Raw genomic sequence first — 72,089 nt, 5'->3', positions numbered from 1 at the left:
ATACATCTATATTTTCTAGCCATGGCATTCGGCAAATTGGTTTGTCACATAAACGTCCCATTTTGAAGGTCTTAGTTTTTTGGGAAAAGATTGTCCGAAAGAAACCTAGGGGGGAAGATATAGGGTAGCATCATATGTATCCCTTCCAATTTGTTGCCTATTCCAATTTCTCACGTTATCTCATCCAATTTGCTGTCTCTTCCAATTTCTTCAATTTCTCATATGGGGGCGAAAATGAATCATTATCCCCTCCAATTCGTTGCCCCTTTCAATTCCTCCAATTCCTCACATGGGTGCGAAAACGACCACCCTACTCCTATCCAAAAACATTGCCCAAGGTGGGGTCCACTCCCCCCTATTAGAGGAATTGGAGGTGATACATGTGAGAGGATTCGAATTTTTTTCGTCTACGATTCCTTGCCCAGTATGGTTCCTACAATCCTCTAACAAGAGGGGGTTGGACCCCACCCAAGCAGAGTGTTCGATCGGGAGTGGAATTATCATTTTGCCTCCTTGTTAGAGAATTGTAGAAACTATATCAGACAGAGAACTGTAGGCAATAAAGGTCAGGTGATAAAGGTCCTCCTCTCTTTCTTTTTCTCTCACATGAAATGAATCTCACTGCTATTCCAAGTACAAATCATTCCGCTGATACGTTTCTCTATATCTATTGCTCAGAATACCATCTCCCCGTTTTTATATATTTGGATAAATGTTTCCTCAAATGGGTACACAGATCTACAGATTCAAATCGAATCATCTCTCCATGCCCTATCACTATGTGCTCAGAGGTTACATTTACAATCTTCGTAAAGATTACAAAGGCCTTAATAAAAAACGAAAAACCGCTGGCCGGGTCCAGTGATACCACTTTATAGGATTTTTTAATCCGAAATCCAATCACACGGTGAGTTTGGATGAGAAGACATGGTCGACCTGTATCTTTATTCTGCAACTCTCTCTATATCTGGTTCTGGATTCTCTATTTCCGAGCTGCTTCTATTTTCATGTCCTTATCTTTGTTTGAGCAAGGGTAAGGTGGTCTTTTCACTGTCTTTCTATTTCTAAGACGCACACGGCAGTAGGGGCAGCTTGACAGTAGAGAACCCCGACACCTCTATTATGGTCTGAAGAATTGGTATTAAATTAGTTGGATTGGTCAATTCATATTAGTATTAGTATAGACCGATATTAATTCTTGGTCCTGTATCGATGGATCAGTATAGACCAAGGGTAAAAATATAAAAATATCCAATTTTTTTATGAAAATAGGGATAAATCTGTTTGATCTAAGCTCGATTACTAAAACCTAATCCGGATAGATATGTCCATTTTGACAATTGTATAAAGAGGACATGGTTTAGATCAATCAAATGCTAAATTTCGAAGCTAATTCAATCAAATACTTATTTTGTATCGCATTTATAATGTTGTATATCTATGCATGTGTACTAATACTTTAAACATTAATTTGTGATCAACTTTGAATGAGAACTTACAATTTAGATTTAAAAACAGTAAAAATCGATGTCTTAAATTTATTTTTTGATTTTTTGAACCATCCAAAATATTTTTGTTAATAAAGATAAAATGAGAACACTAAATAGTGACGTAATGATAAAAGTATATATTTTTTTCTCATGACTTTAAAAATTTGGCAAAATTTTTTCCACCCATTATCATTATCATTATCGTATGAAGGCGATAATATTCCAATTGTTCCCATACCATATGCACGCATTCTAACCATAAAATGTCCCCTCGAGGCACAGAGACGCAGAAAACAAATGGGGGTTATCTTAGTAAATAAAGAGATTTTGGAAGGTATTTGGCTTTCAGTATAGAAGCATAAATAATCCCAAATTAAATATATACTTTATTTTTTGTTTTTTTTGGTAAATATTTTATTTTTTTGTCATAGGATAGTAAAAGTTAGTCTATTTAATACTTGTATGTACTATAGGAGTATAGGGTACTTTTTTTTTTACCGTACTCATATTTATTCATTTTGCGTCATACAGGTGAATTCGACGGCTGAGAGCACCCAGGCACGTACCCCTGGTGCCTCCAGCCGTCGGATTCGCGATGGAGGGGCTGGCGTGCTGGAGAATCGATCATCATCACTCACAGAGTCACCACAGGGGTCCACACAAAGGACCCCCAAAACCAAGGTACTGACACACGGCTCTTTCGCTTTCAATACTGTATTGCGGGTGCCCGGGAATCTGAATCTTCGGATGACGTGAGCGAGCGGTTCAGATTCCACAAGCTTTAATCTTAACCTAACCTTAACCTTAACCTTAACCTTAATGGTTCACCCAAAACAAAAAAAAAAAAAAAAAAAAACCTTAACCAGCGCGTTCCCCACTCAAATGATTTACGGAAATAGATGCCGGCGATTTGACGGTGCGTGCTTATCTGAATGAATATCCAGAATCTCGGTTTTTGGACTTTTGCTAAGATCTGTCGTCGCGGACGCCAATCTCTTTTCTCAAATCGAATTATGGAAATTGCATGTGATCATCAGTGTCATTGGATTGGAATCTACAGTTATTTCAATTAATTATTAGTGTACGAGTGTATGTTAAGGTCACAAACGATGGCCGTTGGAATTGGATATTTCACCGTTATATGATGAACCGGAATAGAGGGGTTCTACTATTATATTAGTGGAGAGAAAGCCAAAAAAACAGCAAATCAGAAAAAGAAAATGAAAAAGAAAAAGAGAAAAAGAAAGCAAATGGTGGGGTTGAGGGAGGGGAGGAAGTAGGGACGTGCTGAGTCTGCTTGGATGCTTGTGCTGCTCAGCTGAAAGCGACGTCACCAGAGGAAAGAGCGGGAAAGTTAAAGTGAGTCTGCGGATATCTGGAATTTTGGGTACCGGAAGATTTGATAGATTTTTAACTTAGGAAGTTTTTGAAAATGCTTTCGGGGTTTTGGAAAATTATTTTTATTTTGATTTTGATTTTTGAACAGGCAAAAGGGTAATGGATTAATGGGTGAGAGGGACAAAGTCGATCATTATTACCCACAATTCTGACATTTTTCAATTCCTCTACAATTCTTTTGGGAGTTGAAATGACCAGTTACCCACTGTGTGGATCCACTTTCTAAGACAGTGGGTAAATAATCATTTCACCCCAATGTGATGGATTATAGAGAATTAAAAAGTGTCAGAACTGTAGAAGATAAAAATAAAATCAGATCAGAATATCAGATCAAGTCATAGGCCGCAAGAGAGGACCTTCTCTTCTCTTCGGTGCACTTGCAGTAAACACAGGAAAGCTTTTCAAAATAGTGGAAACTCCCTATAATTAATTATAGAAAGCATTACTTCCGATTCCCGCAAAATGTTTTTTGAGTTTCCCGCCGAAAGATTGAAAAGGAACATCAACCGTCGTTTTCAGATTGTGGAAAATCCAGCTTCTCTCTCTCTCTCTCTCTCTCTCTCTCTCTCTCTCTCTCGTGTCTGGGTCTTCCAATGTTTGAACTCAGAAATGGTCAACGAAATCTTCCAGCGAAGAGATGAGAAAACAAAAACAAATCACATAAAGTATTATAAGCAAAAGATGAAAAAAAACGGAAAAGATATTTCCACTTCACAGTTCACACTCTCACCCATACTCCCTCGTCCCCCAAATTTATTACTTGGGTCTCTGTCCGGCCCGGAATCCAAAGTCCTAAAAGACAAGCTGGGCAGCGGGTAATGGGCAACGAGAAACGGGTAGCGGGCAGTGGCTCCTCTCGGGATATTTTTGTTTTGTATTTTAGGTGAGCCAGATTTTGCCATTTATGTGGTGGGAACGAAAGCTGTGATGAAGAAGACACAACCCCCCGGGCCAGGACCCGGGTTTCACTGTTTCAGCCTCCGGCCTCCAGCCTCCTAAGTCCCAGGTTACTCTGGCCTCTGTTGCCACTTGTCAGTTCTCTGGACCCCACATTAAAAAAATATTAAAAAATTCCATTATGTTTTTTTTTAAAATATTGGTCTTTTCTTTAGATTCAAAAATTTTAGTGATATGCAGTCAGATATGAGTCCCATCAATAGCTGGCCCGGGTTGTGGGTGTTTGGATCCATAGAATACGGGAAAATCAGGCTTTCTACTTTTAGTGTTGTCGGGGATGGATTAGCTTAATTAAGCACAATGGCGCACTTAGCCAGCAATAACCCTGGTTTTGCCTTCATTATATATACTATAGGGCCCGAAGCACTTCAAAAAAGTTGAAAGTTGAAACCACAGTTCCAGAACGCGAGGAGCAGCAAAAGGGAAATGAAGGGAAGGAGGGAATGCCTGCATTCCATAATTTTTCCATATCTCTCGCATTTCTCACTTTTTTCATTTTTAAGGAAAGATTCTTGGAGTCGAAGAGGGCAGAGATTTTGTTTTATGAGAGAGAAAGAGAGAGGGGTAAGGGGGTAATTTCAAATCAAATTAGGTTTGATTTTGATTTTACATTTTGTCACATGAAATTAATCGGTTTGGTTTTAATTTTAACTAATAAAGTGTCTCAATTCTAAACCATTTAAGTTCTAAAATTTTAAAACCGATAATTTTTTTTGGGGGGAAGGGGGGGGGTGTTAAATAAAACCGATAAATTGTTAAACTATATAAAATCAATTACAAAATAAAACTCGACAAAAAATGAATAATCCAAACTAATTAATAATAGGTTTTGATTTGAGAATTTTAAACTGATTACTAGTTGGTTCAATTTTGGTTTCTATCAATTACAATATGAAATTATGAACTAAACCGAAGATGAACAATTTATATTTAAACGAAATTGATAAAAACCTTATAGAGAAGCACTTGCATCTAAACATAGAAAATATAAAATGACCATCCCACCCTCATAAAACAAAAAAATGCAATTCTTATTAAGTGTTTTCATACGTTCTCATTGGCCCCATGCTCGTGCAAAGACCATGCAACCTAATAATAATCCTTTTTTCATTTTTCTAATTAAAACTCTATAGATTCTAGATTCTCCATATTTGATTTTTACCCATTAAATGTTAAGGAGTGTTTGACTTTAATACCACTCGAGGGCCTCACCTACCTTCTCTCTCATATAGCCAATGAGAATGAGGACTTGAGAACAACAATAAACATATCCTGGCAATCACTAATTTATGCTCTTTCTTGTCCCTTCCAAATTTTAAAACATGGTACTCTCCAAAAAAAATTTCAAAACACTGTCATTTAGTTTGCTTTTAAGTTTTAACTACTAATTTAGATTTGCTTTTAACAATTGATTTAGGAAAAATGATTGTCACGATGCCAATGTACATATTTCTGTGCGCACCCTCACACATACCACATGTGGACCACACATTCTCTCTCCTCATTGAATCCCTTTAGTGGATTATTCAAATTCCCTCCCTCTCGTTTATTTCGATAGTTTATTAATTCTTCTTCTCTATACTTTTTGTTACCAATTCAATTTTCCCGCCACATTCAATATCCTTTCTAATCAATTCAACTTTGACTTATAAAAACTCAAAAATTAAAAGAAACAAAAATAAAAAATCAGTTTAAGTAGCTTTAAAATTAATAAATTTGAATGAGCCCGTTCATGTCATGGAGGCAATTAGGCATTCACTTTTTGTTATTAGAGTGAAGATAAAGCCCCGTCCATTGAGAGAGACAGTTTGGCCACTTTTTAGTCCTTGGCCTCTTCACCTTTGCGGTTTGGATCTTTACCTTATTTTCTTAACTCTTAACTTCAATAATATTATTTTTTTTAGAATCTCTATCCCCAATAAATAAGTAAATAAATAAATTCGATCAGTCTACTAAGCCAATTTGTTTCGATTGGTATGTGTAAAGACCAATTAGTTCATATTTGATTATCACTCTATAATTTATCTTCATCAAAAGGTGTCATTGTTATGCGTATTTTTTGAGTATATATGTGGAATGATAGTATTATCCTCATTAAAAAAAAATTGTATGTTATACTAAAAGAACAAAAAAAGTAAGAATGCAAATTATTTGACACCTTGAGGAATGTCAATAAGAAAATCTCATATATATATATATGCCAATTGATTCTATTCATTTCATCTCAAATTTTTCTGATTTTATTTCTTTTTTGTATTTTTTAATTCCCATATATTCAATCTAAATCATTCAATGACTTCATCACTACTAGATCAACTTATTTTATTGCTATATAATAGAGTAGGGTTAACCAAATAACTGTATTTGTGACTAGTAACTACTAGACAATGAACTAACCATGATGGGCTATTCACCCTCGTATCCGGCTCCTCTCCACTGAGTGGAGAGTCCAATGAGGCATTTGACCACTGGGATGTGTGCAGCACAACCCAGCCGTCGATTACCTCATTGGTCTCTCCACTCAGTGGAGAGGAGCCCAATCCATTCACCCCCACTCCCCACCCCCCCCCCCCCCCAAAAAAAAAAAAAAAAAAAAAAAATTCCTTGATGGGCTAACTATATTTAAGTTTTCTTTTGTTTCAACAGAAGAAAAAATAAAGTAGGGAAAATGTTCTTTGAATCGCTAGAATAGGATACACAAGCATTTCTGTGTCTATCTCTCTCCTCCTCATATAAAATGACTTCCTTGTCTTCCAATGTATGATATTGCTTTATTGCATCTCCTTCATGCACTTAGGGCATTTAGTGGGTTAATTGCATTTAGGCTTATATTGCATCACAAAAATTATTTTATGGAAATCAAAATTTTTCTTAGGAAATAGGTTATAGAAGTCATTCAAAAGAAAAAAGTACAAAACATATTTTATTGAATACGGTACAAGAATTTTTTTAGAATTTAAATTTCTTGCAAGGCTTGATTTAGTATGATTTCCTATTTTTATTTTAATTCCATGGGATAATTTCTATTTTAGAAGTTGTTTGGTTTGACTTTTACACCTTAATTTAATGAAATAAAAATCAAATTTCACCGAAATTATGAAATAGGTGAGAAATTTTTTCAATTTTGAAATTGAAATTGAATTCAGTCTTGGTTTCTAATGAACACATGGTTAATTTAATGGGCAAAATAATAATTTCATGTTAAAAAAATAAAATATCACTCTTTTCTTCTTCTGAGTCTCACGACGACCACCACTACTGTTGCCGTCGCTACCACCACCAACTTCTCCCAAAGATATACAGAGAATCTATTATCCGAAATTGAACTACCAAATGGAAATTTCAGATTCATGCAACATAGCAATTTCAATTTCGTGATAAAAAAATCTATTTGTTGACTATTTCATGAAAATCAATTCAAAATTGAAATAGAAATCATACCAAATCAGGTTTTAAATGTTGTTTCTCATGAAAAGGGGGAACTGATGGTATCTACAGTCATACAACAACCGTATCAAATTGCCATGTTTATTTTCCACAATTAGTGATGTCCAAATTACTTCCCCTGTCATATCCAACCATAAGCAAACGATAAAGTCATCCAAAATGTTAAATTTTAATTTTAAGAAAATATTTTTTCTATTTTTTTCGTTCAGAAATACATTTTTATTAATAAATACATTATATGGAACTAATGAGCATTTCTTGGAACTGAAATAAAAAACTTATCATAAAATTAGAGCGTCGTACTCCAATCACAAGTAAGGAACATTTTTTATACCCCTATTTTGGAGATTCCCCAATCCCCAATCCCCAAGATCCCGTTTGAAGTGTTCAGGTTAAGCCAATGAGCTAATTGTGAGGCTGTTTATGGCATTGTACTTTATGGTTAAAAAAAGGGGAGGGGGGAGGGGGGAGGGGGGAGGGGTTCCGGATCGTCTACTGCGCAGCTGCCCTGACTGCCCTGCTATGCAAACACAGTAAGATATGAAATGATTGTCTTACCCCTGCTCGAGCGCCTTGCTCGAGTGGGGGTAAGGCGATTATTTTGCGCCTTGCTGTGTCTGTGCAACAGGGCAGTTGGGTCAGCAACGTGCTGTAAGAGAGACCCCAATTTGGGGGAAGGGGGGGTAACAAAAAGTACTGTCGTTGTAGTAGCCCAAACATTGATTAGGAGCATGATGCCGGCTATTATCTTGGGGAAGTTTTTATGGATAACCATGGAAAGAAAACTTGGTCGAAACTTGTCGAAACCATCGAGATATCTCGGTTTCTGAGACGAGATGGAGAGGTATTTAAAAAACTACATGGTTTCGACTCAGTATCGATAGTTTCGACCATGTTTTGGTCGAAACATGGTTGAATAACCTTGAACCAGACCTATATAATACCTCATCTCGACTGAGAAAGCATATCTTGACTTGGTTTCGACAGAAACCCCTCCAACCAAGGTTTCCCCCATGAATGGGAAAAAGTACCAGATTTCGACCTAGTTTCCGTTGGTTTTGACTAAATCTTGGTTTCAGTCAGGTCGAAACCTGAGTTCTTGATCCTTGTGGACAACACATCCACTAAGGCCTTCTTGGATGACCCAAATATTTTTGTACATGGGAGATTTGGGAGATTGGAATTTGGATTGGACAAAATTGGTAGATTGGGGTTATAATACAAATAAAGGTTTTTTTTGTCAATCAAATACAAACAACGTTGACCTAATAGCAAAATAATGCTTTCAAAATTTAGGTTTGCAACAAGTAAGGGATTTAGGTGCTACAACAATAGACGTTTGGACTAATTACCAAAGTCTGGTTGGATGGTTGGAGGAAGAAAATGAGAATTAGCAATGAGATATTTATACTCTCTTTTAGACATTAGGACTATAATTAAATGTTTTTCTAAAGTGTGTATTCTAAAACTAGATAAGGATCGAATTTCTATAGTCCATAATCTAGCTCTAAGGGCTTGAACTAAAAAACTCAATCTCAACATTTCAGATGATATAGTTTCTTTATTGTTTCCTTAGTTTTAATAAAGTTTTTTCTCTCATAAAATAATTAATTTATAAATGAAACATTTAAAATATAGTTGGAAAAAAAAAAACAGATGATTAAAAATACTAGAAAAACGATTCTAATAGAGAGAGAGAGAGTAGGTGATTAAGTTAGAGTCTAAAATTCGACACATAGTAAATCTACATCATATTCTAGATATCCAAAGGTTAGGATTACCCACATCATCCTTCTATGTGGTACAAATAAGATGGAACATCAAGGAGATTCCTTCTTTTATAGTTGTGTAAGAGAACTTTTGCATAAAAAATGGTTGGTTATAAGAGAGTTTTCCTCCAATAGTTAGTTGTGTATGTGTATGTTTCCATGTGAAAGAGGACCGACATCATTAATTGAGAAGAGAAGAGAACAAAAAAAACTTGCCGGGGTGTGTATACATTGTGGGGGATTCGATACTCCCCTTTTTTCGTACGGAAAAAAAAAAAACAAAAAACAAAAGACCATTATGAAATATTCTTGTAATTTATAACTTTTGAACCCATTTTGCCGCTTATTGCATAATATTGGTCTATTGAAATGAATTTCTTTCATCATATAGATCCCCTTGTTGGTCCATAATTTGCTACATGGCAAGAGATCCCAAAAAAAAATAAAGCAAGAGAGTTTGAGGTTGTTATTGTTATAAAATGAAATATTCATAAATTCACTTGAAGAGGAAACGGCATCCTACTGGGTTGTAGCCTCTATGCTACTTACAAATTGGACCACAGGCAATTAATAAGACTAGTAAACATATTTTTTGAAAAGGTAAAGTCTAAAGAGTGCTTCAGCTCCCTCACATTTATCAAAATTATGCCAGTTTTTTTAGCCTCAATGTCCTTACAAGGACGCCCTAATAAAAAATGTCAACTAAGACAATAGGTAATAAGACAAACAACAACAACAAATATAGAGAAGGATTAAAATTCACTCCACCCATCATTTTAGGGTTTTAGTATGGTTCAAAATACCTTTTCGATATCCTTTCCTGTTCTCTCCCATCCTACGGGAATCAATCGCATTCATCGTGGATAGAAAGAAACTTGGCCAAAAAAGAAAAAGGGTAACCAGAAACAATGAGATGACTACTCTTGGAATTGCATATGTCGCTACTATTAACACCATTAGTTAGCAAAACAAAAAGCTCCCATAGGATGCAGTCTTGGTCCCTTGGGTAAGCCAACTAGCTTCATGTGAAGAATCAATCCAATTGTCTAACTTTGCCTAGCCTTGTCTTTGTTCCTCGTGTAATTCTTGTACAATGCTTTAGACCTTTGCAGCTTGGGCGCTCATTGCAAATCCATGATTTATAAAAGCTAAAAGCATCTTGGTATTAAAGAGGAAAATCGAAACCTAACTAGTGTTGCCAAACATTTGCTCATAACTACCATCAGAAATAATAGTTAGATAATCCATAAGCAATATTGCTTAGTGAGATTCCAACATAGATAGATTAAAAGAGTAATTGAATTCATCATTTGATCGTAAGGAGATAGAGTATTAAATTAATAATAAATATTAGAATTAGAAATGTAATTTAATATTAATTGATTGGTATTAATAGGGTTATGAGGAATCTTTTGAAACATAGCTTGGTTCCTAATGTACCCAAAAAAAACAGGAGATAATGGCAGAAACTGATAAGGCAAGATGAATCTGATACTTGTCAAAAGAAGATGACTCGCCAGATCACAAAATATTTGAGATAAAAATGAGCTGCTTAGATGTTCAGTACCAAATCCCAATGAACCAATCAACTGGTTATTCTAATTAAACTTAGGCAAGGGTTCCATAGATTGCCGTTGTGGAGGGAACTCTTCCATGCCACACCAATCAATGTGGAGGAATAAGTTTTGTTAATTAATAAAAGCTCACAAGGTCAGACAAGAGAAAGAAAATGTCACAAGAGAGAGAAATGGAAAGACTACCACACTCGTGGCGTGGGGATCTTTTTTCCTTTTTAACTTTCTACATTTGTCATGGATAAAATTTTCTTTTTTCTATGTCGAAAGAAACACTCACAAATCTAGAGTTATTATTACTTTCTCTCATATGTTGAAGGTCCAAAATTCTCTTCATTGTTCCCTAACACCCATCCAAGGCCAATGATGATCATAAATCCTCATTCACCATGGCTTGAGAAAAACTCGGTCTTTTGTTGCAACAAGAAAGTATTGTTTCATTACATGAGTTTAAATCACAAACCATTGTAACACTAGTAGGGTCTATTAGTTTAAGAAGAAAATCTTCTGTAGTGCACTGTGGTGCGGCCTTGCAAGCTCGATACGTGGATGATGCGACATCTAACGGTGCGAACTCGATTGCAACTTTATTTATTTATTTTTACTTTTTGAACTTAACACCGTTGGATGTTGCATCATCCATGTGTCGAGCTCGCAAGGTTGCACTACAGTGCATTGTCAGATCGATGCACTGCAGAGGATTTTAACCCATTAGTTTTATGGCAACTTCTTTATTGTTAGTCATAAAATTTAAAAGTTAAATCATGCCTTAAGCTCCGTCATGTTGGAAGTATCATGATCGGGGTCCCTCAATACCCAAAACTCATCTTTTGGGTCCATTGTAGGGGCGTTAGTCCAAAACTCCAAATTAGCATATTTAATTGATTTAGTTTTTTTTTTTTTTTTGAATCAACCGAGAAACACTAAGTATTTTATTCAAAAAGAGAGGAAGCAAAGCCTCTACCCAAAGAAGGAGAAAGACGTACAAGAGCTGAAGAGAGAGCCACCAAACTCAGGAAATATCCAAACATTTAGCTCTTGAAGCTAACAGATGAGCCTCTCTATTAGAGGTCCTAGGAACAAATTTAAAAGCTAGATCATGAAAAGAAACTAACTGGACATTATCCTCTACAATAGACCTTGCAACCCAATCTATGGAGAGCAGGTTCTTTGACAAACCATTTACAACAGGCAAACAATCAGAGTAAACCACTAAATTTAATTGATTGACTTCTAAATATTTTTGGGAAAAAAGTCCCTGTTTAACCTACGCCTAGATACAAGTTCGTGCAAATTGATTGCCCCACCTCCTAAACTGAAAAAAAATCTCATCTCTATTAATGTCCCTCCTACGTACACTTTTATTGGCATTGCATTTGTATAGAACAAAATTTTGCTACATGCTGGCAGCCAAGAAAATAGGATCTTAAAGGGTATTTTTGAAAATACAAAAACCTAGAAAGATATTTATGAACCCAAAGGCAAAGTTAATTATTCTATTTCCTTGGCTGCCAGCAGGTAGCAGCAAATTTTTTTTCATTTGTATGGAGGCAACGTAGCTTGGCAAAGATCTTTTGCCCATATTTTTAAAGGGAAAAAGATTCAATGCCGATAGTTTGGGATGTTTACTAATACCCTTTCAAATCTTAACCATGTAGATGTAACATTGGGTGTGTGAGTGTGATGTGTGTTGTTTATATCCACCATATCTGCCATTCCACGATCCTAAAATTCGGTTAACCTTTTCGGATTGGTGTGTGATTTGTGTGATTACATTTTGATCAAAAAAGAAAAAACATCTGTTCTACCAAAAAAACAAAAAAGAAGATGTAAAATCTATATTCTCTGTTTGACCATTTCAGTCCCTACCTAACGATGCCGCTTCCTATGCCTTGATTGATGGAAGGTAAGAGACTCACCCAATTTCTCTTTTTAAGACTGGGTGGTCCCTTCTTCTCCGATTCGACTCAAGACGTACTCATACCCTTTACAAAGCAACCATCATTTGGCGGCTCAGCTAACCAACTTCTCTTTGCATATGGAAAGCCTATAATTGCTCAATAGTTTTTAGTGGAACTACAGAAGATGACTGTCCTAGTGGATGCGGGTGATCTTAGCTTCTTAGGGAGGTTTTTTAATGATGTTCTTGGTTCATTCTTTCGTGAGTTTAAGAGAATGTGAGAGAGCGAAGGTGTATAAAGGTTTAAGGCTTGGGTTTGGGATTTAGATTTGAGCTTTCTTGTACCCATTTCACCTTTCTCATGATTGTGAAGTAAGACGCATCACGTCTCCTGGTCACAGACTAACTGGTCCAAACACATGAAATCTGTACGTGTTATCTTGCTTTGTTTCTATTACTTTTCTTTTCATTTTTCCTCTACTAATTGAGTATGTTAGTCTCGTGATCTTCAACAAATCCAACCCTTTTTCTTCAAATAAAACAAGGAAAATCATCTTTCCTAGGAACGACTTTCGGTGGTCATTTCCACTCCTATGTGAGGAATTGGAGAAAATTGAGATAAACAACGAATTGGAGGTGATAACGATTCCCTCTCTTCAGCTCAGGCCTTTTGATCTTGTCGGCTATTTTCTCTAAGATGATTAAGATTCACAACTAATGAGTATTATTACCAATTTAAAGACTAAGAGTAGGGACCAATCCTAACAAAGCCCAATTACAAATAGGCTAGCTCACACATAATAATAATATTTTATACTTTAGAGTAAGGATGTCAATCGATATGATTTTGGAATACTAGTATGGTATACTGCACATAGACCTCATATCGATACCATATTGAATATTGATTCTGTATAGATATCTCATATTGATATTGTACCGAATCAGTTCAGTATTATTCGGTCTGAACTGATTCGGTAAGGTATCAATACAGTGCAGTGTATTTTCAGTATTATATCCATACCAATATTGTATCGAATACCAACTCGACACATGTATCTCATACCGATTACATAATGAATTCATTCAATACAATTTGACATAGATAATTCGGGGTAGAAACGATATAGACATATGGTACTCGATTCCAATTTACACCCTTATTTTAGAAAGGGTTAATTGAAGTCACTACCCATTAAGGGATGGCCTCGATTTTGTATTAAGTTCCATCCAACCTAGTCCACCAATTCAACGCCATCCATTAATCTATATTTATACAATGACTTGATGCTAGCTCATACATGATGAAAACATTATATTAACATTTTCTTTCATTTGTTTTTTAATACTATTGCCTAAAGACAACTAGTGAAGTTTAGACTTTATTGTAGTAATATTAATGCATTCAACCAAGTTTTCAAAAAGTGAAATTGGATTTGAATAAGGTTAGAAACGGAGCATACAATCAAATACACACACAAAATGAAAGAAAGAAGATCAATCAAGTATATGATCAATTTAAAACATCAAAAAAGAAAAAGAAAAAAAATTCAAACATCTCAACAGTTGGACTTTGAAATTACTATATACAGTGGATTTTACACAGGCATTGCTTTTTTTCTAACAAATTTAAAGTGAGGCACTGAACATCGTACTAGAACACCGGTAGATCACTGTCGACATGCATGGTTCCAAGGAAACAGAATGAGATGTCTAGAAAAAATAAAAACTGTGTTTTTTTTTCTTCAAAATTTAGTGTGTGATTCTAATAAATATTTTAATTCCTTTTGAATTTCCAAAATGGATGTAGATCCATAATTAACCAACCTAATGCGATTCTTCTTACATTTTTACCCTTGTCCATACTAATCCATCAATATAAAATTATTCAAAAATTAATATCAATCTCCATCGATATCGATCACGATTTGATACCAATTCCTCAAACCATAGTTACAACCGTAGGTTCTTGAGCTTTAGCATTCTTGTCGATGCTCTATAATTGGTCAAGTTCAAAGATATGTACTAAAAGCTGATAAATTTCCACCTCTCACTTTAGTATTCTTAGCCATGTCTAAATGAAGCTATTAAGTTCCTCATACAAAATGCAATATTTATGGGAGAGAGGCAAAGAATTGAAAAGAAAGAAAAGTAAAAAGGTAAAACAGAAGGAACCTTTGACAAAAGATAAGTGTTTCGGATTTGTATCCACCACCACCATGTTGAGTAGTTATTATTAGATGGCCTACGGACGGACGGACATAGCACAAGACAAGCTAGCAGATGGAGTTGGGGTCCAGTTGTTGAAGCTCTAACGCATGCCATGCCCCCATTATGTTAGGTTATGAATACATTATACATGTAAGGATCTTAATTAATAATAAATTAAAACCATATCCAATTTCAATATTCATGGTCGGTCCACAGGGATCCGAATCATGGATATTGGGTAGGCACTAGGCAGCAGCTGCTTCTCTTTTCGATCACCAAAAAGAATTTTAACTTCACATGTAGAGGAGATTTTGATAAGCAAAGGATCCAGAGACCACAACATATAAATGATAAATGATAAATGATAAATGATGTGGTTATTAATTTGGCATAAGATTAAAATTAAGGAGTTAATTAGCGAGTATGGGTTATTCCTGTTGCATTTACAAAACTACCCCCATGAGATATATTTGGTGAGTTGTACTGGAGTGAGTAGGGGTAAAAAAGGAAAGCAATTTTTGAGTGGAGTCCAGTTTGGTCTTTGGTGGAGGTCTAATAAGAAGACTAAAAGAGGGGTGGGGGGGGGGGGGCACTGGCCAGGGTTTTGATGAAGACTGGAGGCCGAGGGTGTGAAGTGCCATCATTTTCAGGTTCTTGAGTGAACGCTAAGTTTTGCTTTGCTTGGCAATGTCGCACCACCCTTTCCTTAATCCGCCCATACAAGACTTAACTCACACACACACGAGTCACGACACACCGCCATTTCTTCTTTTAAGCTTTCCGGCTGTTTGTCGCCACCGAACAAACCAGACCATACTCCCCAGCCACCCTCCACACTGCTCATGGCCACGTTAAAAGTAGTCAGCTCTCATAACCTCCGATAGCATTCTAAAATTTAATGGGGCCCGCAGATTAGATGTCTTACGCCAATCAGAACTGTCTGAACTCTGAACTGTTGTTACTAGACCACCGATCCAGAATCGAAACCCACCAAACAATGGTTTTTGGTATTAGGTATTAGGTATCGGATAAGGTATCAGTATGGATCGGACAATGTTGTCCCTGATTTCTCTTAAAAAATGGGTTTTTGACAAATATACCCCTGATTCGTACCCTACGATTGATACAGGATTGGTGGCCATGTATCATACTGATATCACCCGACACTATTATGGATTGCCTGATATGGCTAATCCATGTCGGATACCTAAAAGAACGATCATAAATAAGTAATGAGAAAAAGATCTCTACTTGGTGGTGTTTCCTATGCCTTTTCACAATACACCATAAAATGATGCCTTTGCCCTTTAGATAGATACTTAGGCCTGTTCTCACATTGGGATAAAAATTGATTGCTGCCTGGTTTGTTGTTTAGGAAAAAATTTGAGGTTACAGTTATGCTCCTGCTGAATCGTAGGCGTAAACTTGAAATAATCATTTTTTCCTTTGGGTTGGCAAATACCCTCTTATAGTTTTGTATTTTCCATACTACCCTTATAGTTCGAAATCGATACTTTCAATTGAGACAGCAGTAACATAGCTGGCAGCAGCCAATTTTTGTCTAGAATAAAGGTTTAGGCCTCCCTACAATCTTTTTATCCAGTGTGCTGGCAGCATGAAGGGAAGTGCTGTGGTACGGTTTCACGTGACAATGGGCCCACCTTGGATCTACATTCTACAGGCCCATTGAGTCATTTTGAGTACAACACCAACAGCCAACAGGCAACAGCTGTGGATATAGTACGGACGAGACATGGGGACACATGGGTGGTCCACCAGGACCTCAATCCACAGTGGAATCTCTCAGGTTCAGGTGAAATAAAAGAGTCCACACTCCACACACACTCCACAGTTCAAACAATCTCAAAGATTTTTTGTTACTCTTTCGTAAGTAAATCTTTATTATTTGTTGTTTGGGCCTTTTTTGGGCCAAGGCGTTTGGCCATCTGGGGAAGGAGGAGGGGGGGGGGGTGGTGTGCGTCTGAAGGTGTGTTAAGTAGGTAGGGCCCAAGGGCCCCCAACATCACATGCAAAGGAAGATGCCATCGTTGATATATGGGCCATGGGCACATAGATAAGGTATTCATTGGTTGTTGCTGCTGGGTAACCACCTCTCAATCGATTTAAGGATTGGGGAGTGAGGAGAGGTGCCAAAGTGGGTCCCTCTAAATTCTAAAAAGAATTGCAGCCAACATAACATGGTTTCTCCCATAAAGTGTTATAATTGTTGTGTTCACTTGACTGATACAGTCCTTTCTTTTTCTGTTTATCCTTTTACTTGAAGCTATCCATAACAAACAGCTCACCTATGGATTATGGTGCCTTACCTGTTCATCAATTACCAAAGGGTCTCGGATTTGAGATTCTCTCTAGCAGCAAAGTGAATTTCAGACTGGTGGAATGCTTTGGTGTAGCTGTGCCTTGTAGTAACCATATACTTCCTTCATCAATATATAGTTACACATCTGTTCTACATTTTGTTTTTTCTTCTTAACCATGTGGGTCTTAGTTGAGAAAATTGTTTCTTTCATCAAAAAGAAAAATGTTACTCATGTGCAACTTAGGCCAGACACAGCCCCCTGAAATAATTACTTTGCTCCCCTATAAAATGAATAATTCCCCTTAATCGATGCCCTTGTGTGCTCACGTTGGCCCCTACCTTGGTGTAGGGGCCAAGTGACTAGGTAGTGTTATTCTTACCTAATTTCAATAAATAAAAAGATGGGAAGAGAGGAGACAAAGGGTTGATGGATCATGGATGTGCAGTTCTCAACGCCACTAAAAAAATAAAAATAAAAATAAAGAAGCCTATCTTTCCTGGAGAGAAGGAACTCTTCGATCACTAGTTTGTTTCTCATGGGGTCTAACCAACGTGGACATCATAAAAGGTACAATCTTTAGTTGGCGAGCACCCTCAAGCACTTGTGCCTGCCAATTGATAGTTTAATTGGTGCTCACATTTTGTAAGCAAATTAATTGACTTGTGTGGTGATTTTCAACTCATAAGCATTACAAAATATATGACATTTTTTGGAGTTCCAAAAGCATTACAAATATATGACATATTTTGGTCAAAATTTTGTTTTTATTTTATTTTATTTAATTAGTATATTGATCTGAATTTTGACAAATAAACAATCCACATGCTTTCCTAATTAAGTTTTCTCTATGATGATGGTTGAAATACAAAGGTCTTGTTTGTTTAGAGGAGAAGGTGGGGGTGGGATAGTTGGGAAGAGGAAATATTGAGATAAAATTATTTTTTCTCATATGATCAGACCCATATGATTGATAATCAAAGTCCCATCAAATTGGTGGACTTTGGATAGACTTGGGGTGGAATTTTGAAATGCAACATCAGTAGACAAAGCATTTAATGATTTTCCCTAAGCTTTTGTAAGTTCACATCTCCGGGATAATCAAACAAAATTGGGGTGGGATTTCAAAGTGCCTCATCAGCATTATCCCACCCAACCTAAACAAACTGGGCCGATCTATTGGGCTGTCCCACAATAGAAGGTTGGAGTTAATATCTTTTACGCAACAAATCAATATAATTCACTATTAATTTTGAACTCAATTAGATTTGAACTATTATTATATTTTGATGAAAAATAAACAGATGGCTAAAAATACTAGGAAAAGACGTAAATACATGAATGGTAAATGTGCCCAATCTAGACCATACCTTTCCTATTCATCAACGGTTGGATTGATCAAATCATCCATTTATGTGACACATTAGATGATTAGTGCATGAAAACTTCTATGAATAGAGCGACCACAAGAAACTTTACCAAATAAAAAAAGCCATTTTTAGTGTGGGTTGTCAATGCCAGACCTAATTTGTTAGATACATTGTATATTTGTATTTAATGCATGATTATCACAACATAAAAATTAAATGGGTTTAAGAACGCTAATCGGTTGCACTCTAGCCGCGGCTTCAACGCCTAGACATAGTAACAACTTAATGACTTTGGAAATGACTGCATTGTCCCATGAAAAGGCAGAAATCCCATGGGACAAGGAGGTTATATGTCTAGTTGTTGGAGCCATGCCTAGAAAGGCGACTGGTTAGCCTTTCTTTTCCCTAAATTAAGCATATATAACATAAAATATAATTAATGCACTATTTTTAAGATTTAAAATCAAAACCCAGTTATTTACCAAAAAAAAAAAAAAAAAAAAAAAATCAAAACCCAGTTGTGAAATAACAAAACAATAATCAGCCAAGCTAATACTCAAAAATTTATCTCAAACAACCATTAAATATTATTCCATAATAATATTTATATATAGACAAACTAAGTCGATCGATTTGAATTTCCAAACTGAACCTGGTCTGATTTTAAATTTGGACAAGTTGTCCTTGTCCTAAGTCCTGACCAGGACTTTGGATGAAAATTATATAAGTTAGTTAATAGATTTTGTCCACTCCCTATTTAATAGTTTAAACAATTTGTTTAAGTTTTTAAGTACATTCGTTTACTTCATCTTAATAGTTATATGGGAAAACTATTAAAACTCAAATTTGTAACATAGGTAAGGGTGGTTGGGACTACTTCTCAATGAAATTTGGTCCCCAATTGACCGGCAAATATGTCAACCCATATCAAGAGCAACACTAATTCAAATTAAGGTGCTGTCCTGGTCCTTTTATTTGATTTCATTATCTTCTATTAATTTCTCCCATAGTGAGGAAAGCACATTGCAGCAAATCATCCATAGAATGTGTGTGGTATATTATTGTGATTCTATTTGTTACTTATAAGATTTTGTATTAGTATTTTTTTGTTTGCACAATTGTTTTAGAATAAAGTTTCATAGGGTCTTTCTGTCTAGGTGTAGGTAGTCTACACATTTTCACATACACGTCTATTTCACCAAGTCTCTCTCTCTCAGACAGTGTCCAAATCGTTATACCTTTCATGTGGATCGAAACTTACCCGACAAAGAATTTAGCTTGCCACTCTAATAAACTTATAAGAATGCCTATCCTATCATATGATATGTGATTCAAAATTTATGGACAAGTAGACCTGAAGGCACTTCTTTTACATGTCAAGTGTCAGCTTAAATGGATTTCACCAAATGACAAAATATGAAATTTAAATATTGAAATTTTAAGAAGATTGCATGAACATAAATAGACAATTGAAAAATGCAAGGATCAAAACCAACTAATCCAATGGTCAATTGAACAAAACCAACTGGCCTAGATGGCTCAAAAATGGCAGAGTATTCTGATGAGCTTATCAGAAAGGTTCAAGAAAACAGAATTTTTCTTTCTTGTTGTTTGTTAAAAAGAATACGTGGAATACTTAAGAAAAGAGAGAGAGTTGGGTAAGCCGCAAATCCAGCTAAGCTAGCACATAGGAGGCTTTGGATGGGGGAGAGAAGGGGGTAATTTCCAAAAAAAAATTGCATTACAGAAAAGTTTAATGTAAAATATCATTCATTGCATGAAAAATTTTACAAAATAAAAGGGCCATAAAAAACAGGAGTTGTAAGAGGAGTAGAAGAAAATCCCTACATCCCATAAATCACCCATCCAAACCTAACAGTCATTTGAAGACGAGGTTCGATCTCAACCCTCAAATCGTTATTATTCGTTAATTTTGTTTTTCATAATCATATTAGTATGGGAAAGAGATAGGCACACTGTCTGCATGTGGTAAACTAGTGGGTGGCACCAATGGTGGCGTAGAATCAAATCATACAGGAGGGGCAAAATGTCATTTTGAAGGCAAAGAAAGATGCACACAATGAATGCTAGCTTGCGGTACACAAGTAATGTGTCCAGCCTTTTCCCTATTAATATTTAGTAGATCATTTACCCAATCTGTTCGCAATGTTCTCTACAAAATACCAATGTGAATTTATTTTCCAAGATTTAAAAAACATTATTCCTATGCACTCACCATCCTAAACCTATTGATGGATAACAATGACACATATGACATATGATGGCAACATCTAAAATCGTGGTTAGTTATGGTTATGACTTATGAATATCATCATGGCCAGGTTTCACTGTTTCAAGATAAAGAATCGGCCATGACCGATCTCATTTGTAGACATTCTGATCAAGTCAAGTTTGGTTTTTCTCACCTTGTTACTTGTTCGGTTTTTAGATCAGAGGGATCAATTTAGGCTTTTTGAGACTGATTTCGATCTCGATTCCAATTCCTATTTAGGGTTTCTAAGACTACCGCCCTAACCCGTTCCAACCTCTAATTCCAATTTTCATAACCCTGCCAGCATTTGTCTTGAAAGAATGACCACAATGATCAATATGATTCTTTTGATAATGTACATTGTGAGGAAGTCTGAATGTAAGGAAAATACGATTCAACATACCATGCAATGTATAATCTTCAAATTTTTTTTCCTCATGTGGTAGATTTTGATTTCGATATGATGGAAACTTGATTTTTATAACAATAGTTGTTTAGCGCAGTTGGTGAGCTGTGGTGCACTTCATGCCCATGCTCACCAGGAGGTTTTGAGCTCCCTTTCCAAAAAAAGAAAAAAAATCTTAACGTTTATTTATTTATTTATTTTGGTAAGAGAAACTTGATGTTTAATGGTAGACCTGTGGGCTTATTTGTCTCTAAATTTTAGCATCATCTGAACTGCCATGTGGGAATCCTTGGTATCCACCAATCATTTTTGCCCATGAATTGCAGTCCACTTAAATCACTCCTTTTTTTTTTTTTCATATGGTACAAATTGTTTCAATTTTAGGTTACAATGTGTGAAATTTTTCCCTCTTCTTACCAAAATTTTCCCCCCTCTTTGGGAGAATGGAGAAAAGATTAAATTAAAAGTAAACAGATGCATAATACAATAGAACAAACCACTCAAGTTAGTTATCTCTACCACCCTCAATTAGAGATGAGGAACCACTATGCATCTCTGTTTTTAAAACTTTTATTTTGAATATCAAAGTTTAAAACTTTTATGTTGAATACCAAAGTTTATTCACTTTCACATTCTTTATTTTTCAAAGAAGTTTCAATTATATTTGTTTAAGAAAAGTTTGCACTAAGTATTTTTATGAACGGTTGTTAGATCACATACTCGGAATCATTATTTTAAGGGATTTTCTTATTGACACCTCTCAAGGTACCAAATAATTTGTAGTCAAACATTATTGTCTTTTTCGTATGATACACAATTTTTTTCCAATAGAGATAATATTATCATTTCACATGTCGTGTATACATAAATATGCATGACTGTGACATCTTTTGATAATTCCAATTATTTTTGAAAACTCTTTAATATCTATATCTTAAATAACTTTTGAAAATAAAACAATCATTGAGAGTTGATGGTCATGACAAATGTTTGACATACCCTCAAAGTTGAACCTCTCATAGTGATTATGAGTATCAACAATCCCTTTCTTAGTATATGTTAGTGTCGCACAACAATGGGGAAGGGGTATATTTGATCATTCGAAAACAGGTGATCAATGTTTTACGACCCTAGGACAGTGGCTGGACCATAACTATCTCCCAAAAGGTCTATCCATTTTAAAAGCTCATTAACATACATAAAAGTTCTAACAAATTAAAAAAACAAACATACGTAAAAGATTCTTTTATAAGATTTTCATTTGATACAAAATATCTAAATATTTGTGAAGAAGGTAAAAAAAAAAAAAAATGTCAATGAAAAAGTAGAACAACTTTGAAGCACTATAACGGGACAAGAGGGATGAAACCCTAAACTTCAAAACTTTTAGTTTTAATCCTAAACCCTGACAAGTGACAATAAGAATATCATCAACTTCCAAAGGCACAGATAGGCTTCGTAGAGAAGATGAACTCCAAAGTGCCAACAACAACAACTTATGCTTCAATCTCTAACCTTGAACACTTGATGGAACCCATTGATATGTCGATTTCAATCAAGTTTTCTTCTTCGTTCATCTCATTAATCTCTGCCAAAATACCCATCAGATCCTCTTGTGGGAACATTGATTCCGGCAAGAAATCCGGCAAATTTGGCCGTGACTTTACAGTAATTGGTTCTTCCTTTGTACCAAAATAGGTACCTTCTGGGAGCTCGATTTCAATAAGGCTGTCATCGTCTGAAATGGAATCATCAGAGCAAGCAGCTGGACCCCATCTTACTTCACTGGGAAACGCCCAATCAAACTCAGAACCCTCACTAGTCGACGATGAGTGATCCATCCTTTCGCTCTCTGACGATAAACCATGTGATCCTGTCACGATGTTTTGATTCTTTTGAAGCTGACCCACTTCATCTTCTTCTCTACTTTCTTCCTCCTCTTCCGAAATATCCATACTTTCCTGTTGCTTTTCATGGGTAACCTCTTCCGAAACTTCCCTATAAATGGTGGTGCTAACAACTTCTTCTCTTGCTAGATCATCACCAGTACTGGTAATCGATTTTCTCTTTGTGACTTTGAAGAGGAGAAGAGTGGATAAAATCAAAACAGTAAAGGTAAGGAGTGAAGAAATAGATGAACATAGCAGAGCACCACAGACGACAAAAATGAAAAAAATTGCAACACGCGAAGAAGAAGTAATTGAAGGACAACTCATTTGATTCTCAACTGTTTCCCTCATGGCCATGTACAATAACATAAATAAGGAGTGAATAAGATCGTATTTTTATTGGATTGGAAGCATTGCTAATGGGTCTTTGAAAAAAAAAGGGTGAATAGGGCAAGAAATGAAGAGAAGAAATAAAACCTTACTTACTCAGTTCTGAGCAGAGCGAGGAGAAAAACCCTTGTCACTCTCACTATCAGGTAGCTAGCAGAAGAGATACAAGAGAGGGTCTACTCCAGTAGAAGAAGTCCAACTGCAACCGAGATGTAGAGGGATCAATAAAGTTGAGGGGGGGAAAGAAAACAAAAGAAAAGAAAACCCTATTAACAGAGAAGGTGAAAAAGTAAAGTGGAGTTTTATGGATTGCAAATTGAAACTAAGAACAGCAGTGAAAGAGCGAAGTTTATTGGATGAAGAAGGGAGAAGAATAAGAAAACCCACAAATGAAATCAATATTTGAAGAACATAAATGAAGAATAAGAAGGAATGACACTCATGATGAGTTGTTTTACTTGGAGATCTCAGGGAACAGGAATTGACTGAAACTGGCTCCCAAAGCGCAACTTGGGAGAGATTGTTTTGTTCCGGAAGAAGGATTTTCTTTGTGTAATTATTAGACTTGCTTTGAAATTTCAGGGTTGTTTCTTCCTTTGAGTCCTTCACGGTTCCCGTTGCTTGTGAAAAACTGGGTCTTTTTTTATGGGTTTTCTCTTACACCAATCAGGTGGATTTTTCTCAACAGCTGATTCCCTTGATAATATCAAACCACAGATCTTCGTGTATCAATTTGCAGCCTCAAAGCTTGGAAAATTGGTGGAAATTGGTGAAGCCATGTGCAGACATCTGAGCTTACCACATGGCACTTGTGCTCAAACATCCATGAAAATAACTATCGGAATGAAAAAAAAAAAAAAAACTTCTTTCCCGCTCTTTCTATGTAACTCCAAGGAACCCATCCTTCAACTACCCACTTCAAAAATTTTCAATCTTCTGCAAATCACGAACGAAACCATTCAGACATTTCTAAAGCTTCATTGAATTTGAAACCTTCAGCATCAACTTACATTGTCAGAATCCCTGCAACCATAAACAGAGGATCACAGAACTCTTACTCCCCTGTAATTCCTCAAGTCAGCAAAACACTAAGAAGTGTCAGATATCACCTATTTTTCCTCACCACCATAAAATCCTATCCAATATCAACTAATAAGCACAGTAAATTTCACTGTAAGTACTGTGAAATTTTTTTCATCCTTTTAACTTACGTGGTGGTTCCCTGCAACTCTGCAAATACATTGGAGACATTAATGCAAACCCAATACCCCATCAACCTCATACGAGAGAGATTATGATGGAGCAGACGAACATGTCCCCAACTCTTATGACAGGATTTTAAGAGACTTCACAGACTCCACCAAAATCCAATCCGTCATCCTTTCCCCCAATTCTTTAATACGGGGTGCACAACGTCGTACTACTCACACATCTGGGAATAGAGACACGTATATGGTCCTCACGTATTTTTCTGTAATTAATTTATTATCACGACGAAGATAAAGATACAGAGAGAAATTAAGTGGGGTTGATGTGAGCCTGTGACTTCTTATTCACTCTTGTGAGAACTGAGAAGTCAGTACTCTGTTTCTCTCTCTCTCTCTCTCTCTCTCTCTCTCTCTCTCTCTCTGACATTTAATATTAGGCTATAGAAGACGTGAATATTGGGGCCATTGAGGACATAGTATTAAATACGTATATAGGGTAGTTTTGGATAGTTAATATGTTAAAAGGATAAGGAAATAAGAAAATCCAAAGATGGATGTAATGCACTTGCTTGGGGGAGGTGAGATAAGTGTGTGTGTGTGTGTGAGCCTGTGCGTGCATGCGTGCGTGCGGTGCGTGAGTGGGGCTGGCGGTGGTGGTGGGGGTGGGCAGCTATGTCAGCCTTGATTGACGGGAAAGAGGTAGGTCTACTCTCTATTATCTAGAGAGGTGGTTGTCCTTTCATCGTGATTGAGAGACAGATTTGGAACTTGGCCTGAGAAGGAGAAGGAGAAGGAGAAGGAGACTCTTTCACAAGTAGTCAATTGTTGATGACCTTGATCACCGACCACCCACTCCCCAGTCCCTTCTTTCATTATCATTCCTCGTAACCCCAAAACTAAATTGGGGGAAAATCATCAAAACTGCCTTTTCTTTAACCCTCTTTTTGAATGCATAAAACATAATTCCAACTGTGGAATCAACTACTTTAGGTGGTTGCTTGTTGTTGGTAGACATAATCCTTTTTGTTGAGCAGCAACTTTAATTAGCAAAGGCTCTCTCTTCCCCTCAGTGTTTAGCATAATTAATGGCATTCCATCCGAAACCAACAATGTGATAACATACTTAATAGCTTTTGAAACGACATTAAATATATATATAAAACCCTTCTTCACTCTTTACTGATCTCTCAGATCTTGTATAGGGCCCATATTGTTGAATTTTTCTCCTCTCAGGTTCCCAGCTGCCTGGTCAGGTTCATCGATTCCTCTCATAGGGGATCAAAAATGACGACCTCACCCCTGCCCAACACACTACCTGAGAGGAGTTAAGTCAATTTAGCATTTGCTTACTTCTCAACAGTGAGAAGCTTTCGAGTTTTGAAGGTACTAACTCTCACTGTCTCTACCTTTGGATGAATATTCTCAAAGATTACTTCTCCCCTTCGCAGCAGTAACTACTAATAAGTAGTATACCCCTATTTCATTTTTTGGAGTTAATAAAGAAGATTATTTCACATTTCACATGGCAGGAACAGGATAGAAATCGGTCACTTAAATCTCATTGTCGATCATCTAGATCCCCAAAGGATTCTTAATAATATAAATCGAAGGGTCAATGATCTGGAGGATTTAATCCTATCTTTTATATCATAAAGTTCCTGCCGTGTTAAGTTCAATGTGTCATTACCTGATCATGAACGCTACTTTGAACTTCCTCATTCTGGTTCTCATATTGTTATATTCATGTGATGGGGAGTTTCTTGAAGGATTCTATAGAGGCAGGATGTGCGTGCATATGTTATCTTTGAGAAACAAAAAAACTTTATTGCTACTATAAAAACTGTGTGGAACAACAGCCTATGTCTGCTTGGGGGTGTGTCTACGGTCATGCACAAAACACTTTTTCCTTTTTTTTTAAAAGTTCTTTGTTTGGGTGTGAGCACTCTGTGCCTAGACACACACATAGGCAATTTGGAATTAAAATCCTCTGCAGTACCTGGCGGGCGGGCAATGCATATCTGACGACACAGCAAAGGCCATGTGTGTCACGTGAGCTCTGTTGTGCTGTCGGATGTGCACTGTCGCCCCACCGGTACTGCAGAGGATCCTGGTCCGGCAATTTGGATCTCTACTGTCGAGCTGCCCGACAGGACCGTGCTGCCCAGACACAGCGAGGCGCACAATGACCGCCTCACACTTGCCCGAGCGCCTTGCCCAAGTCGGGGTAAGGCGGTCATTGCGTGCCTCACAGTGTCTGGGCAGCTCGGCAGTAGAGGATCTGGATCCACACATAGGGGGCAAAATAACCGCCCCACTCCCTATGAATGACGGTAATGATCGCCTTATTGATGCTGCTGCATACTCTCCCATTGGCCCTTGCGTGCGTGCAAAGGCCACATTCTCCCACATAGAACTGAGTTTGGATCCTCTACCCACATGGGGTGACACCCCACATGTTGAGAACCAACCAAACAGAATCTTCATACATCTAACCCCCTCTGACCCCTGTGTCAAATGGGGTAGAGATTTTGTTTGATTGGTTCTCACCATGTGGGTGGGATCTGGACTATCATACACAGGCCTATCCGACCCTGGTACTTAATATCTCCTCATCTGGTCTAATCTATCCATTACTCTCTCTCTCTCTCTCTCTCTCTCTCATTCATTCATTTAGATAATTCTAGGAGTCTAAGTCTTGATTTTGGGTAACTTTCAACCAAATTAAGCTGAGCCAGGCCAATCAAATGGTAGGCTGCAGATAGGACACTTTCTTCTCATCTTTTAATTTACATAGCATGAATCAATCATGGAGAAGTTGGATGAAAGAGGGAATGGGGAGAGAATGGATATTATACCTCTAGACCTAAACCTGGCTGGACCTCTCATTTCGAACTCATCTCTATCTGCATCATAGCTACATACTTCAATTTAGTTGTGAGAATATCAAGGCCTTAATCAACCAGCCACCCTAGTGAGGAAGGAAAAGAGAAAGAGAGAAAAGTAGGAGAGAACATTGTTGAGGAATGAAGTCCACTCTTTGAGAAATGAACAGCTTACTCAAACCAAAGAGACTTAAAATCGACTTAAGTATTTCTGCCAAGTAATTCTAACAAATAATACCCATAACACCCCTTGCTAACTAAGACTAACAATACAACATAACAACTGATAGAAACCAACATTACACTTAACACTCTCCCTCAAGCTCGAGCATACTTAAGAAATCACATTTGGAAGTATATGGATTTCAAAAACAGGGCCCAATTAGAATTTGGTTCAGAAAATAACCGTCACGTCACTTTTGTGAGTGAAGCCCTATCATGAAATGCTGGGCCTCGAAAACGAGCACCACCATGGCCCATGGGTTGAGAAAATTTCCTCCAAGACAACTAATGGATCTTAGAAGCATCTTCCTTACCTCCCCAAAATAAACAAGCTGCTTCACCACAGGTCTGCTCATGTATGGACATGGGCAACTCGAAGTTAGTGCCCTTAAAATTTGACATGGGAAGGCAATTGATTTCAGCCACACTTCTCCATCTGCATGAGTAAGGAGTTTCCATGTCAATTTTACTCACTCTCAAGTCTGTTGGCAAGCCCCAATACTTTGCTGGCCCATTCCCATATGGAAATTTAAGCACTCCCGAAAAACAACTCTTGTATGGGATGATGTGTTCGGACTGAAGCAAAGACTCGATTTCTTCAAATCAATTGATTGTCCACTAGCCTTGTCGTACCAATCAACACAGTCCTTCAAGTTATGATTCTCTTGCAACCTTATTTCATAGAAAAGGAGACAAACGTTTGAAAATAATAGATGGAAAAGGGGCTAGTCCCGATTTCTCATTCTAATACTATGTATCAGACCATCGTTTTTGTTTGAAAAAAAAAAAAAACACTATTGAGGGCTTGCGGGAGCGAATGATGAATAAGGTTGAAAAAATGGGGTTACTTTACTTAATTCTCCTTGATGATTTGACTGCACAACATTCAACACCATTAATCAAGATAGAATAGTGCACTGATGTAATACATGCCATGATGAGGGAGAGAAGCGCACTACAAAATCTCATTCGGGAAAGTAGCTGCTCCATAAGCTGCAATTCAATCCTATCATATGCCTGTTTCATATCAAGTTTAAGGATGACCAGCCGTTTCTTTCCCTTCCTTTTCTTCTTAACATAATGGAAAGGTTTATGGCCAATGAAAATGTTGTCTGAAATCATGCACCCTGGGATGAAGGCCGATCGGGAGGGAGATATAATTTGAGGAACAATGTCTCCAGGCGAGTTACAAGAATTTTTGTGACCACTTCCACTACCACTCCATAGAGGATAATGGCTTGAATTGAATAACCTCTTCCGGTTTTTTCCACTTTTGGAATTAGGCAAATAAGTGTATTATTACTATGGGAGGAAAAGAAGTTGTAGTAGAGAAAATTTTCACAACATAAGCAGAGAGGTCCATGTGTGTTAGCGCTCAAAATATTTTTAAAGAAAATGAGTGCAACGCCTAGTAATTTTAGGGGGCCCATTGGGAATAATGCTATTCTATTTCCTCCATAGAAGGGGTGACGCACAACATCTGGTTACATCTCCCTAGCCTCCACAGGTTACTACAACTAAGGGTGTCAATTTAGAATCGAAACTGAAAACTGAAAACTGAAACCGGCTGTTTAAAAGAGAATCAAACCAAACCAAATTAAATTGGTTCGATTTTGATTTCAAATCTGAAATTTTTATCGGTTTGGTTTTGGTTTCATGATAGAAATATCATCAAATCGAACCAAATTATGTATTTTCAAACTGAATAAATCATATTATTTTTTAATTTTTTAATTAATGTGAATGATAAATTTTATTCTATTTTAATCCAAACACTTAAATTAGGGCCTAAATCCGAGTACACAAATGGGGTACGACATTTTTGGGTTATGGAATCGTACCGGCCACTGAGGATTTGTTGGTTTATATGGGGAACAGAAGTGTTGGGTGGGAATGGAAGGTGGGGTTTGCTGAGGGGTGGGAACTGGGAAGTATAGTCTGGTTATGGGCCGACGACTACTGTAACCATTGGAAGAGTAGAGGACTAAGGAGTAGTAGTGTGGAAAGCTGGGTTAAGCTATGGGCTCTCAATGGAACGGAAGGCTTACAGAGAATTGTTGCGATGGGTTATCGGCCCCTATTGTGCAAAGTCGTTAGTCCCCAATCCCAATAGGACTCTGATTCACCGAAGTTAAGGTTTGGACTCGGTCCTTCTTCTCACCCCCCCCTCCTCTCCCCAATGACCTTTTCCATCCACTCTCTAGTCTCTGCTCACAACACTTCCGATCATGCCTTTACCTTCGAAGCCCTTAGGTATGCTTTCTAAGATTTTGTCTAATTTATTGGCCTTGATTTCTGCAATTTTGGGTCTTTGTCTATTTATTTTGGTGCTTGAATATGTCTTTTTTTTTTGTTTTTTGTTTTTTGTTGTTTGGGTAGTTGTTGTTACAACTTCAGGAATGAAACCTAACAATCCTGCTGAAGGTTGGAGAAGTCAACTTCAACCTAGTTCTCGGCAGAAGATTGTGAATAAAATGTAAGTTTTTCTTATTGATGCATGTCGTGCGATTCTGTTGTTAAGGACTCTACAGATTTCTATCTCCATGCGTGGGTTTTGTATTTGCTGTGTTTATGTTTATTTAGATTTTAAACTGTCCTTGTTTAGAATAGAACGAAAGAAATCAAAACGGGTTCTCCTTTCTGTTATCAGTTCTTGCTGAAACTCATTGGAATTATCACTCAACTCTATCAATAGCAGAAGAAAATATATACAAAGCAACTTAACTCTAGAAGAAACTTCATAAGGAAATGCTCTACCGATGCAAAACCCTACATGCATCAACCAACAACCAAGGATCAACAACTCGGGTTTTGACCTGATTGAAACCGAGATTTGGTCGAAACCTTGTACTTTTTCCCATTCATGGGGAAACTTTGGTTGGAGGGGTTTCGGTCGAAACTACCGAATTGGAGGGGTTTCTGTGGAAACCAAGTTGAGATATGCCTTTCTCGGTTGAGATGAGGTATTATATAGGCCTGGTTCAAGGTGGTTCAACCATGTTTCGAAACTGTCGAAACCGAGTCATTACCATGTAGTTTTTAAAATACCCCTCCATCTCGTCTCTGAAACCTTATCTCGGTGGTTTCGACAGATTTCGACCGAGTTTTCTTTCCATGGTTTCATGCATTCCATTAATCCTCTGCTATTTTATGTTCCTCTGTCAATTCACCCTCTGCTATCTTAAGTTCTTCTGTCAATTTGTTTTCTCACCTTACTTTCAGAATGCGCAATTCTTGTGAAGGATTGATTGTCCTGTCCTGAAGAAGCAAATATATATATTTTTTGTGTATACGTAGGTGAGGCAAACAATATGGCAAACTTAGTAGCTAAGTCTGCCTTTAGTTAACAGAGTATGAATTGGTTGAGTATCCTTGCTAGACTATGAGGGAAGTCTTTTTGGAGGCGTGGTAGAATTGACTTTGGTAATTGTTCCTTAGCTAATATAATTTATACAGTAGCTTTAAATTTCTTGAAACCTAAAAGCATCGGAGAGAAAACGAAATAGTTTGGAAAAATAAATAAATTTTTTGTTATTTATTTTCATTAAAAATCTCATTTTATTGTTTCCTTAGCTTTGTAACTCTGCATGAACTGGAAATAAAAAATTCTGATATCTTGGCAAACTTAGTATTGACATCTTCATTTGCATATATGTAGCTGGCATAGGCATTTCCGAAGCTTCCTCAGCATGCTTTGAAAGTGTGGGCTCTTTAGTATTGTTATAGATGATATCTGTGCAAGAATGTAGGTTAGGCCAAATCTATTTTCAAGCATGCCTATATTCAAGTTTCTTACTTTTCACCTTTCAGATCTTGAAAAGTTCAAACTGCTATAATTTTATTCAGGGGCTACTTATCATTTAGGTCTGTTTGGTATTATTTATGATTTTGTAGAGTAATTCTTCTGGGAAGCACTTCATTGGTTATTATGGTAAATGAATACCTGTAAATGACCACCAACAAAAAATGAGAGAGCGATTGTTAGTTCGAGCAGAATAAAATTTAGGGCCACTCTAAAAATTCAAACTTATTTGAAGCACATGTGAAGTCGGTATCACTCTGTAGAATTAGAATCCCCTCAAAATCTCTTTGGAGAATTGAAACCAAATGTTGTTATTCTACATTTTATTGTTGGGAATGTGTGTTTTTGCTTTGTACTTCTTAACATGACTCATCCATAGTGGTCATGATAAGAGCTTCTTTGACTCCTTGGTCTACATTTTGGCAGTTAAGAGTTCTGAGGAAGTGTATTTGCTTCAGAAATTTCTTTTTACTCTGTATTAGGAACTATAATAGATTAATTTATACTGGGTAAAAAAAAAAAAAAAGCGAAAAGAAAAGAGCTTCATTGACCCTTAGTCAACAATTTTTTATAACTCAATGTTTCGCATGCACAGAACAACGACTTTAGTGAAAAACCTTCCAGGTTCTAGCCTACAAGAACTTGAGAAGATTGCTGTAAGAATGGAAGCGAAGATTTACACTGCTGCGGCAAGCCAGGTACATCAATTATCCTAATAGTCAAATGTTTTCTTCTCTTTGTAACATATTTTCGGCATTGCTACATGCTTTCCATTCGTTGACTTCCACTTTTGTTTCTATCAATCTTCGAGGTATTGTGGATTTGGTTGCTTTGGGCATTATCATGTAACAAAGATAAAAACTTCAATTGTTTACCCATCATTCAGATGGGTACTTTTTTGCTTGCATTGAAGATAATGGATGGGATAGTGAACTGTTAGATTTTAATGGTTTTGGACAAGTCATACTTATTTATTTCTTATTTGTTTAGACTTTGTCCCCCCCCCCCTCTCTGAAAGTGAATTCTGTTAATAGTGTGCAGAAAATATCGTACATGGTGTGGTTGTTCAGCCATGTTGGCCTACACTCCCAATACAAAATGTATGCGAGACTCTGGGAATCAGTTTCCAACTTTCCAAGTGGACAAGTCTGTAAGTTGTCACTAGGGTTCACATTCATTCCCACACAAGGGGCAAACCACCCCAACTAGATAACCTATGTATTTGAGAGTGAGTCTCTCAAGAGCATATAATTCACCAAACACTTCCAAACAAATAAAAAGAAGGGCGTACCAAGTGCACGAGGCTCCCGCTATTGCGGGGTTTGGGGAGTGTCATAATGTAAGCAGCCTTACCCCTGCTTCGCCAACAGGCTGTTTCCTGACTTGAACCTATGACCACTAGGTTGCTGTTACGCTGAGGTCTGCCCTCATTTATTCACTTCCAAAGAAATAAAACAATGGAAAAGTTCTCACTCACCTATACTTACCCTACATATTAAAAAATAGATAAAGGAGGAGAGAGATGTGAGAACCAGTTAAAAGGGGTAATTTGGGTTATTTTAAAATATCAGTGGAGGGAGAAGGAGAGGTTTGCTTTTTTGGGGGAAATGGAAGTTTGAGTAAATGTAGGGTAAGTATAGGGGAGAGATTTTCCCATAAAACAACTGTTGGAGGAAGAGGTGCTATGGGTTATGATTGTAGTCTCTTTTGGTTTTTCTTTCATTTGTAACTTATGGTGGTGGATGAATATAACGTGTTTTTTTTTGTTTTTATTTTTTCATTTCAGCCAGAATATCTAAGGAGGATATCTCTAAAGATGATGACGATGGAGACAAAATTTCATACTCCTGGTGTGCGTTAGTTCCTTACCGTCAAACCCTTCTGGTGGTAACTAAAGTACCCCAGCCAGAGTCTCGTATGTTTTGAAGGAGTAGAGTAAATTACAACTGATTCCAAAAATTGAATTTGGTATCAACTTTCTTTTTCTACTTTGGTACTGCTACTTAATGTCCTTGCAATTCATATATTTCCAAATAAGCTTCTGGTCTTTATAATGTTTTAATTCTTTTCTAATATACATGGGCGATTGCTGGCCACTTTCTCTGGACGGTCCACTGTAGAGATGCTTCTCTCCACGGGATTTGTTTTTTAGATTAAGAGCTTGTATAATAGTAGAGGGGGGGGGGTTTAGGGGATGGGGATAGGCCCCAAGGTGGTTTGAACTCATGACCTCTTATTTGAGGAGTTGGTCTTTTGCCAATTGAGCCAACTCCTTGGGGTTTCTCTCCACGGGATTTCTAATTCTTCCATTTGAAAGGATAATGTAGGTATGCCACCTGTCAGATTTCAGACTCAAATTCAACCATATCCCCCAGTACGTATTGGCATATGCATCCTCCCTGAATGACCATGCACGCATATGGGTACTTTGACAACTTTGCAACCATGTAGTTTGGATTTTCGGATTTTTATTTGTTACTTGGGAAACTTTGTTTGGGCTAAAACTTGACATGAGAGCAAGGGACTCAGGAGTTTACCTATCCACACAATTTGGGCCCAATCCGGTCGTACCATGGGGCAAAACAAGTGCCCGTTAAGTGAAGGATCTCTTCATCATTGTCAAGGAATCTTTTGCCATTGATTGCAATGTTTTTACTAGATTACATGGTACACTGAAAGGTGGACAACACACCTTGTTGTGCCATGAAGAAGGATGATGTGGTAATTCTGATTATTCATTCATATGTATAATTTCTTTTATTAACTAGCCCAATGATTCTAGACTCTTCGAAAAAGCTTTATTTGCCACTTGACGTACTTTATTTGGGGTGAAATTTTAAAATGTGAGCAGGAGATGTGTGGTTTTTTACTTGCAAGGTTTTAAGTATCAATAAGTATTGTAACGATTGATATGTATTGGTAATTTGGGATTGATGGGTATTGATATGATAGGATGAAGAGGGGTATCGTGCAGGTTAGGTGCCAACAACTCTCACTTGTTTTTTATTTTTGATGGAAAAACAAAAGATATATTACTAAAGCAAAGGTAGATATACAGTATTCTTGGATTGAGCATACTTAGCAAGGTTCATGGCTATAGCTATACAAAAAGGGTCTCCTTGCTTATCAAACACTATTTCTTGGGCCATATCAGAGATATACACCAAATCCTTAATACAATACCAGGGCCAAGAAGATTTAGTTGGAGATGGAAGAATATCAGTGATGTGTGGATTGGAGCACCATACTTTTTTAACCTTCAACCCTATGCTAGCAGCATGGTCTAAGCCTGATCGAATACCAAAAATTTCAGGTCCCATATCATTAGTAGTACTTATATAACCTGCAGCAAGAAAGGTGAATTTGCCATCTTTCAAAAAGATATAGGACCATCCTGCCTGACTTAGTCCAGGTATGTTGTATCCTGCATAGATTAAAACAACAATATTGAGCACAGATAAGAAAAAAGAAGTAGGTATTAAGAAATCCTCCACATTACTAACAATTACATCCTGGGATGAAATTGAGGGGGGGGGGATAATTTTAAATCCACCAACCATTGGCATATATGTTTCATAATCCAAATTGGATCAGGCTTTCCTGACCCATTGATAACTTTGTTTCTCGTTGACCAAATAAAGAAGCAAGTAATAATAAAGACACTGAAAAACCAGGTTAACGTTTGTTTATCTAGATGATGATTAAAGTAAAGTGCAGGACAGAAATCTATCAGGCTTTCATAAGCCAAGAATTTGGTTCTCAGGCCCAAAGGTCCGGCCACCCATATGTGTTTAACCCAATTACAAGATAAGAACAAATGCCAGGAGGATTCGATACAATTTCCACAAAAAGCACAGGAATAGTCGATTGGAAGCCATTTTGAGAGAGTAGCCCTGATTGGAAGTCTTGCATTTAGCAAACGCCAGAAGAAGAGTTTAAATTTTGGATGAATTTTGAGTTTCCTAAAGAAATTCCACCAAGATTTAATAAACAAATTATTAAGACCACAATTAGGAGTGATCTCTCTAGCAGCCAGTTTAGTACTGAGGGTACCATTTTTGTCCCTAGTACACCACCATCTATCCTCTAAATTTGACAAATTCATTAATTGAATTCGAGAATAGATAGGTGCAGGTAACATAGAATTAAGTAAATCAGAATTCCAGTTAGAACCCACTTTGAACAGGTCAATTTTTTCCATGCTTGTAGTAGAAGTAACATGAGAGATGGAAAAGCAAGAGAGATTACGTGATAGAGAAGGGATCCATTTTTCAATCCAGAAAAAAGTGGAATTACCATTTCCTACTTTTTTTATCACCATTTTTTCTAAGGATGGAATAACATGGGAGATACTATTCCAAGTCCAGGAACATTTTCTCACGCGAGTTCTTGGATCAAAGAAAGATAATTTAGGAAAATATTTAGCCTTGAGGACTCGAGCCCAAAGCGAGGAAGGCTCAATGATCAATCTCCACCCTAGCTTTATCAGTAAGGCCTTGTTATGGTGCTCAGCCTTACGAAACCCCAGTCCCCCTTTAGATTTGGGGGTGCACATTCTATCCCAGGAAATGAGAGAAAGTTTTTTCATATCTCCCCCAGCATTGCCCAACCAGAAATTGCGGTAAATAGAATCAATATTGCTACAAGTTTTAAGAGGAAACAGAAAACAATTCATCAAATAAGCAGGGGTAGAGGTCAAGACCGATTGAATTAAAACACTACGCCTAGCATAGGACAGAAAATTGGATTTCCAAATCGAGAGTTTTCTTTGCATCCGAGACACTACTCCTTCAAGTTCCTTAACTTTGGACCTGCAGTGAAAGAGATTAGTACCCAAATAAGTAGAGTCTTTGGATAGCTCTTTAATGCCAAGAAGAGAGCTAAGGGAACTTCTGACTGTATTAGGAACATTTCTGTTGAAATGGATCCCACTTTTGGATAGATTAATTTCTCGGCCAGTAAGATCAGAGAAAAGATCAAGGATGGCTTTTATTGTCAGAAGATCATCCTGGGTTGCACGACAGAAGATGAAAACATCATCAACAACTCTCACTTGTTGCTTTTTAAAGGATGAAAGGACATTTAAGGAAATAAAAGGGACTGATGTTAGCACCTAACCCGTACGATGCAGGTGATTTGAACATGTTTGTAGAGGAACTGAGCACTGAGCACTCTGCACCTTGCTTCAAAGATCCCAGTTCCCGGATTTGAAGTCAAGTTTCTCTCCCCATGTGCCCTCTTCTTTTTTCATGCAATAAAAGTTCTTCGTTAATGGATTTCAGAGAAATAATATTATCCCCATCAGTACTGTGGGGAATCTTCGGAGGGCCATTTTGGCATCGAAATGTGTCAGATAGGCCTAAAAGGACCTAGTTCCTATCAAGCCGTGGTGGGAGTTGGACGGTCCAGTGCTCGGAAACCACCCCAAAAACAGAGGGGGGGGGGGTGGTGGTCATTTCACATGTGGGGCCCAGGTGGGACCCACCTATGAAATGGCCCCCCCCTTGTTTTTGCTATTGTTTAGCGGGGCTAGATGCTCCAGCTCCCGCCATAGCTTGACAGAATCCTTTTCCGGCCTAAAAGTGCATATGTCAATGCCGTATTGGCCTAAACGTGTCAGTGTATTTAATTTACTGAAAAGATTGAAGGATTGTATTCTAATTCATGTGTGTTGGGTATGTGTTAGACGAGCACATGTGTTGGCTCGTAGAAAAGCTAGGCTTGATAAGATTACAGAATGTGGTTTTTCAGATTTTAACTCTCTTCCCAAACAGAAACACTTCCATTAATAGTCTAACCATTTGTGCAATTTGGATAATTTTTTTGATGGAAAAGAAAATATTTCATTAAGATCGAGAGCTTGAAAGAAGCAACATATAATTTTAAACAAAGTTTTTTCACTCCTCTTGCCCTTAACTGTTAAGTCATGGGATTAAGGAGATGATATGCCGATCTTGCTTGACTACATTAACCATAATGAAATCATTCATCACAATTTTGATATCCAAAATGCAAGTAAACGACTCTCATATTGGTCTGGCCATTCTTCCATCCTTTTATCTAAAATAAAATCTCTACCAGGCTAAGACAGTCGGTCCAATAAATACAAAAAGATGTCAAATAATCTCATTTTCATCATTACAAGAAGTACATCTATCATTTATATTCAGAAAATTAGAGTCTGTCACAGGTGGCAAAACCATTATTCAAAAATTTTGTCGTTAAAGAATTTGAGGGTAATGTTCCACCGCCGTATAAATAACTCAAACACTACGAGCGCAATCGTATATACCAGAAGATAGCAGACCGGCAGATGTCTCTCAGTAGCCCTTCCACGCATCCTCCCGGGTCTCCCGGCCTTTCAATGGTATTGAGAAGTCTTGAAACGTTGGGCATCCCTGTCTTCCATACTTCATCAGGTCAGGTGTGCTCCTTTTCTATCTTTATCTATGCTATGTTGGATTATCAAATGGAGGGAACGAGGCTCCTCTTTCCAAAACTTCGTTGCTCTACTTATAGGAATCATTGTGGAGAGGAAGACAAAGAACCCAAAACAAAAAAAAAACAAAAAAAGAACGAGGGAGAGAGACAAAGAAAGGGAAAATAATCAAGACAGACCATTAAAAATGGAACGAGAAGACAGACGAAGGAAAGAAGAGCCTTCAGAAGGTATTAAAGAAAAACTAGGTTTCAGAATGCATACCAAACACACAGGAGAACCTAGGTATTAAGGAGTAAGGACTATTAAAATTTGGAATTCTTATCTACTATTCGCACAATGAGTCATTTGTGGACGTTCAAATATCCATTCATGCTCTACAAAGTGTTAATCCTATTGAGAGTCTGGCGCACAATTCACAAAACTGTTATTGTTGAAGGCTGATCTCAGTCTAGAAAGTGTCATGGGGAATCTTCGGCGGTCCATTTCGGTTTTGAAACATGCCAGAATGGAGTAAAAGTACATACGTCAATCACTTGTGCTTGTCCAGATCTTCGAAATGATATGTATTTCGACATATGTTTAGTTTTATTCTGAACCAGACCGGATGTTTCTTTTGGACTTCTAGGGGCATTTTCGTACTTTTCTGGGTTAGAGCTTCCTTATAAAGTGTTCTTATCTCGTTGAGAGGGTAAGATGAGATTTGAGGATTTGTAACTTGCTTCAGAGAAATAGTGAAATCTAGTTTCTATCGCCAGCCGCGGATGTAGCCTACCTTCTTGGAGTGAACCACGTAAAATCCTTAGTGTTGTGTGCTTGTGTGTTTGTTCTTTCTTGTTTTTCGAATTTTTTTCTGCAAAATCCCCATTTTTGGGCGTTGTTTTTCTAACAAAAACTTCATCTAAATCAGGATGGCTGCTTCAATGGTTCCATATTGCGCAGAAACGACCACAACAGTGGTGGGAGAAGGTTAAGCAGAACTCAAAGGATTGATGGAAGCCTTGATCAGAGGGGACTGAAGAGTGCTGTTATCTTCTCCTGTTGTCTTGAGTTGGTTCAATTGCTTAAGATGGAGGATTTATCAGGTTGGTCATGGAGATGTTTTAATCTATTGTATGATGTATTTAACTTACTGAAAAGATTGAAGGATTGTATGCTTATTCATGTGTGTTGGGCATGTGTAAGACAAGGCGCATGTGTTGGCTAGAAAAGCTAGACTTGATGAGATTACTGAATGTGGTGGTTTAGATTGCAACTCTCTTCCCAAAAGTACTTTGATGGAAGAAAAAAAACAATTTAATTAAGAAAACTTGAAAAAAAAAACATATTTTTAAACAAAGTTTTTCACTTGTTGCCTTTACTGCTAAAGTTATGAGCCAAGGAGATGATACCCTGATCCTGTTTGACTACATTAACCATAGTGAAATCATTCATTACAGTTTTGATGTCCAAAATGGAAGTAAACAACTCTCAAGGGCATTCTCCCATCCCTTGATCTAAAATCTCCACCAGGCTAAGACATCAGTCCAGATGCAGCTTCTTGCAATCCTACGAGTCGTCGTCCTCTTGCCTCTATTTCGTGCACTCCCTACAAACCCATAGTAAAGTGGCAACAACAAAATTCTTGTCAAAAACAACAATCGATGCCCAACCTGCCTCATCAAATTCCTTAACAGTAACTACCATCAGATATTACAAGTTTACAACATATGAGCCTAAAGGAAGTACCTCATGGTATTCAAGTAGGGTCACAGAAATTGTTAGAGAAGTAAAAATATTCTCAACAGGAAGAACAAGAAACTAGATCTGTGACCCATTTGTTTACATTGGGCATAATACTCATCGGGTTTGGTTTACTCTTGGTTATCCGAAAGTGATTTCTAGAATTCCACCAAAAAAAAAAAATTCCAAGTGATAGTGGACATTGAGTCAATGAACATGCTTTCCTGTTTTGATGAAGATGGAAAATGAACCACATCACATACGAACTGAGCTAAGGAATGAACATGAAGGTACTCAGTCCTTTGCCTCAAACACCTTGCTGCTCAGATACTCTTAGAAAAAGCACAAGAAAGGAAAAGATGTCAATTAGTCTCCTTTCCATCATTACAAAATGTACATCTATCATTTATATTCAAAAAAATTACACAATCTGTTAGCAACGGTAAGACCATTATTCAACAATTTCCACAAGAATATCTTGAACTTGGGATGGAGTTTGGATTTCCATAGGAGAGTCCAAACTCCTCTGCTTGACCCCCCTATCCAGCAAGATTGGAGGAACCAATCTGTTCAGCTGCTTTAGTTCTCAAAATACCAATTTTTAATTTGGTGGCAGTAAAGAAAATCATGATGTTCCACAGTTGAATTTGGATATCTGTTGTTCTAATTTATAGAGTTCACTGACAATTAATGAAACCTTTTCTATGTTACCAACACCTTTTGTGACTCGTGACACACATATGCAGAGCTTCGATTTATTCATCTGCCCATTTCTTCATGGACAATTGAGTTTGGCTTAGCTGATAAGGAAAATTAAGGAAATATCAAACACAGCTATTGTTTTTTTTTTTTTTTTTGGATGAAAGATCTGACCCTGGGCCAAGCTCAGGCTAAACTTAATTCAAAATTTCCCAATTTCCCAACCCAACAGGGCTTGCAGTCCTCAGTCCAATAAAAAATTCAAAAGGCCTAGAATTAAATGAAACAATTCGATAAGGCAATAAATTACTTTTTTTTTTTCCTTTCTCAAGTGTACAGTACAACAGAGAACTTCAACCTCATGTTCGTTGCAACACACAGAATATTGCTCTGAAGACGTTTCATTAGATTCAAATAGATACACAACATGAATGTGCGTCCCTAGTAAGATACAGCATCAACAGGCCTCTCCAACGCAGGCTAGTTTTACAATGATTTACAAATGATACAGAAAACCCAAAGAAAATGCAACTGTACAATCCAATTGCTCCATTAACGGATTATTAGTGTTCAACATGGTTTAAATTACATTTACAGCTTGTTCATGCTTCTCCAATGAGATCTGCAATTAACAATTCAAAACACAGAGAACCTTGAAGTTAGTGTGGCTGTTCATGAAGGAGTTCTTTTGACACATAAGCATAAGTAACCAATATATAAGTGGTCAGTAAATGTCCAAAACAGAACAAGGAGAAGGGAAGGGGGGACTATAAGTTCTTTTTTCTTTTTTAAGAAAAGTGTGTAGTTGAAGGACTAGTAGTTGCATATGATAAGTAATATTCAATGTATAACAAGTCAGATTTTTAGATTAATAATAGCATTGGTTTACAAGAGAATTTGAACTCAAATCTTGTTAAAGAACTTATTAACCATATTCTTTTGGGTCGTATTATAGGGCTAGTCCACACCTCATTGATGAAGCAACAGTTTTGGGGAAAGAAGAGCCTTCAAAAGGTATTAAATTTATGGCTCCCAAGTCTTCCATGTTGAGCCACCGCTGTATACTAAAGTGCAGGGAACCAGAACTGTTCTTTCCCAATGCATAAGCTAGGATCCAACTGAAGTGAGTGTTTTATGGAAACTATATTTGATAGTTTACAGAAAAAATGGAAACCCTCATCATATTCCTCTTTCTCACTAACGGGGAATAATTAATTACTCAACATTAATGTAAAATTCCTAGTTCTTTTATTAATGTAGAAATCATAACAGAAAAATCAGCCAAAGCATGTGACAAAAATCCTGATTCTTTTTTTAATGTAAGAATCCAAATTATTATTTTTTACATTAAAATGTGACAAGTGTTGTTGGTGAAGCCTGATTTGGTCCAGAAAGTGCGGTTGAGACCTTCGGAGGGCCGTTTTGGCCTCGAAACGACCTCGGAATGCTGAAAAATGGTGGGGCTCCACGCCAAAGGCGTGGAGTTGTGTTGGGCTCGTCGAGATCTTCGAAATGAGTATTTTTGAGCCATGTGTTATGTTTTGGTCTGGCTCTATTTTTTTGGCATTTTTTGGGCTAAGGGCACTTTTGTACTTTCTGGGGTTAGGGCTTCCCTATATAATGTTTCTTATCTCTTTGAGATAGGGTTATGAGGGTTTGTAACATTTTCAGAGAAAAATAGTGAAACCTGTTCTACTGCTCGGCCGTGGATGTAGCTTCCATCTTGGAGGTGAACCACGTAAATCTCTGTGTTGTGCGTTGTGTGTGCTCTCTCTATTTTCGTTTTTCTTCTGCAAATCACCATTCTGGGCGTTGTTTCTTAACAATAAGTACTGACACAACATGAAGCCCTCTACAGGAACAGAATCAATTGGATGGCTTGGCACATACAATTGCTTCAATGGTGGGAAGCTACTATTCTCTAAGATGGTTGACCATCCGGACTGTCCGTGTTGGGAATGATGGAGTCCACTATCGCTTGGAGAAAACAAATATGTTTCTCATACCGTAATCAATTAGTGTAGATTATTCATACATGCATGCAGAAACATTTTGGAAGAAAAGGAACATTGCATCTGCCCGAGGGCACCAGAATGTAGCAAGAAAAAAGATGCCCCTTATATATAACAAAAGAGAAGTATGCTGATGCAATCCACAACAAAGTAAATATTTCTTTTGAGGAATGAATTGACAGATTACCAAGATTAGATCCTCATCTGTACCAAAGGATTTGTGGGCTTCATCTAGGCACTGCAAGGAGATCCAAGTAGATTTCCTACAAAAGTTAAAGCTCTTATGTCAATATACCATATGAAGAATTACATAAATCAATAGTTAATTCTTGAGAGAAAGAATTGGACTTCACCAATTGACAGGGCAACCAAACGAGTACCAGAAGGAATGGCCATAGAATGTTTTATTCCCATGCAATCTATTTCTAAGTCAAAAACTGATTCAACTGGATGGAAATTAGTGTTTTCTTATTGACTTTTTCAGCACTAATTGCTACAATATCTAATCACCATAAAAAAGAATCTCGTATATTTGATGGTGGTTATCCTTAATCTGTTTTGAGGCAAGTAGATATACAAGAAGGGAGCAATCACATGGTAGGTTGCTGACAGGACACTTTCTTCTTATCTTTTGATTTTATATAGCATGAGCCAATCATGGAGAGATTGGATAAAACAGGTAATGGAGAAAGAATGGATATTATACCTAGTGTTGGCTGGATCTCTTATTTCGAACTCATCTCTGCTTGCATCATAGCCACATACTACAATATAGTGACCTATAAAGAAGAAAAATATAGGGGGGTTGGGGGAGGGGGATAAAAATGGCTTGTTAGTTCATCAAATTTCATCCTCTAAGCACAAAGTGGCGTTTGGTTTCTTTCCCACACACTGGGAAAAGAAAATCGAAGGAAAAACAGGAGATGCAATTGTTTGGTTGCATAAGGTATCCTTGGTTGTGTCTAATTTAATGGGAAAACATAGAAAAAGAAAATTAGAAGAGACGTACCATACCTGAATTTTTCTCTCCCTCACAAAAATGAGGAATAACCAAAACTACATTTTTGGACAACAACCGACAATCTCTTATTTTTTCAGACCAGCAACTAGTGAAGGAATTTTTTTCTTTTCTTTTCTCTTTCCTTTTTCTTTTCCCTTTTTTTCCTCCGAGAAAGCAACCAAACACAGCATAAAATAAAAACAATAATACCTTACACCACAGATACACTGTTAAAAAGATGAAGGATGACACCATTCACATCCAAAAGACCGAATGGAAATAAGTAAACCAATCATGGTGTTTCCATAACATTTTGCAAGAGAAAAGTAGTGCAAATCTGAATACTTAAGAATCCTATATAGGATTTCAAAGGAATGGGATCTACAAGAGATGGAATTTTGAGCTCAACAGGACAGATGTGGAAACAAGACCAAATATAAAGTAACTAATTGTTTCAGGAAGCAAAAGCCAACTAATCAATAGTGGTGGGAGCCTTGTGCACTGGGTACACCCTTTTTAATAGTGATTTGCAACTTACTTCTATTATTAAAATTATATTTAATTTCCTATTAACAAAAAAATCAGTATGATATTTTCTTAAATTTGCTACTAACACAAGTGATTTAATTAAGGTACGCTTTGATGCCTTAGGACAGAGATTAGATAAATATCAGTCGTTTAATTAACATTACTACTAACAACATTTATTTAATAACGATATGTTAAAATTTCTGATCTTTTATAATCCATCACAAGGCAAGTAGTTAATAAGCTCATTATTGAAGGGGCACCATTTATTTTATAAAGGCATGTTTTAAATTTTCTGTTATTTTATTATCCATAATAAAGCAAGTAATTAATATGCTCATTATTGAATGAGTAGGTAGGATCACAGCTCTATCATTTAAAAAGATTAAAAAAATTTGCCCCCTCCCCTTTTAATGGTAACTTTGCATTGATGTGGGTGGTTCAACAGCCAGGTTGAATGGTTTTTGGCTTATAAATCTGTCCCGTTTGAAACTGATTGGGATCAATATCAGAAAGAACTGAATGCATGCATGGTTGACACTCAAAACTGTTTGGGTCAATACAGTTTTTAAAACAATTTTGCCGATATGGAAGGTAACAAGCAGCTCATTCTCAGTCGATGCTACACAAATATTTCAGGATATTGTTGTCAAAAGATGCCTGCAGGCATTTATCAAAACAAAGAAAAAAAGAGATGCCTGCAGGCCAAATGAGCTGAACCAAGTAGTTGAACCGTGTTGTTAATAGTTTTTAGAAAACTGGACAGTCTTAATAGTTCCATCTAATTCTTGAATTGAGCTGGATCAATGCTGAAATGAATCAAATGCATGCCCAAGTGAAATCCAGACATCTGGATCAATCTGGTTTTCAATAAACTGTCCTGTACCCCCAGTGCTGTGGTATGGTGGTGACCTGCTCACTTGCAGTTGATACTTGATACTACCCAAAATATATATAAGTACTTCCATGCAAGCAAGTTGAGATTTTTGGCTTATGTAAAGCTTATACCCATGATGTCCTTTTGCCATTCCAAGTAAACCAAAACAAATGTTAGACGACGTGAGTGCAGAAAAATCATGGAATGAAATGAATTTGAAACACATAGCTTGCTTCCTGTAGTCCAGCAACTTCCCATCACAAGCATTAAAGAATAACACCATCTAAATGAAGGCAACAAAAATATTATTAAAAAAAGGCCCTACAATTAACAATTATGCAGCCAGATAGAAGATGGCTTACTACAAGAAGAGAACTTTTGTACAATATAGTAAACGACCAAAAATAGACAAGCCAAACGAAAAACCAATTTTCTCCACTGAGTAAACCAAAAGGACAACATTTGGTCTACTCATGAGCTCTCTGACAAAATGAGGTGGTAGTTTATACCTTCATATCTATGTTTATTGCCAATGTTATGATATTTTCAGTTACAAAGGTCATGCTCCATCAAGTTTCAACAATATTATTTTAAAGATCCATTTTACCAGTATATTAGTCCTGTACACTTTCTCGCATAGACAATACTTTGTAGGTTTACCAATTACCACTAAATCTGTTCATACTTATTTAACATTTCAAACTAATTTTTTGTTGAAAGTAGTATCAATTTTTATTAAAACCGAGAAAAGAAAAGGGCACCAGGTATACCTGGTCCAAAACAATTTCAGTTATAATCAAAGGACTTATCGTAAGACTCTGATGTACATTCATATTGTCTTATTGACCAAATACACATAATCAGCAAAAAGAAAGGAAAAAAAAAAAGAGCATCATTCATTACCAGTGTAACCTGAGTCCCTGCCACAGAACCTTGAATCACAAACATCCTCCAGCCAAGCCTGACTGCATCAACAATTTTTTCCAATAGGAATAAAAAAATTTAGTGCTCACAAGTAAAAATGATACATTAGTTTGATCAACCCAAATGAATTTAACAAGGAAAACAAAAGGATTTAATCTCTTGATGAAACAGTAGCAACTACAGAAGATTTCATCACAAATGTAGCAAATATCAGGAAAATAATGACGAATACTTGTCCTAAAAAAGATTGTACATCCCAATCATATGGTGGTATGGCAGCTACAATACCTGGACCCTTTATTTCAAACATATACCCATGTTAGCGAAAATCCCCTTTAAGCATGTAATTGTCTTGTCGATTTTACAAGGTAAGTAGGGTGTGATGCAGCAGAAAACAAAGGCCATCGGTTGGATCATGATTGGAACGAAAATTGGACCAGAAATGGACCAAAGTCCCTTTCCAAAATTCTTGCTTTCGCTTTCAACTCAAATTTCTTCGCACCATGAGGCAGCCCCATCCTCCAAGATGGACCATTCCTTTCAGTCCACCATTGCAATCTCCTCCCTGAGTAAACGGAGTTCTTCTTTCTCCGCCACCCTCAGCTCCAAATTGGGATCCAAGTTTGTTCGCATGGCCCTTCCTCCACCTCTGCTTTCCACCATACAGTTTGGGAAGGGGATTTTGATTGATCAAAAAGAAGAATCTACTTCATCCGATATGCCCTTAGGCACGGCCATACATAACATAGAAATCACACTCGGAAAGGGTGGACAATTAGCTAGAGCAGCGGGGAGTCTTTCAATCGGGTGGCGAAAGGGAGCACCCTGAGAAAATGTGAAAGGGAGTGCACTCATAGAGTGGATTCGGAGTGCGTAGCATGAAAAGGAGTGCAAAGTCTGTTTCGTGCTTCGCTTCAAGGGAGTGCATTCAAGTCCGTGCCTATGGGAGACGAAGGGATCATTGAGGGCATTCCTGGTCTTACAGTGCATTCATACAGAAAGATTCAGATTGAAGGACCTAGGTCCAATCAACTGGACCACTCTAAGTGTCCAGATTCAATGAATCTGGCAAGTTTCAGATCTTAGTCAGGAAAACCTGAAGAGTTCAAATAGTAGGGCAGTTTTAGTAGCTTATTTTCTATTATTTTAATGTAATAATTGTGCTGGATTAGGACTCTATGAGTTTAGCCTTGATTAAGTTGTTTCTTTCTTATTTTATTAGGAGTTGTAGTAGCTGCAGTCTGTAGACTACCTCCATAGCAAGTTATTGGCCGGAGGAGTTTTAGCTCTAGTTTGAGTTCGTTTTTTGAAATTTTATTTAAACATATGTAAGGGCTATGCGCTACGAACGAATTTGAGAAATAATGAAGATTTGATTTGTTTTGTTCAGTGGATTCAGGCTTGCATCTGTGGGATTCAGGTGTGTTGGCCCTTGTGAATTCAATAGCGATATCCTGTTGTGGGATTTGGTCCAGGCTGTGGTACTGGTGGGATTCCAGCCCAACAGATAGAGTTGATTCTTGATCATATCTTCCTTTCTTTTCTATTTTCTTCCATTGATTTACAGGTCAGTTCATCTATATTCTCTTCCTTGCGATTTCAAGTATCCTAGTAGTAATCAACTTCTTCAATCTGAACCTGAAGTTTCTGGTTCTGTTTGATGATTAAATTCTGATATTAGTACAGATTTGAATTTTGTTTTCAAACCAGTACCTAAAATCAATTTCTAGTTTCGGTTGGAACTCTATTTCTTCACACTTAGTTTTCTGATATGACTTCTCTGGTTCTGATTTCCTACTACTGTTAAGTCTTCATAATGCTGTTTATTTATTAAATCAGAGCATGTTTAGTCCACTGTTTTGACCCTTTTGAAAACTCTGCATTGAATTTTTAGTTGTGTCTGGTTTTTCAAGTTTCCTACATCAATAAGGAAATCTCAATATCTTTAAATCTGGCATTGAATTGAGATCTTATCTTCTAGTTTTGTACACCTACACCCCAGTAATCCAAGCAATTGACCAGAATTTTGCAACCATCAGATCAATCCTTGTTGAGTTATTTTCTCATAACCTGTTCTTATTCCTTTAGCTATGATCCTATTGCAAGCTGGTTTTCCCCTAGATCTCACTGGTTCAGAATTAGCACTGCTTAAGGGTGGTACCTAGTTGGCGAAAGGGAGTGGTGAAGAACGTGTTTTTTAGCTATCAAACTCAGCCTCAACACCCATAAATGCTCATTCAAACCTAACCTATAAGTATATGTTGGCCACCACATCACCTATTTTACGTAAATTTCAGTTAAAAAAATAGTATACTGAACAGAAATAGAAAAAGCTTCCTAAATGGTGTGCTATGCAGTGAAGGTGGATACAGAAATTTGAATGTAGCAGATACAAAAAGTTTCCTATCTAATGGAGGCTCAAATCATCCATCTGTTTATCCCCCATGTGCCTCAAATCTAAGAGACCAATTAAAAATTAATATACTTAACCGCCAAATACATGCATAGACTCACATCAAATCAGATGCACATATATGTACGTATTTCAGTTAAAAAGGGAGAGGGGATTTTCCCTCCTCAACCCACCAGTTTCCCATTCATTCATCACACTCCCCCCTAACGTGTTAGAGTTCATGGAGTAAGGGTATTATTGGTACTTTGTTAAATAAGATTGTATTTTTATCCCCTTAGGTATTGTTATATTAGTGTGGGAGTATTGATGTAATCTTACATGGTATTCCCCTTAGGTTTCCCATTCATTCATCACACTCCCCCCTAACGTGTTAGAGTTCATGGAGTAAGGGTATTATTGGTACTTTGTTAAATAAGATTGTATTTTTATCCCCTTAGGTATTCTTATATTAGTGTGGGAGTATTGATGTAATCTTACATGGTATTCCCAAGTTAGTAAATATAGGGGAGAGAATTGATTTCTCTCCCCAAGCATCATGTGTATCTTCTTCCTCTACTTTTCTCTTCTCCCATCTTATTTTTTTAATTACTTTGAACTTGGGATCAGAGTGGGTTTGAAAGTCGACCAGCAACTTGTCTCTCCATTGTGCCTCTTGTTTTTGGAACCCTAGAAGAGTAAAGGGCTCCAAAGAGGCTACACCATGTAAGAAGAGTTGTTTAAACTGTTCACCCTAACAGTACCAAGCATCCACACAACCCAGTGAGATTTGAATCTCTGAAATCACATCTGACGACATCACAATTGCAGGTTTCTACAAGTGGTCGATTCTCACAGCAAAGTAAACTTCTGGGCATGAGTCTCTAACGTGTGAATCGCCTTAGGGTGATGATTCAACAGCCCAAAACTCAAGACCAATCGATTGGGATAAAGGGGCAGCAATGGGTTTCTTTTAAATCTGGTATTGTTGTCGCACAGTGAAAATGTAAAAACCGGTGGAAAAGAAAGGCAGAAAGAAGAATAGAAGAAATATCAGAGCAGGGGAGAAAAGAACTACAGAAGAGAGAAGAAGAGGTCACATGACCTGGTTTGTACCATTCTGTCAACAACTCAACAAAACCCATTAAAAATCTTTTCATTCCAAATCTGAAACTTGCGCAGGTTACAACCTTGTATTTAAAGAAACTAATAAAGACCCCTAACCAAGAGTGATAACTGAAATAAAATCCTACCTACAACTCTAAACATACTTTGAAACCAACTACACTTTATCGACCATTCAACCTTATCTAAGACTCCATCAATAGCAATAAAACTCAAACTCCTAATCGACCCAGTTTCAGATAAACAGAAATACAAAAACAAAGATATCCTACTAAATCCAAAACTTGATCGGACCCGGTTCGTCTTCTTATGGATTACCCAACGGGTTTGAGCCAGTCCAAGGAATTGCTCCTGCATCACTTGGTTTCAAATCTCCTTTAGAAATCCTGTTTCTCAGTGTCTTTGCCTTCTCTCTTCCTCCCAAAGTGTGTGCTGTGTGCATGTTAATAAGTCTGCTCGGACTAAACTTGATCCTAAAGCTCTTAAATATATTTTCCTTTTATGCCCCATTTATGAAAGTCTATAAGTGCTACTATCCATCCCCTCCAGCAAGCAGCTTCTCTCCAAACATGTCACCTTCTTTGAATCTGTAAAAGAGCGGCGGATCAGCGCATGAGGCTCCTGCCACTCTGGGGTCTGGGGAAGGTCATAATGTACACAATCTTACTCAGGCTTCGCGGAGAGGTTGTTTCCTGACTTGAACCCGCAACCACTAGGCTGTAATGGAGCAACCTTATCGTTGTACCAATGTCTTCCCTCTACCTTCTTTGAATCTGTGCCCTTCTTTAATCCCCATATGCCACCTCTTCAGGGGGAGAGTAGTGGAAGTGAAGAGGTTGCTGTTATTGTCCACCCTTTTCAACCGTTGCTTATTCCTCCCTTTCTTTTTGATATGGGAAAGCACAAGGGTGTGGATGTTGTTGATGTATTAGACCATTTAGGGAAACCTAGCATTAAGAAGGTTGACAAGGAGAAAGAATTATTTGTATACACGAAAAGGGAAAGGAAGACTTGTTAAGAATCCTCTTTGGAGTTTGGATCCTCATCCTAAGCCTTACTTTTTTGAGTCAGGTAATACTTCTTCCCTTCCTTCTGAGTTAGATCTTCCCATTGATGTTCGGAAAAGAACAAGAGCTTGTACTAATCTCATAGCCAAGTTTGTTTCCCATGATGCAAACTCTTTTACACGTATTGCTTTCTCAGTTGCTCTTTCCTCAACTCATATTCCCAATAATATTACGGAGGCCATGTTCGACCTAAGGTGGAACGACACTATGAGTGAGGAAATGATAGCCCATGAGAATACTGTACTTGGGAGCTTGTTGATCTTCCAACGGGAGAGCCCCTGTTGGATGTAGATTGATCTACTCAATTAAGTACTGATCAGATGACCCTATTAAGAGATCTAAGGTCTTATTGGTGGCCAAAGGATATAGTCAAGTGTATGGAATTGACTATTAGGAGACATTTGCCCTTGAGGCAAAACACAATTTGATAAGAGTCCTTTTATAATTGAAAACCAATCGAGACTGACCACAATATCAATTAGATGTGAAGAATGCATTCCTACATGGTGGCTTAGAAGAGGAAGTGTATATGCAAACCCCTCCAGACTTCAAGTTTCCCTTGGATGAAGGGAAAGTGTTTCGTTTTAAGAAAGCTCTATGGCTTCAAAAATAGTCCTCGAAAGCTTGATTTGAGAGGTTTAGACAAGCTATTTTGAAGAATGGATACACCCTAGAGTTATGTTGACCATTTACCCAAAGAGGTAATGGCACAATCATAGCTCTAATCGTCTATGTGGATGACATTGTAGTGATTGAAAATGACCAGGAAGAGATAAAGAGACTTAAATCATACTTAACTCAACAATTTGAGATTAAGGACCTTGTACCCTTAATTTCTTGGTAATTGAAGTGTCAAGGTCACAGAAGGGGATAAATATCTACCAGAGGAAGTTTGTGTTGGATTTGTTGAAGGAGACCAGATTGTTGGGATGTAAACGAGCTAACTCCCCTATTGATCAAAATCACAAGTTGAAGGGGAAGTTGATCTATCTTTATGTGACTCGCCCTGATGTTGCTTATGTGGTTGGGATGATGAGTCAGTTTATGCATGGTCCCAAGAGTGGGCATTTAGATTCTGTTTATTGCATCCTCAGGTATTTAAAGTCCAACCAAAGAAAGGGTTGTTGTACACCAAACACAACCATTTGAAGATTGAAGCCTACATTGATGTTGATTGGGCCTGATCCGTTCCTGACAGAAGGTCTACATTAGGATATTACACATTTGTATGTGATAACTTGGTTACATGGAGAAGCAAAAAACAGTCTGTTATGGCTAGATCAAGTGCAAAGGTAGAATTTAGAGTCATGGCTCATTGAACCTGTGAACTTCTATGGATGAAAAGGTTGGTTCAAGAATTGGGGTTTCGTACTAAGGGATCCATGTGGTTGTATTGAGACAATAAGGCTGCAATAAGTATAGCTCACAATCATATGCAACACAACTGTACAAAGTAGATTGAGGTTGATCGACATTCATTAAGAAATTGGCTCTGGCTACATCTACACTCCTTTTGTGAAGAGAGGCGATAATGTAGTGCTAGAATAGAAGACAATCCTACTAGGAGCCAGGTAAAATCAGAGTGTTAACTATGCTGGCCGATTTGGACATAATAGGTAAGCTAGGGCAGAATTAGGGTTAGGATTAGGGATTTGAGCCAGGGTTTTATTTAGTAATGATGTGCAGGTCAAAAGGAAGCTAATGGGATAGGTTTTGAATAGGTGTAAACAAAAATTACTGAAATTCTAGGGTTAGGGTTTTAGGTTTTAGAAATTAGGACAAATTTAGGGTTTTAAGTGGGATGTAAGGGCTGGGCTTGGGGTCGAGTTTCCTAAACAGGGAGGGGAAGGTTCGATCCAAATATGGGCTGGTTCTGATGGTGAAATCAGGCTGTGGGGATTTTAGGGCTTTAGGGCTTTTAATGGAGGTGAGGGGATTTAGGGTTTTGAAAGACAAATAGGGGCAGCAGCTTGGGTCGAGTGTAGGGGGTGTTAAGGAGAGGCTGTGGTTTGAATTTGAAGTAATTCTAATGGTTAAATATGGCTGGACAGCTAGATCTAGGGTTTAATGGAGTTAGGGTTTATGGGATTCAAACCAAAAATAAAGGGGATCGATTGGGGGAAGGATTAGAGGGTTAGAAGAAGAAATTGTGTGTCAAACTTACTGGAGATTCCACTAGCAGCAGCTTGACTAGATGTGAAGGATAGAACCACCTTCAAAGAGAGAATCTCCCAGCCGTCACGGCGTAAGGAGTCACAGGAGATCCACCTGTCCTTCTTCCTTGATAGAACCACAAGGCAAACACTCCAAGGAGCAACAGCAGCAGCAAAGTCTAATTTTTTTAATTCAAATAATCTGTGGGGAGCATCCATGATTTATTTTATTTATAATAGAAGGCCAAAGGCCAATTCCTAATACAACTTAAACACCTCCTCACTTAAAGTCGTGGAAGGGAACCTAATTAAACAACTTAAAAAATTTAAAAGAGTTTAAAGACATATTTTCCCCTAAAACTTAAAATAAAAGAATCTAACTTAAAACAACTGATTTAAAAGAAAATTCCCTATTAGCCAATAGGATTTAAGAACCTATTAGCCAATAGGAGCACTTCACTTAAATTAGACCAATTGAACCAATTGGATGCAACCAATTTAAACCGGTTCAATTTAAAAAACAGAAAATAAACTAAGTATGGAAAATGCAAGCAAAATAAACCTAACCTATGACTCCCTAATTAAATCCTAAGTTCAGGACTTCTTCTTCTTCTTCTTCCTACTTGGTGCTGCATCAGGCGACCAATTGGCCGATATCTTCACCAAAGGGATTAACTCTCTCCAGTTCAGTACCCTCTTGAGCAAGCTGAGCATGTATGACATTTATTCTCTAGCTTGAAGGGGAGTCTTAGAGTTCATGGAATAAGGGTATTATGGCTACTTTGTTAAATATGCTTGTATTTTTATCCCCATGTATTTAATGTAGGACAGGAATGAAAATTAAACCAGTCCCAAAACAGGATCTGAAATCAGGGAAAGTTGGTTCAGTTCAATGGGTTAAGGCTGGGATGGTTTGATAGGGTATGGTTTAGTTCAAGGGGGGAGGTTAGTGTGGAGGGATAGGTCTGGGTCAGTAGGAAAAGCAAGGGGTTAAGCAAACAAATCTGCAGAAGGGTTTTCTTCTCTGCCGATTTGAGTAGCAGACTAGGGTTTTGGGGAGATATCTTGTGGAGGCCAATCAACAGATCAGAAGGGGCTGAAAGGGGGATCGAGTGGAGCTCTAGGATGGGGGAAAAGGTGCTCAAAAGATGGAGGAAAGGTGATGGTTGGATTGAGCAGGGGAAGGGTGTAATGGAATTAGAAGGTTAGGCTGAAAATAGAAAGTAACCTGGGAATGAAGGTCTAAGCAGCAGCAATGGAACTCGGTTGAAGGGGAGAGGAATCTGAAGACTAGAAGACTTGCAGGGAATGAAAATCAGCAACAAGAAAGAACCTCCTGGGCTTCCCACCACAAGGAGTCAGCTTAGATCACACACTAGCTCCATCACCAAGGATCGGATACCATGGAATTAGCTTCATTGAAGCAACATGCAAGCAGCATTATTGGAGAATCAAATCGTGGAGCTCTTAGGCCCCCCCTTGGGTTGTATTTATAATCCTTGAATGAGGTTACATAGCACTATCAACAACTAAGTTGATGTGAAGACTTTCTAATTTCAAAAATAGAAACTAACTACTAATTACAAAATAGAAAGTACTAACTTCTAATTATGAAAATAGAAACTAACTTAAGCAACTAAGTTTCTAAACTATAAAAGGCATCTTGACTGGTCAAAGGCCAGCTGACTCCACTAAGGGCTGTGACACTGTTCATGTGAACAGTGTTTCCTGGTCCAAAACTGGTCCAATACTTGGGCTATACTTGGGCTGGTTCAAGTCTGGCTCGATGGAGCAGTAGCATTAAAATCATGGCTGGCTGCCAAGGTAGGCAGCAGCCTTCTTCTTCTTCTTCCTTAAACACACCCTTGGTTCTGCATTAGTATTCTTATATTAGTCTTGGGGTATTGATGTAATCTTACATGGTACTCACAAGTTAGTAACTATAGGGGAGAGAAATTGATTCTATCCCCAAGCATTCTTGAGTATTCGTCTTCTCTTCTCCTCTCTCATCTTATTTCCTTTTATTACTTTGAACTCATTAGCCACCACCCATGACAATATGTCAGTATTACATATAGAGGTGGTGTAATATCAAGTTGCTAGTTCATAAATGCATTATTTTGTTGCTAAATGTTTTCTTTATTGGATACAAAATTTTATTAAATGTCAACAAATTGGAAAACATATTTGGCAGATCCACAACATCTGAGTCATGTAACTTAAACCTAGGGTTTTGGACAGCTCTAACTCCAAACCGTCTCTTGACATGGACACCGACACCCAAGCCCATAAAATATTGCATCCCTCTTGCTATTTGGAGTGATTTGGGTGGACCATCTGAACTTTTTGGAACACCATCACCCTATCAATAGTCTAGAACAAAAAAAATACACGACAAAATCCAATCAAATAAATGAAGGGGAAAAAAGAAACTTAAAAAGTGTCTCAGAACAATACCCATACTCTAACTTAGACTGGTCGACCAAAGCAATCACAATATATTTCCCTGACAATATGAGGATAGAAATTTCTTCACCACTGATTGACCTGCGCTGTAACACAAGAAAAATTCATCAAACCAACAACAAAAAGCTGACCAAATCTACACAGGCACAAGTACAATTGAATCATAAAATATAAACAAAAACCAAATGCTAAAAATTAAACTACATATACACAACACCAACAGAAAGCTGTGATATGGTATTTATAGTCAGCATGGGTTGCTGATGTAGTTCAAGAGAGCAAGAAGGGTAGCACCAAACCAGGCCATCAAATTGGACCAGGAATGGACTAATATATGTAATTGAGTGTCCAATGGGTTGTATGGGCCATGGGCTTTATATTTTTGGGTTTAATTTTGTAATGGGCCAATTCTATAAGCTCAAATATTAGGGATTTAGGTCCTATACGGGATTAAGTAGTATGTTTCTATTTTCTGTTTCTTAGTCATTAAGACTATTAGATTTCAATATCGTGGACCTACACCATGATAGGTACTATTCTGAATCCTATTATGCTATAGGATTCCTCCCTCTCCCTCTTAGATTCTGGTTTATTATATTTGATTTTGTCACATTCCTTATTCTGCTGACCATAAATAGAGCCAATTCCAGCCACTAGAACCAACATTTAGCTTCATGAAAATCTTAAATCTGTTTGCCTCGTGCTTTCAGAAACAAGGAAGTTAATACACCTACTGTCATTCTCGAAGTCCAACTTGGTTCTCAAAACATAACTTTGCTTATATCTTTGACATTGGATCTTATTAGAGGGGGATACACACCATGCAAAAATGTTTCAGCAGATTAGGCTTTCCCAACTAAGCATCAAATACATGCACATTAAAGTTAAGTTGACGAATATAAAATACCTGTATACTAATTCCTGCTTCTAGAGCTTGTTGGAATAGTCTATCCACTCGTACCAGGTCATTTGTCAATTGCTCCTGCATGTTTGTCAATGCAAGGTTGTAAAAATTACTAACTGGTCCAGCAGTGAAGAGAGAGAAGAATATATGCCCGTTCATTTAGATATACAATGAGAACCAAAATATGCAATGGGTGTTTCAAATTGTATACCTTCTAACAAGACAAAAAAGGAAAAGGTAGTGAACATTTCAATTGAATCAGCTCTGCAACAGTCCAAGAGAAGCCCACAAGGGTTCCCCAGATCCTCAACATGCATTAAAACCTTCATTATGCTTAAAGCAATGAAGAGATTTATTTAGCTAGACAATGCAACAAGGAAATATCACCTTCAAATATTGTCAAGACTTTTGGTCTAGCTCAATTTATTTGCAGTCAACTGCACATGAGAGGATGTATAGGTACAAATGATATGACTTGTCTAAAAAGTAAAACCATGAGGTTCAAGATATAAAGGTGGAAAGTAGGATGGTGTTTTCTAATATTTTCCAAGGAGGTTTGGGAGGATGGTGAGAGTCATTTGGATCTCTGAATAAAAGTTGGTTCTAAATGCTCCTAATTCAGATATTCCAATGGATTAGCAAACCTAGAATGGTCATTGGTTCTCTCCACTGGGTTGGAGGTGATTAATAGTCATGAAAGATAGTCTAAAGAACACTGGTTGCACATATTAACTGATTCAGACATGCCAACAGAAGACCAACTATGATGTCTCAAAGCTCCAAAATTACTTTTATTTAGGAAATGTGCATACACATCCCTTCTAAGCTCTATACGGTAAGCAAATAGTCTTCAATGTAAAATCATATAAAGTCCCCAATACCGAGCTCCTCTATATTCATCTATGAAAAATCAATCAACCTTCCAAATGTAAAGAGATCTTGCATATGGTGCAGTGGCACACTAAAGCAGTGGCACACTAAAATAATCTCAGGCAAGAGGAATCAAAATGCAGAATCCATTGGTATTGATATACAATCCTTGAAATAGCTCACGCTTCAATGTATCAGCGACTGAGTTCCACAAGGGAATGATGGAATAAAAGATTTTTGGATTAGGAGGGAATATGTGAGGTTTTTATGGCTGGAAAAAGGATACAGGTGGGGATCTAAAACTGCTGATCTTACATAAAACAATTAGGGTTTTAATGGTAATGGTGTTGACCTGGTGATGCAGGTTCATCATAGATATTGGCTTATTCTTTAGAAATAGGCCTAGGGTTGGGTTATATACATGTTGGGCCTTTGTTCCCAAGGGTTTTCTATGTATTAGGCCACTTTAATGAGCCTAAACTAGGGGTACATAGGTTGCATACGGGATTAGCCCAATACTTAGTTTATTTTTATGTTTTCTAATTGAACCGGTTCAAATTGGTTGCATCCAATTGGTTCAATTTAAGTGATCATGTGACTTGGTTGAGTGGTCATGCGATGTAAGTTGGGCTGGATTAGGACTCTATCAGTCCAGCTATGTTTTGAGTCTATTTCCTTTAGTATTTTAGTTTCCTAGTCAATTTAAATTACCTAATAGGTTAGGGATAGGATTAGGCCATTCCTTTTTAGTGTCTAAGTCTATTTTTGAGTCTTCTATATAAGTTTGTAAGGGAGGCCAGCATTATACACGAATTTGATTAATGAAAAAAGTTTTTGCTTGTTGGCTGCCATTATTGCTATTCCTGTGCTCCTTGTGAGTATGCATCCTTGTGGTTCTATCAAGGTGGAAAGGGACTGGTGGAATCCGGTTGACTCCTTACGCCGTGATGGCTGGGAGGATCTTCTTCAAATTCAAAGGTGGCTTTATCCTTCACAACTGTCGAAGCTTGCTGCTAGTGGAATCTCCAGTAAGTTTGACGCCAAAATTCTTCTTCTAATCCTCTAATCCTTTCCCCTAATTGATCCCCTTTATTTTTTGTTTGAATCCCATAAACCCTAACTCCATTAAAGCCCAAAACCTGCAACTCAATTCTGTCCAAAATTGCAGAATTTCAAAACTCATCCAAACCCTAACCTTTTTATACCATATTGACCCCCTAGACCTGCCCATTAATACCCTATAAACCCCTTTCCCAATATCCAACCCAAACCCTAGGAATTTACCTAAAACAGCCCCTAATCAGCCCCAAACAGCAGGCTTGACCAGACCTTGCTTATATCTGGCTCCTAGTAGGATTATCTCCTATTCTAGGACTACATTAATTGGTATCAAAGCTATGGCGAAGGGAAGCTCCAACCAAGCCTCGAAAGACCCACCTCCATTCGTTTTTAAGACCCGAGTTCGTCTACCCAATGGGAGCACAACCATATTAATTGTTGATGAGAGGCGACATAACAACATTATTTTACAATCCGTGGTGGATATGTTGTCCCAATCAGGAGAGATTTGCATCATGCCTACAGGTAAAGTCTGTGTTGAATTTGGGTGTTCTTCATACCATGATGGTGCTTGGTGTCAGCCGGTACCACATTCAAAGAGTTTTATTGCAGTAGGTGGTGATTGGTTGGACGAGCGACAAGGTTGGATTGAACCTGAAAACAACTCGTGTGTCCTACCTAATCGACACCATCTATACTATTTATTTACTCTAAAAGGGTTACAATCAAAGGTGACCATATCAACTGTACAGCCACAGGGACTGCCGAACATGTCAACTCAAGCGCAAGTGGCATCGACTGTGTTTGAAGTTTCACCAATGGCAGATGCACCAACAGAAGATCCTACTGAAGTGATCTATGTTGAAGAAACCAATATAGATAAGGCTGAACCAGTAGAAGATGAAAAGCTGATTGAGAACATTCCAAAGGAAAACAATGACCTTCAAAATGCTGCTCTTGAAGAGGTGGAGCTTGTGTCTCATGCATTAGATGAGAAGGTTGCTAACACTGAAGGCTGTATGGACGAGACATTGACAGTTGTTGCTGATTCACAGGCAGAACACATAGAGTTTGTTATGCCACCATGGTTCTTCGAAGAGAAAGCTCCACGCATTGAAAACTTTATCCCCAATGTTCCTGCCTCATCGGAATTTTGTTTGGGGATGGTCAAAGCTGCTGATCACATGTTGAATTCCCCTCATCACCGCAAAATTCGAGGACGAATTTTTTCAAGTTGGGGAGAGTTGATGCAGGTTCATCATAAATATTGGCTTATTTCTTTAGAAATAGGCCTAGGGTTGGGTTATATACATGTTGGGCCTTTGTTCCCAAGGGTTTTCTATGTATTAGGCCACTTTAATGAGCCTAAACTAGGGGTACATAGGTTGCATACGGGATTAGCCTAATACTTAGTTTATTTTTATGTTTTCTAATTGAACCGGTTCAAATTGGTTGCATCCAATTGGTTCAATTTAAGTGATCATGTGACTTGGTTGAGTGGTCATGTGATGTAAGTTGGGCTGGATTAGGACTCTATCAGTCCAGCTATGTTTTGAGTCTATTTCCTTTAGTATTTTAGTTTCCTAGTCAATTTAAATTACCTAATAGGTTAGGGATAGGATTAGGCCATTCCTTTTTAGTGTCTAAGTCTATTTTTGAGTCTTCTATATAAGTTTGTAAGGGAGGCCAGCATTGTACACGAATTTGATTAATGAAAAAAGTTTTTGCTTGTTGGCTGCCATTGTTGCTATTCCTGTGCTCCTTGTGAGTGTGCATCCTTGTGGTTCTATCAAGGTGGAAAGGGACTGGTGGAATCCGGTTGACTCCTTACGCTGTGACGGCTGGGAGGATCTTCTTCAAATTCGAAGGTGGCTTTATCCTTCACAACTGTCGAAGCTTGCTGCCAATGGAATCTCCAGTAAGTTTGACGCCAAAATTCTTCTTCTAATCCTCTAATCCTTTCCCCCAATTGATCCCCTTTATTTTTTATTTGAATCCCATAAACCCTAACTCCATTAAAGCCCAAAACCTGCAACTCAATTCTGTCCAGAATTGCAGAATTTCAAAACTCATCCAAACCCTAACCTTTTTATACCATATTGACCCCCTAGACCTACCCATTAATACCCTATAAACCCCATTCCCAAATTCCCATCCTAAACCCTAATTTTGCCCTAAAACAGCCCCAAACAGCAGGCTTGACCAGACCTTGCTTATATCTGGCTCCTAGTAGGATTATCTCCTATTCTAGGACTACATTACCTGGGGGATGGAAAGAGAAAAAATTGTACAACTTAAACTAGTGATAAGAGTTAATTTATAGTCCTAATGTGATTCAATTTAAAAAAAAAAATAACACTCTGCTAAATTTCAACAAAACAGATACTTCTGTTTCATGAGAAAATTCTAAGTACTACTCAGTCTTGGGAGAAGAAATCATGTTAGATAATGAAACTAATAACACTTAAGTCCACTCTAAGATTCTCTAGAAATCAAAGTAAATGTCCTCCCGTGAAGATCTTATATGTTTCCTTTTATGTGGAGCTTTATAAAGATTCCGATCAAAGGAGAGGGACACCATACGATGTTGTATTCAATCATACCCATATCTTAGAAAATAGAAACTGAAAACCTTAAGAAATTATCCTATATTGTAGAAAAATAGAGACCGATCACACCCCAATAGGAAAAATATTTCCAACAATGACATTAAGAAAGTTTTACATATCTCCAGGTAATGTGGTTTTCTAGACATTGATGAGCTAAATGAGTGGTGTGGTCCAGGAGTCTTCATCCTAAAAGGCCTGAGACTAGTCAACTAGACATTATTATTGGATAATATACACCATGCAGGAACACATGTAAGCATACCCAGGCAACTGACTCATGTACCATTCCAATTGTAGCAAAAATGGTCCTTATGATTTAAAAGAAAAATGGCTATGGGGCTGGCTAAGCCAGCATGTGTCCTAGTGGCTAGTTTGGTAGTGTTTAATAGAGTTAATGGTCAGATTCAAGTTATGTTCAGTGAATGATACCAACTGTGGGTTGGGACAAACATGCCTTTACCAAAGAGTCTGCATGTTATACTGAAAATGTAACAGGGTGTATGGTCACGTTTGGGTTCTGTTCAGTAAAACCATGTAAGGATCATGTTGCGACAAAAATAGCCTTCAACAAAGCATCTGGAATGTTTACAGCATAGTTTCTATTCAACTTTTCCAAAATCTCTCAACATTTTGTCCTATCCTCTCTACCATATTCCATATGTAACCAACAATCTTCTTACTCATTTCCTCTCTCACCTCTCCCTTTTCTTGCTATCGTACTTTTGTTCTGTGACTTTTACCCTCTTGCACACAAAATTATCACTCAAAATGGATGAGTGTTGCCTAACAGAAAACACTTACAGATATAACAAGCCTAACTTGATCATGTTTTTATACTAAATGGATACCTTTCCTAGAGGTTGATTTATTTCCTTCCATACAGGTTTCACAGAACAGGATTTTAAAATTGGATGGAATCAGTCACACTTGCCAAGTCAATTAGGGATTGGAGTGACTGCTCCATCCAACACCACCCGATCCTAGAACTCAGCTGCATTGGCCTAGACAACTTGAGAATTGGAAAGTCCGACTCTGAGTTTTGAACCATGCTTGTGAAGCCATGACATAATATATAAATGAAGTGAGTGATCCTACATTGGCTGACATATGAACATGGCAAAGCAAAGAACAAAAAAAGATCTTTTCCCTGTGATAGGAAAATAACTCACCTTGTAAAATGTCTCAACAGAAAATTTTGGATTTACTCCTAAAGTTATGGTAAAGAAGCAAAAACTAACAGAAAACTTCTGCAATATATATGCCAGATCAACAGTCCAAACGCTGCAAAGAAAAACAAAAACACTATCCGTCAGTAAAAAATTAAAATAAAATGTGATTAACATAACCTGCATAATCTCATATGTGATTGTAAGAGATACTAAAGAGAATAACACCAATAACATATATTTCTATGAATATCCGTGCATGTATTTATATCAAAATCAGGAAATCAGGATTATCCTTTTTCTTATTATTGTTGTTGTTCTTAGTCAACAATGGGCCATCTGAAATTGGTGCATTTTTGAGATAGCTAGGGCACTATCCTACATATTTCTGTTGCCATTGGTATTGGAGAATCAGTGATAATTGAGAGAGATGAGTCTTATCTCTTGATGCAGAATGCAGATCGCCTTTACCATTAGGACTTAGTCAAGTTGTAGCAGAAGGAAATTAGGCATTTGTTATTAGCTGGTTTGAGTCAAAGACTAGTCGAGAGATGAGACTTATTTTTCAGATGCAGATTGCCTTTACCATTAGGACTTGGTCAATTTGTGGCAGAAGGAGATTAGTCATTTGTTATTAGCTAGTTTGTTTCAAAGTCCAGGGGTCCACATTAGGTAGATCCAATTTTTGGCATCAAGAGAGAACATCTTGTTCTGTTGAACTCAATATGGTTGGTTTCCATACCTACGACTTGGTAGCCAAGGTGGTACAAAAATATTTATGCTAGGCCCCAACCACCCCAACCCATGAACAAAATGATCACCTTGGACCACTGAAACACAAGGGAAATAGTCAGATCATGGTGGCCAAATGATGAAGTTGGGGCAAAATTTTGGCCAATACAAATGGCCCTCTATCAATTCAACAGTCAGATGAGCCACATCAGCACAACACGTGGCTCAATCAAACAATTTTCAAGATCTAAGCATAGTCATGCAAAGCTTAATCTTGAGCGCCAATGGGTAACTCTAAAATGTTCGTTTGGTTCATCAATGGCAAACTACAAAAACTGATCAAACCTAGTTACAACTGTTTGGTGTCTAATTATCAGTCCATTCGCTCAGATATCGATATAGAGACAATATGACCAAACTGGGAAATTTTGTAGTTATTTTAGGAAAGATACTATAGCTATTTGAGGAAAGGAAACAGCCAAACATGTCAGTGTCGAGGAACAAGAACTGCTGCAATAACAGAATATCTCTGAAGGGCATAACCAAATCTTAAAATGCCGTACATATGTTTAAAAAATTGAGTTCTAATGCAATGGCAGATAATGTGTCATATCCAAGCAATTCAAAGTAAATTGAGGCACATCCTTGTGGCATATAACGTCAAAGATATTTACAGGTCTCATTTTGTCAAGAAGAATACCTTGTTGTATGGCAAAGCTTCCCCAAAGCATGTAGGTCACAGTGCCCAATATCAAGAGTTCTCAAAACCATTGAAACACAGGCAAGACCGCAGTCCCAACTATGTAGCTGGCTGATGTGTGGGACCTACAAGCACCATCATGCGGTGTCAAAATGTTTGTTAAAAAGGGGAGAGAGAGAGAGGAATAATTGGATTGTTATAGTCAGCAGACTCAGCACTAACTCACTTCAACAAAGTGTGAATGTGGCAAACTGCTACTGTAGCTTCTTACTATATTCATCGATGGCCCAGAAAATGAGGAAGCTCCCATGAGACTAGAATGATCTCCATTTGATACATCAATATTTTCGTCCTCTGCTTTTAGAAACTTGTCTAAAATGAGATAAAGAGACCTCATGAGTGACCGAGTAAAGTAAAATTTTCCACTGATACACCAGAACGTAGAAGTAGACTGTTTGATCTGTAATCAGCATTTGATTAGTAACATAGTCGACTGTGTCTTAACTCTTAATTGAGTACTGCTTCAGCTTGTTCACAATAGTGTCCTCGACTCCAGTATCCTGCGATTTTGAGTGCCATAAATAAGAATAAAAAGACAATAGTAAAAAGTAGTACATCTAGCCTGTGAAAGCGGATTCAATAAATATGTGGGGGCAAATCTTGGAATCTATGGGCGTATCTAATCATAATTTTATGCCATGGGTTCAATATTGCGAGGATACCATATTAATGCACCTGTTGGTAAGGCTGAGTTGTTGTTCCTGTTGATGTGCCTATATCATTTTTGAAATGAATGGAAGACAAGGATTCAATGGACATCATAACTACTGAAAAGTTACAGGCCAGCACTTAAGGGGATGTTGAAGCAAGGTGCAAGGCTGTATTTATGAGGAATATGATGAGCCTACTCCCATGGATTTGTTATCAGACTGTTTTGGGGTAATGGATCTCTGATGCAGAATTATCACCAAACTGGGCTTCTTTTATTAGAAATAAGTCTAGGGTTGGGTTATATGTATGTTGGCCCTTTGATTTCATGGGTTTTCTATGTAATAGGCTACTTTAATGAGCCTAAACTAGGGGTATATAGGTTGCATACGGGATTAGCCAAATACTTAGTTTATTTTTATGTTTTTTTAATTGAACCGGTTCAAATTGGTTCAATTTAAGTGATCATGTGACTTAGTTAAGTGGTCATATGACAACTTAAGTGGTCATGTGATGTAAGTTGGGTTGGATTAGGACTCTATAAGTCCAGCCATGTTTTGAGTCTATTTCTTTTAGTATTCTAGTTTCCTAGTCAGTTTAAGTTACCTAATAGGTTAGGGATAGGGTTAGGCCATTCCTTTTTAGTGTCTAAGTCTATTTTTGAGTCTTCTATATAAGTTTGTAAGGGAGGCCATCATGGAACACGAATTTTGATTAATGAAAAGCTTTTGTTTGCTGCCATTGCTGCTGCCCTGCTCTGTTGAGTGTTGCTCCTTGTGAGTGTGCATCCTTGTGGTTCTATCAAGGTGGAAAGGGACTGGTGGAATCCGGTTGACTCCTTACGCCGTGACGGCTGGGAGGATCTTCTTCAAATTCGAAGGTGGCTTTATCCTTCACAACTGTCGAAGCTTGCTGCTAGTGGAATCTCCAGTAAGTTTGACGCCAAAATTCTTCTTCTAATCCTCTAATCCTTTCCCCTAATTGATCCCCTTTATTTTTTGTTTGAATCCCATAAACCCTAACTCCATTAAAGCCCAAAACCTGCAACTCAATTCTGTCCAAAATTGCAGAATTTCAAAACTCATCCAAACCCTAACCTTTTTATACCATATTGACCCCCTAGACCTGCCCATTAATACCCTATAAACCCCTTTCCCAATATCCAACCCAAACCCTAGGAATTGACCTAAATCCTAGCGCTGTCCATTCGAACCAGCAGCCCCTTTTGTTATTTGATCCGGTTGTTTGGCTCCTAGTAGGTCTCCTACCTATCTAGGACTACATTAATTGGTATCAAAGCTATGGCGGAGGGAAGCTCCAACCAAGCCTCGAAAGACCCACCTCCCTTCATTTTCAAGACCCTAGTTCGTCTATCCAATGGGAGCATAACCATATTAATTGTTGATGAGAGGCTACGTAACAACATTATTTCACAATCCGTGGTGGATATGTTGTCCCAGTCAGGAGAGATTTGCATCATGCCTACAGGTCAAGTCTTTGTTGAATTTGAGTGTTCCTCATACTCTGATGGTGCTTGGTATAAGCCGGTACCATCTCCAAGGAGCGTTATTGCAGTAGGTTGTAATTGGTTGGACGAGTGACAAGGTTGGATTAAACCTGAAAACAACTCATGTGTCCTACCTGATCGACACCGTCTATACCATTTGTTTACTCTAAAAGGGTTACAACCAAAGGTGACCATATCGACTGTACAGCCACAGGGACTACCGAACATGTCAACTCAAACGCAAGTGGCATCGACTGTGTTTGAAGTTTCACCAATGGCGGATGCACCAACAGAAGATTCTACTAAGGCAGTTTATGTTGAAGAGATTCAAGAACCTATAGCTAAAGAAAGTCAAGTAGACCAAGCTACACCAATAGTTGAGATCATGGTTGAGAAGCTCTGCCATCAAATTGATGTGGAGGTCCAAAACACAATGGTAGAAGAAACTACTGAAGAGGTCTACACTGAAGAGAGCAAAGTAGACAAGGTTGAGGACATAGAAGATGAAGAGGTGGAGCTAGTGTCTAAGAAGGTTATTAACACTGAAGACTCTATGGATAATGCATTCACGGGTGATTCAGAGATCGAACACATAGAGTTTGTTATGCCACCATGGTTCTTCGAAGAGAAAGCTCCACGCCTTGAAGACTTCATCCCTAATGTTCTTGCATCACCAGAGTTTTGTTTGGGAATGGTTGAAGCTGTTACTCATATGTTGCTTCCCCCTCACCACTACAAAATTCAAGGACAAATTTTTTCAAGCTGGGGAGAGTTGATGCAAAATTATCACCAAACTGGGCTTCTTTTATTAGAAATAAGTCTAGGGTTGAGTTATATGTATGTTGGGCCTTTGATCCCATGGGTTTTCTATGTAATAGGCTACTTTAATGAGCCTAAACTAGGGGTATATAGGTTGCATACGGGATTAGCCAAATACTTAGTTTATTTTTATGTTTTTTTAATTGAACCGGTTCAAATTGGTTCAATTTAAGTGATCATGTGACTTAGTTAAGTGGTCATATGACAACTTGTTGAGTTGGATTAGGACTCTATAAGTCCAGCCATGTTTTGAGTCTATTTCTTTTAGTATTCTAGTTTCCTAGTCAGTTTAAGTTACCTAATAGGTTAAGGATAGGGTTAGACCATTCCTTTTTAGCGTCTAAGTCTATTTTTGAGTCTTCTATATAAGTTTGTAAGGAAGGCCATCATGGAACACGAATTTTGATTAATGAAAAGCTTTTGTTTGCTGCCATTGCTGCTGCCCTGCTCTGTTGAGTGTTGCTCCTTGTGAGTGTGCATCCTTGTGGTTCTGTCAAGGTGGAAAGGGACTGGTGGAATCCGGTTGACTCCTTACGCCGTGACGGCTGGGAGGATCTTCTTCAAATTCGAAGGTGGCTTTATCCTTTACAATTGTCGAAGCTTGCTGCCAGTGGAATCTCCAGTAAGTTTGACGCCAAAATTCTTCTTCTAATCCTCTAATCCTTTCCCCCAATTGATCCCCTTTATTTTTGGTTTGAATCCTATAAACCCTAACTCCATTAAAGCCCAAAACCTGCAACTCAATTCTGTCCAGAATTGCAGAATTTCAAAACTCATCCAAACCCTAACCTTTTTATACCATATTGACCCTCTAGACCTGCCCATTAATACCCTATAAACCCCTTTCCCAATATCCAACCCAAACCCTAGGAATTGACCTAAATCCTAGTGCTGTCCATTCGAACCAGCAGCCCCTTTTGTTATTTGATCCGGTTGTTTGGCTCCTAGTAGGTCTCCTACCTATCTAGGACTACATTAATCTCTCCTCTCTCCCTTGGCATGCACTATTCCAAGAGACAATTTTGAATCCCGTGAATGGCTACTTAGTGGGTTAGATAGTCGAGATGCAACGGTAGTGTAAAACACCAATAATTATCATGTGAATGTGATCAAGTCACTCTACGCAGTTGAGCTAAGAGGAATTCTGCCCTGGATCCTTAATTTTTTTTAAAAATCTCATTGCAGAGGCCCTTGTATATTCTGATTCTGGAAATGTGTTTAAGCAATTAAGACCTTTTCAAGGCTTTTGGAGAAATAAAGCTATTGCATATTTATTTTATTTTTTAAATTGATATTAGTTTTGATGCATTTGATGTCGTTAATATCTGGAGAGGCAAAAAAACCAGCAGATTTCATGGTTACTCCGCAAGGTTCCATTCAAACCAAGAAAAAAAAGATGGGGGGGGGGGGGGGGAAGCATAAGAAACGCCCATTTATAGTTCTAAAATAGGTTGTGAGTTTTAATGTTATGTATCACAGGGGGGGAAATAGCAACTCGTAAGCTGCGATCAAATATCATGATTTGTGGGATAAATATAGCTGCAATTAAAAAATATATCATTCATTTTGGACTCCTTACAAATTCACACCAAGGAATTTCTTAAATCCAACGAGTTAATTACACCTCATCAAACCACGTCCCCATTACTTAGCATTACAAAATTTACAACAACCAGATTAATACACAGAGTTCGATTAGGAAGCAGCACAACATTTCCTATCTGGCGTTAATCGCTACCAAGGAAAACTTAAGCAAATCATCAATATCGATATAGAAGAAACTCCCTAATCTGCACGATCATTGTCAATTCGCTATCAGATTGGTCAGCAAAATCGTTCGGAATTTCATTAAAAAGAAACTCTTGTCAACTATTTTACGTTAATCAAATGAACAAAACACTTATTCCTCTCAAGTGATATTAGGAATTCTATTAATTTTCAACTCTATGTCATATGGGGGGAAAAAAATTAGGTGCAAGAGAATGAAAGGGATTTAAACGGGAAGAGAAATAAGAGAAAACAAAACGAAATATATAAAGGGAAAGGGGGAGAATAAAGCATACCGCATTGGATTTAAGAAAAGACCGCTGTCGGAGGCCCGCGACTCGCACTTGGGCATATTGGTGTCTCACTGTCTCCCCTCGCCCTCCCCCGCTCCCTCTCTCTCTCTCTGAATCTCTCCTCCTGTTGGGAAGTTTCAGATTCTCTCTCTCTCCTTGGGAGGGGTGGTTAGGAGCAGCAAGCTTCAAAGGGGGCTTGCTCGGATCCCAAAATTTACAAATTCGATGGTGATACGGTAACGGTTGCATCTTGTTGTAATCAAAATAATGATGAATTGAGAAGTTAAAACAATGGATTTAGTCACGGTATCGGAACGGGTATCGTCCAATTCCAAAATTGTGTATCGGTTGATAGTATTGGTCGAATCGGTCAAAAAGGTTCTCATTTTTTAATTTTTAACCGGTATCAACAATATGTATCGGTATCGTATCAATACTAAGCAGCCTATCAACACCGATACCTAATATCTCATCAATAAAAACACCGATACCTAATAAAACCATTGGTTGTAAACTTCTTTTTTAATTATTCTTTGTTTTTTTCCTAGAAATTCTATAAATCAAAGGGAAAACACGATATTTACCATTAGGGGAAAGTCTGGTTGCGCGCGGTGTGTGGCTCCTGCACCTAGATAGGCCACGCGAAATGATCGTTGCGCCCCCACAGAGAGGAGGAAATCCCTGTAAGCATGGCAATCATTTCATGTGGTCTTGTGTCTAGGAGCCGCATGCCATACGCAATCATGTAGTGTTCTCTTTCCCCTACCATTATGTTAGGGTCAAAATATGTCATTATTTTACACATTTTTTGAAATCAAATGTGAAATGCCTGGATTATATCATCACCTAAATAAAATATGTGTTATACCAATACTAAAAAGGCAAAAAAAAAAAAATCCAATGTTACAACTTTTCATCAGGTTTGGTTACAATAATATTTTCCTTATATTAAATGTCTAAACGCCCACAACAATGAATCCATAACATCTGAGAACAATTAGAGATTGTTGTTCTAGGGTTTGCACAAGATCATTTGAATTTTCAATTTGAAAAAGTGATGCATATGGTAAGGGTGTCAATCAATTTGGTTCCAATTTTTCTATACAATAATAACTATAACCTTATCCCAATTAAATGGAGTCGGCTACATGGATCCAAAGAGGCCGTGACAGTAATAAAAATAAGAGAAATAGATGGGATTAAAAAAGTAAAAGGAAGTATTAAAAAAAATAAAGAAGATAAAATAAAGTTACTAAAGGAAGAAGTTTAAGCAATAGTCAAAGCAGCATCCCAATGAACATCCCCCTATAAGGGGTCAGTTACACGGGTCATTGTCCTCTAAACAACTCCTATCCGCGGTCATACTAATTTCGAACCCTACCATATGCATATCCTTTTTTACCACTTCTCCAATAGTCATGTTAGGTCTGCCCCTACCTCTTTTAGCTCCTTCAAACTAAATCTGGTCACTCCTCCTTACTAGTGCATCTATGGGTTTCTGTTGGACATACTCATATCACCTGAAACGGTTCTCACGAAGCTTATCCTGGATTGGTGCAACTCTCAAATTAGTTCTAAAACAATCATTCCTATATATACAAATTTAAGCCAAATACTTTTTATAAAACTCAAACTGAAATCAAACCAAATCAATTTCAGTTTTATTCGATTTCTACTTAGTTTCATTTGGTTAATATACAGTTTCGATAGTTCGATTGAGGAGGAAATTACGACCTCATGAAGATACACAAATCTAATATCTTTCAACCTTTTTTACTCAACTGGACAAAGAAATCTATAGTATGTAAATCCAAATAACTCAACAACGACACATACTTGTAGGGTTTAATATGGTTTATGTCTGGTTCAAATTCTATTTATAAGGGTTACATTGCATCTTGGTTTAGTTCAAAAGAGTGGTTTTTAGTCTAAAGTTGAAATTGAACCAAACCGAATAAATTTCACTTTTCAAAACCAAAACCAAAACCAATAGCATCTTTTAAATTCGGTTTTACATTTTTGAACGTCTGCTATCGGTTCCATTTTTTCGTCTTCGGGTCTAAATTGACATCCTTAATTAGCATTCGGATTGGTATGTTTATTGGATTGCGAAGGTGAATAAAGAAAATTTTGTCCTATATAAATAGTATAATGGAGCAAGTATGTCTTTTAAAAATTTGCAATTTTCTAATATGAGTCGAGTGAAATGTCCATTGCTGTGAAAACAATATTTGCAACCCTAATTGAATATCTTGACAGTCCCATATCCAACTTTGTTTTAAGATAAATAATTCGCCTATGAATTTTCTATGTTGAATAAAAATGGATAACGGATTTGATGGTGAATAACTGATTATCTCAGATACAATGGTTAAGATTAAGACAGCATTTGGTATGCATTTTAAGTCAATTTTCAGTCTTGGATGATAAAAATACTTGTTTTTATCGTCCGATAATATAAAATCGACCTAGAATGCATACCAAATGTAGTCGGGCAAAACGATAGAACTGAACTAATTAGGTGAAACACTAACGAAGGCAATAGCAAAGCCGAGTGTAGATTGAAAAAAAAAAAAACATCAATAAGTTAGACCAAGAAGGCAATAGATCAAATTAATAAGGCCCTCTAAGAGAGAAAATCATTCCATGTGTGAAGTACTTCTAGGTTTTAAGGGTCTAGGAGTCTCTGTTGTATCAAACTATCATTTGAACACAATGCATTCAATCAGTTCATAATAAGAAAACATCACTAACATTGGCGAGCTTTGTAAAATTGCCCAGATCTATTAGAAAAGAAAATTAATTACAAGATACGAAGGCTTAAAAATTGTTTTACATTTACTAGTTTCAATTTTAAAAAGATTTACTTAAACCTCAGAGGTAGTTACTACTCCTGAGTTCCAAGAAAAAACATGATGGAACTTCCAAAAATACCCTAACACTTCATCTTCTCTCTCCGTTTTTTATTACTTCTTTCTTTCTTTTTTCACATTTTTATTTAATTAATTAATTAACAATTTAACATGATGGACCCACCATCACCACCTCCTATTCCTCGTCTCTTCCTTTTTCTTTCTTTCTTCTCCGCACAAGGCTGCAGCATCCCACCGCTGCAACCTGCAACTCCACCCCCCCCACCTGTAACACTTCCTCCCTCTCCTGTTCTCACTCTCCCCTCTCACTTCAACGCCGCCCTATTCGGAATTCGATGTTTCTAGTGCTTTATTGTTAATATTACAATAAAATGTTGATTATTATGATATTAGTCGGGCTGCAAATACAAAACGTCAAAACCCAAAGCTTTTCAAATTCTTTACTAATTGTGCTATTAGAAATAATTCCCTGGCGATACATTTTTCGCAATTTATATTATAGCATTTCAGCGAAGTTTGTTCCTTCACTTCGCGAATCACTATGCCTAATTTGGTTTCGATCACCACCACCATCATCATCTTGGTTCCGTTCTTCTTCATCTTCACCGATGCTGAAGCGCAGTCTAGGGAGCTTCAATTACAACGACAATATGGTTAATGGGTTCTGGTCAGGGCTGTAAACGGATCGGATTCGGCTCGGATAGTGCTATATCCGCATCTGCATCCGATTAGTTATCAGACGGATTCGGATAGTGCTAAACGGATACGGACACGGATACGGATTGAATATTTTATCCATTTACATATAAATATAGCTTTTCGGACAGCTATAGCTTATCCATATCCACATGTTTTTAGTTTTTGAACGGATTCAGATAGTACTAAATAGATACGAATACGGATAACGAAACGGGAGTTGGACTATTCATTTACATCCCTAATTCGACCAAGTCTCATCGCCGTCATTGGAATCCTCTCCATAATGTTCTCCTTGACTTTTCTCCTCCTCATCTATGCTAAGTTCTGTCACAGACCACTCCTTCCGACCTTCTCACTGACACCACAACCAACTCCGCTTTGGTACTGGCCGGGATGGTTAGGTATTGAGGGAAGAAAATTTTATGAGAAATCCTGAGAGTAATGATGAGAATGTTCCAGTAATTTTTCAGAGGATAA

General features: G+C 37.6%; 2 protein-coding genes across 2 annotated transcripts; both read right to left on the bottom strand.

Moving 5' to 3' along the window:
• Positions 1-22,392: 22,392 nt before the first annotated feature.
• On the bottom strand, positions 22,393-23,358 carry LOC122667757. Its single transcript, XM_043864205.1, has one exon. It carries the CDS (start codon positions 23,356-23,358, stop codon positions 22,609-22,611), a length of 750 nt encoding a protein of 249 aa, XP_043720140.1. The 3' UTR covers positions 22,393-22,608.
• Positions 23,359-40,707: 17,349 nt separating this feature from the next.
• On the bottom strand, positions 40,708-63,535 carry LOC122662566 (guanylyl cyclase 1-like). Its single transcript, XM_043858562.1, has 9 exons — positions 63,173-63,535; positions 62,947-63,071; positions 61,518-61,629; positions 55,814-55,888; positions 54,904-54,992; positions 45,686-45,747; positions 43,084-43,156; positions 42,565-42,640; positions 40,708-40,987 (listed from the first exon to the last, which is right to left on the bottom strand). The coding sequence occupies exons 1-9, from the start codon at positions 63,341-63,343 to the stop codon at positions 40,946-40,948; spliced, it is 825 nt and encodes a 274-aa protein (XP_043714497.1). The 5' UTR covers positions 63,344-63,535; the 3' UTR covers positions 40,708-40,945.
• Positions 63,536-72,089: the final 8,554 nt, after the last annotated feature.

Source organism: Telopea speciosissima, chromosome 1, assembly GCF_018873765.1.
Source record: "Telopea speciosissima isolate NSW1024214 ecotype Mountain lineage chromosome 1, Tspe_v1, whole genome shotgun sequence".
NCBI lineage: Eukaryota > Viridiplantae > Streptophyta > Magnoliopsida > Proteales > Proteaceae > Telopea > Telopea speciosissima.
Note: the sequence above shows the minus strand (reverse complement) of the source record. Positions and strands in the feature narration are given on the sequence as shown.

Coding starts and splice junctions, on each gene's coding strand:
- LOC122662566 (XM_043858562.1), bottom strand. CDS start 63,343: ATGAGGTCTCTTTATCTCATTTTAGACAAGTTTCTAAAAGCAGAGGAC. Junction 55,889..61,517: donor CTGTTGAGACATTTTACAAG/GTGAGTTATTTT, acceptor ACAAACATGCAG/GAGCAATTGACAAATGACCT. Junction 40,988..42,564: donor CAGATGAGGATCTAATCTTG/GTAATCTGTCAA, acceptor TGTTAATTGCAG/ATCTCATTGGAGAAGCATGA.
- LOC122667757 (XM_043864205.1), bottom strand. CDS start 23,358: ATGGCCATGAGGGAAACAGTTGAGAATCAAATGAGTTGTCCTTCAATT.